The sequence below is a fragment of the Pseudophryne corroboree genome, chromosome 2 (assembly GCF_028390025.1).
Source record: "Pseudophryne corroboree isolate aPseCor3 chromosome 2, aPseCor3.hap2, whole genome shotgun sequence".
In the NCBI taxonomy this organism is placed as follows: domain Eukaryota; kingdom Metazoa; phylum Chordata; class Amphibia; order Anura; family Myobatrachidae; genus Pseudophryne; species Pseudophryne corroboree.
This window is the reverse complement of record NC_086445.1, coordinates 1,001,610,341-1,001,682,429: the sequence shown is the minus strand read 5'-3', so window position 1 is coordinate 1,001,682,429 and position 72,089 is coordinate 1,001,610,341. Positions and strand designations below refer to the sequence as shown.

At 47.8% G+C, this 72,089-nt stretch overlaps 1 protein-coding gene across 4 annotated transcripts; it reads right to left on the bottom strand.

Moving 5' to 3' along the window:
* Nucleotides 1–22,224: 22,224 nt before the first annotated feature.
* Nucleotides 22,225–68,673, bottom strand: CHAF1B (chromatin assembly factor 1 subunit B). Of its 4 annotated transcripts, none has more exons than XM_063956545.1 (14): nucleotides 68,513–68,673; nucleotides 66,843–66,966; nucleotides 64,638–64,770; nucleotides 63,469–63,586; nucleotides 62,473–62,576; nucleotides 54,277–54,373; nucleotides 53,408–53,492; nucleotides 52,520–52,613; nucleotides 50,754–50,823; nucleotides 38,886–38,974; nucleotides 37,846–38,005; nucleotides 36,592–37,095; nucleotides 29,791–29,888; nucleotides 22,225–23,741 (listed from the first exon to the last, which is right to left on the bottom strand). In XM_063956545.1, exons 2-14 carry the CDS (start codon nucleotides 66,963–66,965, stop codon nucleotides 23,620–23,622), a joined length of 1,797 nt encoding a protein of 598 aa, XP_063812615.1. In that variant the 5' UTR covers nucleotide 66,966; nucleotides 68,513–68,673; the 3' UTR covers nucleotides 22,225–23,619. The 4 variants fall into 4 exon arrangements, with proteins under 4 accessions (XP_063812615.1, XP_063812613.1, XP_063812614.1 ...); XM_063956543.1 differs by having other exon boundaries at nucleotides 68,530–68,673; XM_063956544.1 differs by lacking the exon at nucleotides 68,513–68,673 and adding an exon at nucleotides 68,403–68,505.
* Nucleotides 68,674–72,089: the final 3,416 nt, after the last annotated feature.

Genomic DNA, 72,089 nt, shown 5'->3' with positions numbered 1-72,089 from the left:
ACCATGATGAAAATTGTGTGCAATTGCTAACAGCAAGGTGACAGAAACTGCCCTCACTATGTAGCAAAAATTATTTAAAAAATGTCCTATAACGCTGTATAAATCCAAAATCCTAGTGCTTTAGTTCTGTGCAATATTGTGATCCATGGGGGGTAATTTCGAGTTGATTGCAGCATCAAATTTGTTTGCAGTTGGGCAAAACCATGTGCACTGCAGGTGTGGCAGATATACCATTTGCAGGGAGAGTTAGATTTGGGTGGGGTGTGTTCAAACTGAAATCTAAATCGCAGTGTAAAAATAAAGCAGTCAGTATTTACCATGCACATAAACAAAATAACCCACCAAAATCTAACTCTCTCTACACATGTTATATCTGCCCCCCCTGCAGTGCACATGGGCCCTCATTCCGAGTTGTTCGCTCGCAAGCTGCTTTTATCAGCTTTGCACACGCTAAGCCGCTGCCTATTGGGAGTGAATCTTAGCTTCTTAAAATTGCGAACGAAAGATTCGCAATATTGCGAAAAGACATCTCTGTGCAGTTTCTGAGTAGCTCGAGACTTACTCTGCCAGTGCGATCAGTTCAGTGCTGGTCGTTCCTGGTTTGACGTCACAAACACACCCAGCGTTCGCCCAGACGCTCCTCAGTTTCTTCAGCCACTCCCGCGTTTTTCCCAGAAACTGTAGCGTTTTTTCCCACACGCCCATAAAACGGCCAGTTTCCGCCCAGAAACACCCACTTCCTGTCAATCACACTCCGATCACCAGAACGAAGAAAATACCTCGTAATGCCGTGAGTAAAATACCTAACTTCTTAGCACATTTACTTGGCGCAGTCGCAGTGCGGACATTGCGCATGCGCACTAAGCGGAAAATCGCTGCGATGCGAAGAAATTTACCGAGCGAACAACTCGGAATGACCACCATGGTTTTGCCCAACTGCTAACAAATTTGCTGCTGCGATCAACTCGGAATTACCCCCCATGTACGATCCCTTTAGGACAGGGATGACAACCTCTGCTAGTCCAATATCACATCAGGAAACTGCATTCAAGGGACCACAATAAAAGTTTACGTGCTTCAACATGTAAAACACATAGAATTTACTAATACCCCTTTTCAGATCAAAGATGCCAGGTTGCACCTGGGATACCGTACATGGGTCCAAACCGTCTGAGACCCGTTTCAGACAGGCAGCTTATGGGAGTAATTTCCGAGTTGATCGCTAGCTGCCGTTGTTTGCAGCACAGCGATCAGGCAAAAAATTTGCACTTCTGCGCATGCCTATGGTACGCAGTGCGCACGTGCGTCGTTCTTTTACAAAAGCCGACGTAGTTTTACACAAGGTCTTGCGACGCTTTTCAGTCGCACTGCTGATCGTTGTGTGATTGACAGGAAGTGGATGTTTCTGGGTGGTAACTGAGTGTTTTCAGGGAGTGTGCTGAAAAATGAGGGCGTGCCAGATAAAAACGCAGGAGTGGCTGGAGAAACGGGGGAGTGGCTGCCCGAGCGCAGGGCGTGTGTGAGACGTCAAACCAGGAACTAAACAGTCTGCAGTGATCGCAAGGTAGGAGTAAGTTTTAAACTACTCTGAAACTGCACAATCTTTTTTTGTAGTCGCTCTGCGATCCTTTCGTTCGCACTTCTGCTGAGGTAAGATACACTCCCAGAGGGCGGCGGCTTAGCATTTGCACTGCTGCTAAAAACATCTAGCGAGCAATCAACTCGGAATGAGGGCCTATGTCCGGGAGTGCAGTGACGTCACTGTACGTGGGTGCAGTGCCAGCACTTGGAGATGAGAACATTCCCAAATACCAGCTCTTCCTATGCTGTAAATGGATCCAGGGTCAGATAAACCCGGGTTACCGATTTACACTGCACAGCAACCTGGGAAGATCCCGGGTTCAACCCTGGTACCTCGACCCTTGTAGCAACAAATTCCATCATCACAGTTCCCATAGCAACACATCCCCCCTGCACGATCTCCATTTGGTTCCCACAATAAGGGTCTGTAGTGGTGCCAAACAGATACAACCCTGAGGCTCATCGTTGATAATTCACTCTCTGGGACAATCGATTTAGGAAGTTTTTTTTTCTTCCCTTCAGCCATGTAAATAAATGTGGACTTGAGTTTGCTCTAAAGTTCCCGTCTGGCTCTGGGAATTAAAATAAAAGAACATTAAACTGCAACAGAAACCTTCACTTTTGTTTTTTTATTGAAAACCACTTCCAAATACTTTACATTATGGAATAAGCCATAATTTACAATGTATCATAACTTTAATAATGATAAATAACAAGATTTATGGTAAGAACTTACCGTTGTTAAATCTCTTTCTGCAAGGTACACTGGGCTCCACAGGGAATGACATTGGAGTGTAGAGTAGGATCTTGATTCGAGGCACCAACAGGCTCAAAGCTTTAAACTTCTTCCCAGAATGCTTAGCGCCGCCTCCTCTATAACCCCGTCTCCGTGCACAGGAGCTCAGTTTTTGTTAACCAGTCCAATGCAGTAGCAGGCAAGAGAAACGACAACTGTTAGTAGCCACAACACCACATTCTCACGACAGGAGAAAGTGTCAGTGGCTAATGCCATACCAACCCAAAGGAGCCAAGTGAGTCAGGGTGGGCGCCCTGTGGAGCCCAGTGTACCTCGCAGAAAGATTTAACAGTAAGATCTTACCATAAATCTCGTTTTCTGCTGCGGGGTACACTGGGCTCCACAGGGAATGACATTGGGGATGTCCTAAAACAGTTCCTTATGGGAGGGGATGCACTGTAGCGGGCACAAGAACCGGGCGTCCAAAGGAAGCATCCTGGGAAGCGGCAGTATCGAAGACATAGAACCTTATGAACGTGTTCACCGAGGACCACGTAGCCGCCTTGCACAATTGTTCAAGGGTCGCACCACGGCGGGCCACCCAAGAAGGTCCAACCGACCGAGTAGAACGGGCCTTTATGGTAGCAGGAGCTGGAAGGCCAGCCTGTACATAAGCATTGTGCAATCACCATTCTAATCCATCTGGCTAGGGTCTGCTTGTGAGCAGGCCAGCCACGTTTGTGAAAACCAAACAGAACAAAGAGGGAATCAGACTTCCTGATGGAGGCAGTTCTCTTCACGTAGATACGGAGAGCCCGTACCGCATCCAAAGGCCGCTCTTTGGAAGACAATTCAGGAGAGGCAAAGGCCGGAACCACAATCTCCTGATTACGGTGGAAAGAAGACACCACCTTAGGTAAATACCCGGGACGTGTTCTAAGAACCGCTCGATCACGGTGAAAAATCAGATATGGTGACCTACAAGATAAGGCACCCAAATCCGACACCCATCTAGCAGAGGCAATAGCCAGCAGAAACAACACCTTAAGAGAAAGCCACTTAAGGTCTGCAGATTCAAGAGGCTCAAACGGAGACCCTTGCAACGCCTCCAAAACCACGGCAAGTCCCAAGGGGCCACAGGCGGGACGTATGGAGGTTGAATCCGCAACACACCCTGAGTAAACGTAAGTACATCAGGTAAAGTCGCAATTTTTCTCTGGAACCAAACAAACAGACAAGGCAGAAATATGAACCTTGATGGAGGCCAGACGAAGGCCCAAGTCCAGGCCTTGTTGTAGAAAGGCCAAAAGTTTGGCCGTACTAAACTTGTATGCGTCATGACTGTTAAATTGTTAAATCCGGGCAGAAGCCGGTTTCTGGGCCTTTAACATGGTTTGAATGACAGCCTCAGAAAATCCTTTGGCCCTTAAGACGGAAGCTTCAAAGCCAACCGGGCTAAATCCTGATATACACAGGGGCCCTGAACGAGGAGATCTGGGCGCTGCGGAAGTAGAAGGGGATGCTCTATCGAGAGACCCTGAAGGTCTGAGAACCAATGCCACGCTGGAGCAATCAGAAGTAGGATACTTCCTTCTTGTTTGAACTTCCTTATAATTCTGGGCAGGAGTGACACCGGAGGGAACACGTATGGCAGCCGAAAGTTCCATGGAATTGCCAGTGCGTCCACGAACGCTGCTTGAGGATCCCTTGTCCTTGCTCCGAAGACCGGAAACTTGTGATTGTGTCGAGACGCCATCAGCCACATCTGGAAGGCCCCACTTGTCCACGAGGAGTTGAAAAACTTCTGGATGGAGGCTCCACTCTCCGGCGTGTACGTCCTGACGACTGAGAAAGTCCGCTTCCCAGTTTAGAACCCCCGGAATGAACACTGCCGATATGGCTGGTAGATGGCATTCCGCCCACTGAAGAATAAGTAATACTTCCCTCATTGCCATGGGGCTTCGAGTGCCGCCTTGATGATTTATGTACGCCACTGTGGTGGCATTGTCCGATTGTACTTGAACAGGTCTGTTCTGTATTAGATGCTGAGCCAAGTTCAATGAGTTGAACACTGCCCGCAATTCCAGAATGTTTATCAGGAGGAGAGACTCCTCCTTGGTCCACCGACCCTGAAGGGAGTGTTGCTCCAACACCGCGCCCCAACCTCTTAGACTGGCATCCATCATCAGAAGGACCCAGTTGGAGATCCAGAAGGGATGACCCCTGCTCAATCGTTGGTCCTGAAGCCACCAGTTCAGTGACAGGCGGACCTCCGGAAATAATGAGATCATATGAGACTTGATCCGGTGAGGCAGCCGTCCCACTTGGCTAGAATCAGCCTCTGGAGAGGGCGGGAATGGAATTGAGCGTACTCCACCATGTCGAAAGCAGACACCATGAGACCTAGCACTTGCATTGCCGAATGTATCGACATTTGCGGACAAGATAGGAAGCATCGAATCCTGTCCTGAAGCTTCAGGACTTTCTCCTGAGATAACAACCACCGCTGGTTGTGTGTGTCCAACAACGCTCTAAGGTGCACCATGCTCTGAGCAGGGACCAGGGAGGATTTCTTCCAGTTGACGAGCCACCCGTGGGCTTGCAGAAACTGGATCGTCAAATCTAGATGACATAGGAGAATCTCTGGGTAATTTGCCAGGATCAAGTTGTCCAAGTACGGTAGGATCCTGACCCCTTGACGGCGGAGTACAGCCGTCATTACTGCCATAACTTTGGTGAAGACTCTCGGAGCCGTGGTCAAACCAAAAGGTAATGCCCGAAACTGGTATTGGGGGTTGCCAACCGCAAACCTTAGGTACTGCTGATGCGACACTGCAATGGGAATATGCAGGTAAGCATCCTGTATGTCCAGTGAGACCATATAGTCCCCAGGCTCCAAGGCGAGAACAATAGACCGAAGAGTTTCCATACGAAACTTGGAGACCTTCACAAACTTGTTCAGGGACTTGAGATTGAGAATGGGCCGGGAAGACCCATTTGGTTTTGGAACTAGGAACAGCGGTGAATAGAACCACTTGCCTCTCTGAGCCAGAGGAACCTGTACTACCACTCCTGTGTCCAGGAGGGACTGTACCACCGAATGAAGAGTCTTTGCCTTCACCTGATCCGAAGGGACATCTGTCAGGCAAAATCGATGAGGGGGACGATTCTTGAAGGATACGGGGCGTAACCTCGAGTGACGAATTCCCGTACCGAGGCATCGGAAGTGGTCTTCAACCATTCCTGGGTAAACCCTAGAAGTCGGCCCCCCACCCTGGGATCCCCCAGAGGGAGGTCCGCCCCGTCATGCGGCAGGCTTGTCAGTCTTGGAAGCGGGCTGACGGGCAGCCCAGGCCCGTTTGGGATTACTGGGTTTGGAAGTGCAAACCTGCTTTGGGTATGCCTGACCTTTTGCTTTCCCTGAACGACGAAAGGAGCGAAAGGAAGTACTTTTAGCCTTCGGTACCGAAGGAGCAGTACTAGGAAGACATGCTGTTTTAGCAGACGCTAAGTCAGCCACTATCTTGTCATGGTTTTCTCCGAAAAGAATGTCTCCTTTGAAGGGTATTACCTCCAGGGTTTTCTTAGATCCCATCCCCACAGACCAGGACCTTAACCAGAGAATTCGGCGAGCCAAAATGGACGTAGTAGAAGCCTTGGCCGCCAGAATACCGGCATCAGAAGCCGCCTCTTTAATGTAATGAGACGCTGTAACAACATATGATAGGCACTGTCTAGCATGATCGGAAGCATTAGAAGGCAACTCCGCCTCCAGCTCCTGAGCCCACGCTTCCACAGCTTCTGCAGCCCAAATTGCTGCAATAGTGGGCCTATGCACCGCACCATATAGGGTGCCGTTACACTATAAGAGAGACATTGTCTAGCATGTTCAGGGAAATCGGAGGGAAACACAGCCTCCATTTCCTGAGCCCACGCCTCAATAGCTTCCGCGGCCCAAGTAGCCGCAATAGTGGGTCTATGAGCAGCTCCAGCAAGAGTATAGATAGCTTTCAAACAACCCTCCACACGCTTGTCCGTCGGCTCTCTCAAAGACGCGACAGTAGTTACAGGCAGAGTAGAGGATACTACCAGCCGCGCAACTTGCGAATCCACTGGCGGTGGCGTTCCCCAATTTTTACTAAGCTCCGCAGCGAGGGGGTAGCGAGCCAGCATCTTCTTGTGAGGCGTAAACTTCTTTCCTGGATTTTCCCAGGACTCCTGACGTATGTCAACTAAATGGTCAGAGTGAGGTAAAACTTGTTTAACCACCTTCTGACGCTTAAACCTGTCCGGTTTCTTAGTGGCAGTGACAGGCTCCTGTTCATCATCAACCTGAAGAATAAGCCTTGATAGCCTCTAACAGGTCAGGAACATCCACCTGCGAAACAACTTCCGCATCAGATTCAGAATCTGTGGGGTCTGTATAAGCGCCATCCTCATCAGACGAGGTGTCTGGGATATAAGTGGATTGTGGGGAAGTAATTGCCCGCTTAGAGGACCCTTTGGTCTTAGGTGGGCAAGGGTTAGACTTTTGAGCAGTCAGTGATTGGTTCAATTGCTGTAACTGATTGGACAGTTGATCAGCCCATGGCGGGTTAACCGCAGGGACCATAAGCGGTTGTACCAGCACAGGAGGTCCCATAGGGGGCTAGTCTAGTTACCAGCATATTCAATAGCGTGGAGAAGGTAGCCCAAGGTGGGTCATTTTGCACCCCCGTTGCTACAGTCCCACTGGGGGGCAAGGAACCCCCAGAACCTGAACCCTCAGCTGCTGTGTTATCCTCAAATGTGTCTGCAGCATCTACACCACGCAGTGTGGGATCAGCCCCAGCTCCTTTGCCTTTTGTAGCTGACATAATCAAAAGCTTAATGCAAGGCAACAGTACAATTATCAGCAGCAAAATACACTGCACAGGGAGGTCTTGCCAGGTAACGGCACAAACAGGGAATTCAAGAGGTATATGGTGACTAAAATCACAGAGAAAAAATAAGATTTTACTCACCGGTAAATATATTTCTCATAGTCCGTAGTGGATGCTGGGAACTCCGTAAGGACCATGGGGAATAGCGGCTCCGCAGGAGACTGGGCACAACTAAAGAAAGCTTTAGGACTACCTGGTGTGCACTGGCTCCTCCCACTATGACCCTCCTCCAGACCTCAGTTAGGATACTGTGCCCGGAAGAGCTGACACAATAAGGAAGGATTTTGAATCCCGGGTAAGACTCATACCAGCCACACCAATCACACCGTATAACTCGTGATGCTATACCCAGTTAACAGTATGAATAACAACTGAGCCTCACCAACAGATGACTCATAACAATAACCCTTTAGTTAAGCAATAACTATATACAAGTTTTGCAGACAATCCGCACTTGGGATGGGCGCCCAGCATCCACTACGGACTACGAGAAATAGATTTACCGGTGAGTAAAATCTTATTTTCTCTGACGTCCTAGTGGATGCTGGGAACTCCGTAAGGACCATGGGGATTATACCAAAGCTCCCAAACGGGCGGGAGAGTGCGGATGACTCTGCAGCACCGAATGAGCAAACTCAAGGTCCTCCTTAGCCAGGGTATCAAACTTGTAGAATCTTGCAAAAGTGTTTGAACCCGACCAAGTAGCAGATCGGCAAAGTTGTAAAGCCGAGACCCCTTGGGCAGCCGCCCAAGAAGAGCCCACTTTCCTCGTGGAATGGGCTTTTACAGATTTAGGATGCGGCAGTCCAGCCGCAGAATGTGCAAGTTGAATCGTGCTACAGATCCAGCGAGCAATAGTCTACTTAGAAGCAGGAGCACCCAGCTTGTTGGGTGCATACAGGATAAATAGCGAGTCAGTTTTTCTGACTCCAGCCGTCCTGGAAACATATTTTCAGGGCCCTGACTACGTCCAGCAACTTGGAGTCCTCCAAGTCCCGAGTAGCCGCAGGCACCACAATAGGTTGGTTCACATGAAAAGCTGATACCACTTTAGGAAGGAATTGGGAACGCGTCCTCAATTCCGCCCTATCCATATGAAAAATCAGATAAGGGCTTTTGCATGACAAAGCCGCCAATTCTGATACACGCCTGGCCGACACCAAGGCCAACAGCATGACCACTTTCCACGTGAGGTATTTTAGCTCCACGGTTTTAAGTGTCTCAAACCAATGCGACTTCAGGAAATCCAACACCACGTTGAGATCCCACGGTGCCACTGGAGGCACAAACGGGGGCTGAATATGCAGCACTCCCTTAACAAAAGTCTGAACTTCAGGCAGTGAAGCCAGTTCTTTTTGGAAGAAAATGGACAGAGCCGAAATCTGGACCTTAATGGAACCCAATTTTAGGCCCATAGACACTCCTGACTGTAGGAAGTGCAGAAAACGACCCAGTTGAAATTCCTCCGTTGGGGCCTTTCTGGCCTCACACCAAGCAACATATTTCCGCCAAATACGGTGATAATGTGTTACGGTCACATCTTTCCTCGCCTTAATCAGCGTAGGAATGACTTCCTCCGGAATGCCTTTTTCCTTTAGGATCCGGTGTTCAACCGCCATGCCGTCAAACGCAGCCGCGGTAAGTCTTGGAACAGACAGGGTCCCTGCTGCAGCAGGTCCTGTCTGAGCGACAGAGGCCATGGGTCCTCTGAGATCATTTCTTGAAGTTCTGGGTACCAAGATCTTCTTGGCCAATCCGGAACCACGAGTATAGTTCTTACTCCTCTCTTTCTTATTATTCTCAGTACCTTGGGTATGAGAGGCAGAGGAGGGAACACATACACCGACTGGTACATCCACGGTGTTACCAGAGCGTCCACAGCTATCGCCTGAGGGTCCCTTGACCTGGCGCAATATCTTTTTAGCTTTTTGTTGAGGCGGGACGCCATCATGTCCACCTGTGGCCTTTCCCACTGGTGTACAATCATTTGGAAGACTTCTGGATGAAGTCCCCACTCTCCCGGGTGGAGGTCGTGCCTGCTGAGGAAGTCTGCTTCCCAGTTGTCCACTCCCGGAATGAACACTGCTGACAGGGCTAACACGTGATTCTCCGCCCAACGGAGAATCCTTGTGGCTTCTGCCAACGCCATCCTGCTTCTTGTGCCGCCCTGTCGGTTTACATGGGCGACCGCCGTGATGTTGTCTGACTGAATCAGTACCAGCTGGTGTTGAAGCAGGGGCCTTGCCTGACTTAGGGCATTGTAAATGGCCCTTAGTTCCAGAATATTTATGTGTAGGGCAGTCTCCTGACTTGACCATAGCCCTTGGAAATTTCTTCCCTGAGTGACTGCCCCCCAGCCTCGAAGGCTGGCATCCGTGGTCACTAGGACCCAGTCCTGTATGCCGAATCTGCGGTCCTCTAGAAGATGAGCACTCTGCAGCCACCACAGTAGAGACACCCTGGCCCTTGGGGACAAGGTTATCAGCCGATGCATCTGAAGATGCGATCCGGACCACTTGTCCAGCAGATCCCACTGAAAGATCCTTGTATGGACCCTGCCGAATGGAATTGCTTCGTAAGAAGCTACCATCTTTCCCAGGACTCGCGTGCAGTGATGCACCGACACCTGTTTTGGTTTTAGGAGGTCTCTTACAAGAGATGACAACTCCCTGGCCTTCTCCTCCGGGAGAAACACTTTTTTCTGTTCTGTGTCCAGAACCATCCCCAGGAACAGTAGACGCGTTGTAGGAACCAGCTGCGACTTCGGGATATTCAGGATCCAGCCGTGCTGTTGTAGCACTGTCTGAGCTAGTGCTACTCCGATCAACAACTGTTCCCTGGACCTCGCCTTTATAAGGAGATCGTCCAAGTACGGGATAATTATGACTCCCTTTTTTCGAAGGAGTATCATCATTTCCGCCATTATCTTGGTAAATACCCTCGGAGCCGTGGATAGACCAAACAGCAACGTCTGGAATTGGTAATGACAGTCCTGTATCACAAATCTGAGGTACTCCTGGTGAGGAGGGTAAATGGGAACATGCAGGTAAGCATCCTTGATGTCCAGTGATACCATGTAATCCCCCTCGTCCAGGCTCGCAACAACCGCTCTGAGCGATTCCATTTTGAACTTGAACCTTCTTATGTAAGTGTTCAGTGATTTTAGATTTAAAATGGGTCTCACCGAACCGTCCGGTTTCGGTACCACAAACAACGTGGAATAATAACCCCTTCCCTGTTGCAGGAGGGGTACCTTGATTATCACCTGCTGAGAGTACAGCTTGTGAATTGCCTCCAGCACTGCCTCCCTGTCTAGGGGAGTTGTTGGCAAAGCTGATTTGAGGAAACGGTGAGGGGGAGAAGTCTCGAATTCCAGCTTGTAACCCTGAGATACCACTTGTAGAATCCAGGGATCTACCTGTGAGCGAGCCCACTGGTCGCTGAAGTTCCGGAGACGGGCCCCCACCGCACCTGGCTCCGCCTGTGGAGCCCCAGCGTCATGCGGTGGACTTAGAGGAAGCGGGACAGGGCTTTTGTTCCTGGGAACTGGCTGTATGGTGCAGCTTTTTCCCCCTGCCTCTGCCTCTGGGCAGAAAGGACGCGCCTTTAACCCACTTGCCTTTCTGTGGCCGAAAGGACTGTACCTGATAATACGGTGCTTTCTTTGGCTGTGAGGGAACATGGGGTAAAAATGTCGACTTTCCAGCAGTTGCTGTGGAGACAAGGTCCGAGAGACCCTCCCCAAACAATTCCTCACCTTTGTAAGGCAAAACCTCCATGTGCCTTTTAGAATCTGCATCACCTGTCCATTGCCAGGTCCACAATACCCTCCTGGCAGATATGGACATTGCATTTACTCTAGATGCCAGCCGGCAAATATCCCTCTGGGCATCTCTCATATATAAGAGTGCATCCTTAATATGCTCTATGTTTAGCAATATAGTGTCCCTGTCCAGGGTATCAATGTTATCAGACAGGGAATCTGACCACGCGGCTGCAGCACTGCACATCCATGCTAAAGCAATAGCCGGTCGCAGTATAAAACCTGAGTGTGTATACACAGACTTCAGGATAGCCTCCTGCTTTCTATCTGCAGGCTCCTTTAGGGCGGCCGTATCCGGAGACGGTAGTGCCACCTTTTTTGACAAGCGTGTGAGCGCTTTATCCACCCTAGGGGATGTCTCCCAACGTGACCTATCCTCTGGCGGGAAAGGGTACGCCATTAGTAATCTTTTAGAAATCACCAGTTTCTTATCGGGGGAAGCCCACGCTTCATCACACACTTCATTCAACTCATCAGATGGGGGAAAAACCACTGGTTGCTTTTTCTCCCCAAACATAATACCCTTTTTTGTGGTACCTAGGTAAAGATCAGAAATGTGCAACACATCTTTCATTGGAATGTACCGTGGTCTCACCGTCGTCGACACTGGAGTCAGTATCCGTGTCGACGTCTGTATCTGCCATCTGCGGTAGCGGGCGTTTTAGGGCCCCCGATGGCTTTTGAGACGCCTGGGCAGGCACGGGCTGAGAAGCCGGCTGTCCCACATCTGTCATGTCATCAAACCTTTTGTGTAAGGAGTTGACACTGTCACGTACTTCCTTCCACATATCCACATATCCATCCACTCAGGTGTCGACCCCGCAGGGGGTGACATCACATTTATAGGCACCTGCTCCGCCTCCACATAAGCCTCCTCATCAAACATGTCGACACAGCCGTACCGACACACCGCACACACACAGGGAATGCTCTGACTGAGGACAGGACCCCACAAAGCCCTTTGGGGAGACAGAGAGAGAGTATGCCAGCACACACCAGATCGCTATATAATGCCGGGATTTACACTACTCACAGTGATTTCCCTTATAGCTGCTTATTACACAGAATTGCGCCTAAATTTAGTGCCCCCCCTCTCTTTTTTACCCTTATGTAGTCTGAAACTGCAGGGGAGAGCCTGGGGAGCTGTCTTCCAGCGGAGCTGTGAGAGGAAATGGCGCCAGTGTGCTGAGGGAGATAGCCCCGCCCCTTTTTCGGCGGACTTCTCCCGCTTTTATTAAGTTAATGTTAATTAATGTGGCAGGGGTATTTTACACATATATAGCCTAGTAAGCTATATTGTGTGTTTGCCACCTGTAAGGTACTCAAATTGCTGCCCAGGGCGCCCCCCCCCCCCCAGCGCCCTGCGTGTGTGGTGTGCACAGGGAGCAATGGCGCACAGCTGCAGTGCTGTGCGCTACCTTAATGAAGACAGGAGTCTTCAGCCGCCGATTTTGAGGAAGATCTTCTTGCTTCTGGCTCTGCAAGGGGGGCGGCGGCGCGGCTCCGGGACCGGACGATCATGGACGGGCCCAGTGTTCGATCCCTCTGGAGCTAATGGTGTCCAGTAGCCTAAGAAGCCCAAGCTAGCTGCAAGCAGGTAGGTTCGCTTCTCTCCCCTAAGTCCCTCGTAGCAGTGAGTCTGTTGCCAGCAGATCTCACTGAAAATAAAAAACCTAAAATATACTTTCTTTTTCTAGGAGCTCAGGAGAGCCCCTAGTGTGCATCCAGCTCAGCCGGGCACAAAATTCTAACTGAGGTCTGGAGGAGGGTCATAGTGGCAGGAGCCAGTGCACACCAGGTAGTCCTAAAGCTTTCTTTAGTTGTGCCCAGTCTCCTGCGGAGCCGCTATTCCCCATGGTCCTTACGGAGTTCCCAGCATCCACTAGGACGTCAGAGAAATACACAGAGTATATCCTGTGAACTGCCTATACTAAGTTAGACCTGACGCACTTAGACCCCTTAGGTAATAGAATATAGGGATAGCAATCTGAGTGAGACACACGAAATGGAGGTCACACAGCAGCTATATGCACACACACACACAAAGTCAAAGTTTGTACAATGCAGAAATTATGACATGCAATAAAACTGCACTGGACTAGCAATACAGAGTAGTACTATGTATAGTTAAACACTGAATCAGATATAACAATGCACAGTAAAGACTGGATGTATATCACAGGGTACTTGTACTAAATAACCCTGACTAAATGCACTTTTTCTTAACTAACACCGTCAGCAGACATGTAGAATACTTAAGTGTCCTGTACAATGCACAGCACTGACATGCAGGCGGCTTTACAGAGGAGGATTTGCCCAGACAGTCCCAGGAACAGTGTTGCTCTGTGTAATGGCGTCCAAACACTGACTGGGAGTGAGGGAGAGATATGCAGCTCCAGGGCAGGAACATTTACTCTAAATGGTACCCTGGGGCTGTGGGAGGGGCTACAGGTCAAAGCCTTATCCCCCTGCTGGACTTCACCACCGGGTACTGGGGGCTAAGAAAACCAGTCTTTGAGAGGAAAAAAAAACGGACTTGTGCCCATGCCCTGGTGGTCTAGCAGAGTCCTTGTACTGCCACAGTGTCCATGCCAGCACGCGCGGCCCGCCTCCTACCTGCCCCGCGGGATCACAATTTACAGCGGGTCCCATTGCGGGGACCCCTTACCTCCTCCCATGCAGCCACACTATCTGGGAGAGCAGCGGTCGTGTGTGACTGACTTCAGAAGGAAACCGGAGCCTCAGCTGTAGGAACCCAGAAACCAGGGCGCAGGAGTGTACAGCGCCGCTGGGGGAGGTGATGGAGGTGCAGCAGGAGATGTCTCACTGACATCTAACACTGTCAGTGTCTCTGCTGCAGCCCTTGAAGTCTTCAAATTTTCTTAAAAGCTTCTTTTAGGGCTGCTGGAGCAGCCCCCCTGTTAAGTGCCTGCTTACTGCAAGGCACCAACTACAAAACTGAGCTCCTGTGCACGGAGGAGGGGCTATATAGGAGGTGGAGCTAGGCATTCTGGGAAGAATGTCAAAGCTTTGAGCCTGTTGGAGCCTTGGATCAAGATCCTACTCTACACCCCAATGTCATTCCCTGTGGAGCCCAGTGTAACCCACAGCAGAAAAAACTGCAGGTAAAGTACACACTGGGTCGGGTGCCCAGCATCCTCTACGGACTAGGAGAAAAGGATTTACTGGTAGGTATTAAAATCCTATTTTCTCATACGTCCTAGAGGATGCTGGGGTCCACTTCAGTACCATGGGGTTATACCAAAGCTAGAGTACGGGCGGGAGAGTGCGGCTGACCCTGCAGCACCGATTGACCAAACTGGAGGTCCTCATCGGCCAAAGTGTCAAACTTATAAAATTTAGCAAATGTGTTTGACCCTGACCAAGTAGCCGCTCGGCAAAGTTGTAAAGCCAAGACGCCCCGGGCAGCCGCCCAGGATGAGCCCACCTTCCTAGTAGAATGGGCCTTCACCGACTTCGGTATCGGCAATCCTGCCGTGGAATGAGCGTGCTGAATCGTCCCTCTGATCCAGCGCGCAATAGTCTGAATAGAAGCAGGACACCCAATCTTATTGGGAGCATACAAGACAAACAGAGCCTCTGTTTTCCGTATCCGAGCTGTTCTTGCGACATAAATCTTCAAAGCTCTAACCACATCTAGAGACTTTGACTCAGTGAAAATGTCAGTAGCCACTGGCACCACAATAGGTTGGTTTATGTGGAAAGATGAAACCACCTTTGGAAGAAAATGTTGGCGAGTTCTCAACTCTGCCCTATCGTCATGGAAGATCAGGTAAGGGCTCTTGTGAGAGAAGGCCCCCAACTCAGACACCTGCCTTGCAGATGCCAAGGCCAAAAGCATCACCACTTTCCAAGTGAGAAACTTCAATTCTATCTCCTGCAGAGGTTCAAACCAATCCGATTGAAGGAACTGCAACACCACATTATGGTCCCATGGTGCCACTGGAGGCTGGATGTGCAGACCACCTTTCACGAAGGTCTGAACTTCTGGGAAGGAGGCCAATTGTTTTTGAAAGAAAACTGATAAGGCCGAAATCTGGACCTTGATTGAACCCAATCTAAGGCCCACATCCACACCAGCCTGCAGAAAATGGAGAAAACGTCCCAAGTCAAACTCTTCCGTAGGAGCCTTCTTGGATTCACACCAAGACACATTTTCTCCAAATACGGTGGTAATGTTTAGACGTTACTCCTTTCCTGGCCTGAATAAGAGTGGGGATGACTCCCTTGGGAATACCCTTTCGTGCTAGGATCCGGCACTCAACAGCCATGCCGTCAAACGTAGCCGCAGTAAGTCTTGGTACACGCACGGCCCCTGCTGCAGCAGGTCCTCCCGAGGAGGAAGAGGCCGAGGATCTTCTATGAGCAACTTCTGAAGATCTGGATACCAAGCTCTCCTTGGCCAGTCTGGGGCAATGAAGATTGCTCGAACTCTTATTATTTTGAGAACTTTTGGAATCAGTGGAAGTGGAGGGAAAACATATACCGACCGAAACACCCACTGGGTCACCAGTGCCATCCACTGCTATTGCTTGAGAGTCTCTCGACCTGGAACAATATCTCTGAAGCTTCTTGTTTAGACGAGATGACATCATGTCTACTTGAGGAACTCCCCCCAAAGACTTGTCACCTTTGCGAAGACTTCTTGGTGGAGGCCCCACTCTCCTGGATGGAGATCGTGTCTGCTGAGGAAGTCTGCTTCCCAGTTGTCCACTCCCGGAATGAAAATTGCTGACAGAGCTCTTACATGCCTTTCTGCCCAAAGGAGAATCCTTGTCACCTCTGCCATTGCTGCTCTGCTTTTCGTTCAGCCTTGCCTGTTTATGTACGCGACTGCTGTTACACTGTCCGACTAGATCTGCACGGGATGATCTTGAAGAAGATGTTCCGCTTGTAGAAGGCCATTGTAAATGGCTCTCAATTCCAGAACGTTTATGTGAAGGCAGGCTTCCTGACTTGACCATTTTCCTTGGAAGCTTTCCCCCTGTGTGACCGCTCCCCAGCTCGGAGACTTGCATCCATGGTTACCAGGACCCAGTCCTGAACCCCGAACCTGCATCCCTCTAGTAGGTGAGGACTGTGTAGCCACCACAGGAGCGAAATCCTGGCTTTGGGTGACAGGATTATCTTCCGGTGCATGTGTAGGTGGGATCCGGACCACTTGTCCAACAGGTCCCACTGGAATAATCTGGCATGAAATCGGCCAAACTGTATGGCCTCGTAGGCAGCTACCATTTTCCCCAACAACCGAATGCATTGATGGATCGACACACTTGTTGGTTTCAATATTTGTTTGACCATTTTCTGTATTTCCAGAGCCTTTTCCACTGGAAGAAATAAGGAATTATATTGACTCCTTTTTGACGAAGGAGGACCATCATCTTGGTGAATACCCTCGGTGCCGTGGAGAGACCGAATGGCAACGTCTGGAACTGGTAACGGCAATCCTGTACTGCAAATCTCAGATAAGCTTGGTGAGGAGGATAAATGGGAACATGCAAGTAAGCATCCTTTATGTCTACTGACACCATGAAGTCCCTCTCCTCCAGACTGGAAATCACTGCCCTCAGGGATTCCATCATGAACTTGAACCTTTTCAGGTAGAGATTCAGATTTTTCAGGTTTAAAAATCGGTCTGACCGAGCCGTCCGGCTTCGGAACTACAAAGAGGCTTGAATAAAAACCTTCTCCTTGTTGTGACAAGGGTACCAGGACAATGACCTGATTCTGACAATTTTTGAATTGCCGTGGTTACTGCCTCTTTCTGGAAGAGAAGCTGGCAAGGTCGATTTGAAAAATCGACATCTTGAAACTCCAGTTTGCACCCATGGGACACTATTTGTAAGACCCATGGGTCCAGGCCAGATTGAATCAAACTTTGACTAAAAAGCTTCAGACGTGGTCTCACCCGAGCGGACTCCCGCAAGGGAGCCCCAGCGTCATGCTGCAGATTTGGCAGAAGTAGGGGTTGACTTCTGCTCCTCGGAACCTGGAGACGCTGCGGATTTCTTTCCTTTCCCCCTTCCCCTACCTGCAAAGAAGGGGGAACCTTTGGCCTTTTTGTATTTGAAGGGCCGAAAGGACTGCATGTGAGAGATGCGTCTTTTTCGCCGGTGTAGGAGCATAAGGCAAGAATGTCGACTTACCTGCGGTAGCCGCCGAGACTAACGCATCCAGCCCATCACCAAATAAGGCCTCACCTTTATATGGGAGAGCCTCCATATTTCTTTTGGAATCTGCATCAGCATTCCACTGGCGAATCCACAACGCCCTCCGAGCCGATACTGCCATGGTAGCGGCTGTTGAACCCAAGAGTCCAATATCCTTCATAGCTTCCAGCACGTATGCGGCAGCGTCTTTGATATTACCTAACGTTAGGAGTATCTCGTCTCTATCAATCGTGTCAATTTCTGATGACAAGTTATCTGACCATTTAATTAATAGCACGACTCACCCACGCGCAAGCAATGGTGGGCCTGAGCAGCGTACCATTGGCCACATAAATGGATTTTAACGTAGTCTCCATTTTGCGGTCTGCTGGCTCCTTTAGTGAAGCCGTCCCAGGTGCAGGGAGAATCGCCTTTTTTGTTAACCTTGACAGGGCACTGTCTAACACCAGGGGTGACTCCCATCTTTTCCTGTCCTCTAAAGGAAAAGGATAAGCAATCTGAATAATTTTGGGAATATTAAATTTATTTTCAGGATTCACTCACACTCCCTCAAAAAGAGTATTTAGCTCGTGGGAAGGAGGGAAAGTTACCTTACATTTCTTTTCCTTATAGAAATAAGCCTTCTCCTGAGGTACAGGAGGGGCTTCCGTAACTTCTAAAACCTCCTTTATAGCAACAATTATATATTGTATGTTTTTTGACAATTTATGATCTATCTCCTTCGAGTCACTATCGTCGACACAAGAATCAGAGTCCGTGTCGGTATCAGTATGTACAATGTTTGCAAACGGTCTCTTATGTGACCCAGAGGGGTCGCCTGTGGATGAGACAGCAGAACCCGAAAAATCACATCTTCAACTGATTTTCTCCAGCTTTCTGCATGAGACTCAGACTTATCTAATCTCCTACTGATATGATTCACACTATCACGTATTTCTTTCACCCATTCAGGCTCGTGGTGTGCCGGCATTACATTACAACTCTGTGTCCCAAAAATGGCTCCCACAGGGGAAGAACTCCCTGCCTCAGACATGTCACACACGTGCACAAACACACCACAGACACTCCAGTACTTATAGGGGACAGACCCACAGTAAAATCTGACAGAAGGATACAGATAGGAGCAGCCAGTAACACAATGTCTGTGAAACATAAAATGTCCACTGACATACAGCGCTTTTTTTTTTTTTTTTTTAAATGTAAATACACAATGTAAAGCACCAATTTCACTGCCCCCCCCCCCCCCCCGCCCCGTTTTGCACCCCGATACTTGTATTCAGTAGTGGAGGACCAGCGTTGTCTCTGCAGCCTGAGGAGGAAGATCCGCCCCCGTAATGGCGCGTTTCTCCTCAGAGATTCTGACACAATTATTAATACTGGCGGGGGTAGGGCTGTGCCTCGGCATCTTATGCCACCTTTTCACCAGTTTTAAAAGGTTTCATGTTGCCCAGGGCGCCGCCACCCCCCGCAGTGCCTGTGTTGTGTGGGCAGTATGGCGCGATGCGCTCCCGCCAGCCGCGCGGTACCTTTAGCCATCACCTTGATTGAAGATGTCTTCTAACACTCACCTATCTTCTGGCTCTGCAAGGGGGGTGACGGCGTGCTGTGGGAGTGAGCATCTAGGCACAGCTAGCGTTCAGTACCCTTCAGGAGCTAATTGTGTCCTGTCAACCAGAAGCAGAGCCATGAAACTCTTTAGGAAGTTGGTTCCTACTTCTGCCCCCTCAGTCCCACGAAGCAGGGAGACTGTTGACAGCAGTTCTCCCTGAAAATAAAAAACCTAACATAAGTCTTTTCAGAGAAACTCAGTAGAGCTCCCCTGGAGTGCATTCAGTCTGCCTGGGCACATTTCTAACACCGAGGTCTGGAGGAGGGGCATAGAGGGAGGAGCCAGTTCACACCCATTGAAAAGTCTTAAAGTGCCCATGGATCCTGCGGAACAGTCTTTACCCCATGGTACTGAAGTGGACCCCAGCATCCTCTAGGACGTATGAGAAATACACACTGAGTATATCCTGTGAAAAACATATTAAATGATAAACCTGACGCCCTTAGCCCCCTCAGGTTATAGAATAAAGGGATAGCAATCTGAGTTCACACAGCAGCTATATGCACACACAAAGTCAAAGTTTGTACAATGCAGAAATTAAGACATACAATAAAACTGCACTGGACTAGCAATAGAGTAGTACTATGTATAGCTATACACTCAATAGATATAACAATGCACAGTAAAGACTGGATGTATATCACAGGGTACTTGTACTACCATAACCCTGACTAAATGCACTCTTTCTTAACGAACACTGTCAGCAGACATGTAGAATACTTAAGTGTCCTGTAAAATGCACAGCGCTGACATGCAGGCGACTTTACAGAGGAGGATTTGCCCAAACAGTCCCAGGATCAGCTCAGCTTGTCCTAATAGCGCCCAAACACTGACAGGGAGTGAGGGAGAGAGAGATGCAGCTCCAGGGCGCGAACATTTACTCTAAATGGCGCCCTGGGGCTACAGGTCAAAGCCTTATACAGCTGCAGGACTTCACCACTGGGTACTGTGGGCTTATATAAACGGTTTATGAGAGAAAACCGACCTGTGCCCTTGCCCTGGTGGTCTAGTGGGGGTCCCTGTACTACCACAGTGTCCACGCCAGTGCGCGCGGCCCACCTCCCACCGGCCGTGCAGGAACACGATTTACAGCGGGTCCCGCCGGGGGGACCCACTTACCTCCTCCCTGAGTGCAGCCACGCGATCCAGGAGAACAGCGGTCATGTGTGTGACTAATTGGGAGAAAACCAGAGCCTCCGCTGTAGGTACCCTGCAACCAGGGCGCGGGTGTGTACAGCACTACTGGGGGAGGTGATGGAGCTGCAGCAGGAGATGTCTGACTGACATCTAGCACAGTCAGTGTCTCTGCTGCAGCCCTTGAAGTCCTCATTTTTCTTAAAAAGCTTCTTCTCAGGGCTGCTGGAGTAGCCCCCCTTTTGTATGCCTGCACTGCGTGGCACCAACTACAAAACTGAGCTCCTGTGCATGGAGGCGGGGTTATAGAGGCGGCGGCGCTAGGCATTCTGGGCAGGTCAAAGCTTTAATCCTGTTGGTGCCTCGGATCAAGATCCTACTCTACACCCCAATGTCATTCCCTGTGGAGCCCAGTGTACCCGGCAGCAGAAAATAGACTTACCTGTGCTAGAAGCTGTGGCTCAGCCTGCCAGAGTAGAACTACAGGAGAGAGCGAGGTAACTCGCAATATAATTATCACATCTCTGCATATACATATCTGGCAACTAATGTGATTGGTCAGCAGGCTGCATTTCACAGGCAAGGGTGCTAGACAGATAAGAGCAGCAATTCATTGCAAGATGCATCACAATTCTATTAGTAATGTTTGAATGGTGCACCGGCATCTTTTACTGTGTGTGTTACTATAGGTCTCAGCAAGGTAGCTCCTCTCATTACTTGTAAAAGGGTGTGCAGTCTAGGGCCCCTTCCCATATGCTCTTTGTTGTTCCCCAATCATGTTCTATTTCTGTTTTGTGACCAATTGTAAAACGCAAAGGAACACGCTGGTGCTATTTAAGTAAAGGTAAGTCTGCTGTGTAATACTACCACTGTATCACCTTTAGATATTTTACCAGTCTAATCATGACCAGATCTATCTCTCTCCTTACCTTTTCCCTCTCTAACCCCCAGTCCCTAGATCACAACCTACTCCCCCCATCCTCTGCCACTGCCCTCACCACACACTCAACCCACCCATAACCTTCTAGCTTCATCCACATTGTTCTTCCTCTACCTTCTCTCATGTGCCCTCTGGAATGCCAAGTCAGTTTGCAACAAGATGACCCCCACCCATGACCTCTTCATCTGACACCACCTCCCCAGTTTCCCAATTGTATGGGCACTCTCCAGCCATATCCTAAGACATGACTGCTGTCATGGTGGTGCCACCAGAGCACTACTATCTCCCAACTGAGGCTTTTGAGTCTCTCCTGGAACCATATCTCATTCTTCTCCTTTAAGGTCCACCCTTCTTTCCAATACACCTTCACACGGTCACCATTTATTGTGTCCCTGCCCCAGTCTTTCAATTTCATGACAACTTTTCCACCCAACTCCACCACTTCCTCTCCTCAGACCTCTCTCCCCTTATCATGAGGGACTTTAGCATAATGATCACCCCACCCGTACTACTTTCAAGATTCTCTTCCTCTCCTTCAGCCTCTCCCAAGTGACCTAGCTCTATCATATCAAAGGTCACTGCCTTGACCTATTCTTCTCTCATCTCTATACACTTTCGGGATACTACCATCTCCCTCTGACCACTACCTACTCTCCTTCAGAATTACCCTTCCCCAAATTCCACAACCTGAGACCACTTTTACCAAGTGGAATCTTGTATTCCTAGATTCCCACAGGTTCTCCTTCTCTCCCCCATTATTACAGTTATCTCCATGGTCTACTCCTATGACAATGCCCTTAACTCTGATATCCCCAACCTTGGCACTCTACTGTAACCAGTTTCCTCAAAAAAAGCACCTACTCTGCTGAGCGCAACTGGAGGTAGGTAGTCAACATGCCAACCTCTTGCACTGATTGAGGTGTGTTGATCCACACACTTGTTTGGAAAAGCCTTGTAAGCAACTACACATGGCCATCTGGGCTAACCCTCTCAGTACCAATAACTTACTGACAAAGCAGTCAATGGTAAGGAAACAGGTTAGTTACTGGCCTTGGGGGCTGGAGAAATCTCTCCCAAGGCCAATGGTTGGGTCAGCAATGATGCCATAAGAACAACAAGAGGATTTCAGCACAAACTGCACCGGGAAGAATCTGATAGAACCCAAGTTCTAGTGCTGTCCAGGTAGCACAGTGAATGTAGAAAGTTAATTGTTATGGTCCCCTATCAACTGCTTGGGGGAATCAGTCTTCCTGATACAATGTCCCAAGACATGCCAAAAACAGCCACAAACAATGCAAAACATTTATTTTTTTAATAACAAAACATGCCCCAAATTACTGATGCGCTCAGTCTTGAAACTGAAACATTTACATCACTAGGTTCAGTCGCAAATCATTCAATAGTAAAAGCTAATGTTGCTGTTAAACATTTAAAAAACAAATCCAGCAACCTCCAAACTCACAGAACAGGAATTACACAAGTGGCGATTACTGCATTCCAAATGTCTAAGTTCAGGTAACATCAAACCATGAACGAATATGGCAAAGGAATATTCTGCAAGTAGCTGTGAGAAGGAGCATTTGCACAAAGGGTCAATGAGAATACAACAGGACTATATCATAACATAGTTACCATGGATAAACTTCCTTTCTAACTTGTTACGGACCTGACTCCTAGCATATGGTCATTGAAGGGAGAGGTATTGTGGGTGGGCAGGATGGACCTGAATATTTCCATCTCTCAGTCAGCCACTAGGGGACACTGAAACATGCTGACACTGGGGTATAGACAGGTGACTATAGGGAGCCTGGCACTTTAAATTTTAAAGTGAGAAAGCTCCTCCCCTTCTATTCCCCCATCAGTTTTAGAATTGTGCCGAGGGAGCCGGTCACACTTGGCTGAGCTCAAGCCTGGATTTATTTTTATTTGATTTATTTTCTCCTTTTTGTTTCTTGGCCTCAAACTAACCCCTTTCCCACTTATGTGAGAAGTGGGGTCCGGGTCCCTGGTTCTCCTCGGTGAGCAGGGAAGGGATTAATAGCACTTATATGAGAAGCACTGTTACCCACACCAGACAGCTGGGGAACTTTATTCCTAGCACACGGTCATGCAGTTTTGAATTGGGAGTCTTGTTGCTTGGTTTGCTTTATGGTTGTGTAGTAACGTTAACATTTAAACCACAAAAAAAATAAAAAATGAAAGACCAGTCAAACTAACATTACAGTTGTGTGTTTTTTTGGTGTTTTTTTTTTTTTTTTTTAAACATTAAGACCCAGGAGCAGGCAAAGCTGGACCTCCATTATACATTATATACAAGTTTAATTCAGACCCTCCGAGATATTGCACTCACAAGTTGAGGATCACAGATCTATAGAAGAATAGGAACAAAAGAAGTCAATGCACCAGGTCAAAGGCATTGGGACATACAGTGGTGTTTAGGAGGAAAAATATTTGACGCAAATTCCTTCTTAGAGATGTGGTTAAGGCCTCTGTATTCTTTATGTGGAAGGGTTGCTGGAAGCACCAACGAAGAAGAAAGCAGCACGGTGAAGCAAAGACGCAGCGTCCTCGGAGCGCAGCACTAAACGCGCCGCACGGGAATCAGTGCAGCCATCATGCACTATAACAGATTCTAAATGAGAACCAACCATTGTGAAAAGTCACAGTCCAATCAGGTTTGAGCTTACATGTTTGCGGCACCTGAGCTGCCACTGGGACTTTCATCTAAAGCGATCGGAAGCTGCTCGGTTTTTAGACGTTTTGACTCTGGGGGTCTACAGTTGGGGTCTTGAACTGGTGAGTTTTCTGAAAAGCAAAATAGGGATTTTTGTTTACTTACCGTAAAATCTCTTTCTCTGATTCCATCTGGGGGACGCTGCGCCATTACTTGTGGGTTAGAGGTGTGTGGTTGTGGAGTTTGGCACAGAACTATTAAAAACCTGACTCCTCCCCCCTCTAACCCCTCCCATCTCCTTCCTGCCTAGCCAGCACCTCAGTTAACGTTTAGCCAAGCCAAAGGAGATAGACCGAAAACAATTAACTGGTTAAACCAGACAACATATGGGAGGGATCGCAGCGTCCCCCAGATGGAATCAGAGAAAGAGATTTTACGGTAAGTAAACAAAAATCCCTATTTCTCTTTCATCCATCTGGGGGACGCTGCGCCATTACTTGTGGGATTTCCCAAAGCAAGCAAATGAGAGGAGGGAGACATAGACGGCATAGCCGTCCGCCAAATTTGACGCCCAACAGGGGCAGTCTCCAAACCGAAAGTGTGAGAACGGTAAAACCTTTTTAAAACGTATGCACAGACGACCAGGTCGCCGCCCTACACGACTGCTCAATAGACGCAGCCCCGCGAACATCTCAAGAAGCTCCAATAGCTGGAGTCGAAGGAGCTTGAATCGAGTCAGGAACTGAAACATTAGAAGACTCTGTGATGGTCGTAGTTACCCAACGAGTCACTGTGTACTTGGAATCCGGCCAATCTCATTTGGACGCAGCCATTAAAAACCAACAATGCATTCGTACGACGGATAGAATTCGTACGAGATAAATAAATCCGTAAGGCCCTAAGCACATCTAAGAGAGCCAATGGGAATCCTCCCCGGAAGGAGGAGGAGTAAACGCTGGAAGGACAATGTCCTAATTTAGATGAAACGCTGACACAACCTTCGGAGGAAGGAAGGTTTTGTTCGCAGAACCACCCGATCATCATGAAAATCCAACAAGGGTGGTCTGCAAGAAAGAGCTGCCAATTTAGATGCTCATCTTTTGGAGGAAATTGTCAATCGGAAGACATTGAACGTTATATACCGCAATTGTACAGATTCCAAAGGTTGAAATGGAGGTTTCTAAAAAAAACCGTAAGGACTAAGTTAAAGTCCCAGGGAGGAACAAAAAAAGGTGACTGAATCCGAAGAACTCCCTGAAGGAACGTCTGAACTTCTGGAGTGATAGCCAGTCTCCTATGAAGAAGAGTCGACCAAGTAGAAACTTGACCCCATTAGTGAAGAAGTCTGAGATCCTCATTGAGATCCTCCTGAATGCAGGATAACAGACGAGGAAACTCTAAACACATCCGGTGTTAAACCACGCTTTTCACACCAAGCAATGTAAATTCCAGAAGCCACCGGTTATCTTTACTCAACAGGACGAGAAAAAACCTTTTTCCCCTTAAAATATTGGATTCAAGAACCAAGCCGTCAAAGTCAGCCGACCAAACCTGTGTGGTGACATGGTCCTTGAATCATAAGATCTAGAGCAGAGAGGGTCGGGATGGTTCCTCGACGACCCTATTGTGCAGAAGAGTGTACCACTGTCATCGTGGCCAATCTGGGTCCACCAGAATGATTGGAAGACCTTCTCTCTGAACGCGTTGAAGCCGACGTGGAATCGGTGGAAATGGTGGAAACACATATCCCAGTTGAAAGTGCCACAGCGCCGTCAGTTCATTGATTAGAATTGCTTAAGGGTCCTGAGTACGCGACCCTTAGAGAGGAGGTTTATTGTTGAGACAAGACGCCGTTAGATCTACATCGGGCATCCCCCACCGGGCTACTAGAGTCAGAAACACCTCCTGGTGAAGCCCCCTCTCTCCCTTATGCACCGTGTGACGGCTTAAGAAAACCGCTTCCCAGGTCTCGACTCCTGGAATGTGAATCACGGGTATAATCTGAACCCAATGTTTTGCCTAAGTGAGAATCTGAGCGACTGCCTTCCTGGCGGTCCAGTTTTGAGTTCCTTTATTTAAGTAACTGCCGTGGCGTCGTCGGGTTGAACCCGTACTGGATTACCCTTTACCATGGTTTGAATCCGAAGGATGCCTACCGGACTGCCCTCAACTCCAAGATGTTGATCTGTAACTTAGACTCGACTGTTTCAGAACGTCTGAAAGTAAGGAGTCTGAAACACCGCCCCTCAACCTCTGAGGCTTGCGTCTGTGGTGACCATCCCTCAAGAGCAAATCGTGAACGGTACCCTTTTTGGTCAAATTGGGCTGTGAAGCCACCAGCGAAGCGACCGACGAGTCTTTACAGACAAGCGGATTAGCTGTAATTCGAGATGAGGTCCTGTCCGTGAGGAAGAAACGCTTTCTGGTTGGTAGCGTCGAATAAGAATCCCAGAAATATCATTTTCTGGGAAGGAAGTAAAGATGACTGTGGAAAAGTTATTATCCATCTGAATGACTATAGAGTCTCTATCGTGAGACGCAAGTTCTGGTGAAGGATTCACTCTGACAGTCCTGATGAAAAGATCATCTAAAAACGGAGTAATGCTGACACCCTGTGAATACCTGAGGAGCCGTGGATAGACCAAAGGGAAGAGAAACTGAAAATGGCAAGGACCGACTGCGTATCTCAGACAAGATTGACGACCTGTCCAAATAGGAACATGCAGGTAGACGTCCTCTACGTCCACTGAAGCCAAATATTCCCCTGGTTTTATGTAGCGATAATCGAATGGATGGATTCCATTCTGAACTTTTGGGTTGAGAGATATGGATTCAAACCCTTTTGGCCGAAACGGTTTGTCCACAAGAAAAAGACCTGAGTAAAATCCCGACCTCTCTACTGAGAGGGAACTAGAAGAATCACTCCATTTAGTAAGAGAGTGGCTGTTGCATAAAGAAGAGCTCAACGTCTGGAGGGAGCGTTTTTGGAGAGGAGTGACGAACACACGATATGGGATTGGTTCCTCGAGATGTAACATATAATCTCTGGATATGACCTCCGTCACCCACAGATCTGGTTTTGACAGGAGCCACACTTCCTTGAACTGCCGTAACCGAGCCCGAATCGTCATTGATCCCTCCAGAGATCGTTAACCGTCATGCAGTAGGTATGTCGGCAGGTTTACTGGCTGGTCTAAGAGCCGCCTGTGTTCCTCTACCTCTGAATGCCTCTCTTCGTGGGAACCTGGAGAAAGAACGAAAGGGATGGAAACTACCTCTGTCCTGTGTACGAAAGGACCGAAACCTCGTGGTCTTCGGTCTCTGAGGAGCAAATGGAAGAAAAGGGCTCTTGCCCCCTGTAGTCTCTTCTGTAATTCCGACCCAAAAAGAACTCACCTTCAAAGGGTATCGCCGTCAAGCTCTGTTCCGAGTCAGAAACGGCATTCCCAAACCCGAAATCAAAGAGACCGTCTTGCTGTCATGGTCAAGGCAGAAATACAGGATTGTAGCGCAGTAGACTCTAACAAGGTCTCATTTTTCTAATTGAATGACTTCCGATGGATCGTGGGACTGCATTCAAGATACAACCTGTGCCAGCCAGTCATCCGCGGCCATGAAGACCCAAGTGCTAGCTAGAATTGGGAGTAGAAAATTCCTGATAAAGATAACATAGATTTAATCATTGTTTCAATCTTCCTATCTGTAGGATCTTTCAACTAAAACGTACAAACCTCACAGTTTGGGCCATGGTGGGAATTGAACCCACGACCTCAGCGCCCTAAGGCAGCAATGCCAAGCATCACACCAGCAGCACTGCCCATGTACAAAAAGAATAACCGTAGCTTTTGTTAAATGTGAATAGGAGCGTCTACCTTTTGGGTCTGTTTCTCAACATCTTGTATCCCCCTTATATAAATTAAAATTTATTTTGGGGCTGGGACAGGAGAATCCGACTTAAGTCAGGGCTCTTTCAAATATCCGCAAAGTGTGAATAAGGGGGAAAGACAGTAACTTGTCTTTTTTTTTTTTTTTTTTTTTTTTTTTTGTGTTTTGAAAAAGGCAGAGGAAGAACCCGCCACCTCCGAACTCTGAATATTAAGAGTTTGACGGATGGCTTATATCAGAATCTAACACCTGAGCTAGTAGAAAAACTCCTCATCCTATTATCCCACTCTGGGTCTACTTCCCCATCCTCCAGTGGGAATGTTTCCAACTACTCCTCCGGAAAAGTTATAGCGGGCAACGGCTGCGGCCGTTTTGTAGCAGAAGAACTGCCGGCAGAGTTAACAAATTTGTTTAGAGACTGAGCCCATATTTCGAGCCCATAGAGCTTCCACTGTAGCCATAGAGGCATAGACTGATCCGCGGAACTTTCCTGCTGGTCCGCCACAGATGCCCCAGAGCATGAAACACAGAGTACCTGCGTCCGGGCTTCCCTTTGCTAGCTATGATCCCCATAGTGAGCAGGAAAAAATAAACCACCGAGGCGGTCTTACCCTTTGTAGATTTCATAAGTAATTAATTCATTTATTCTCTTTTCCAATACTTTGACATATTGTTGTATATTGTAATATACTATGAATCATACTGTGTTCAATGCATATTATATATTGCAAAAATTACCTCCCCTAAAAGTATAGCATGACACAATGTAAATCTACAGTGAATTTATACTGTGTCCCAAAATATACTTGCTGTTAGGTGATCAGCCTTTGTTGTGAGCGCTGCACAGTGTCCCCCGTACTGCCTCTGGAGAAGATGGCGGCCGGAGCCCTGCATACCTGGACGAGAGTGCGCGCGTGGTAGTGGAGGGCGGGAGTCCGTCCCTTCTTGAACAATGAAGCGCCTGTCAGCTTCAGTAGGCGCGCTGCAGCCGAAAGTCTGCGGCTCTCGCGTGCCGCCACCCCAAGTTGTTCTGTTCAGGTAGCGAGCACAGCGTCCCCCTGTCACTGTAGATGGTATCATGACGTGCGCGCGGGCAGAACAGAGCGGGAAGCCGTCCCTGCTCTCCTCTCGCGACCAACCGGAAGTTCGGGCCGCCGCGCGTTGCTAAGTATAGCGACTGTTGCGGCGGCTTCTCCGGGATCCCCGTCCCGTCCCCACAGCCCTTCAGACAGTACTGCGGCTGTATGGGTACAGGTCTCCGGCACAGCTCCCGCTGGCGGGCTTGCGCCGGGGGTGGGGGGGGGGGGGGGGGGGGATGTGGGGAAGGGAGATAAAGTAAAAATAATACTAAAATTAGTAAAATAAATAAATATTAATAAATAATAAATAATAAAAACCGTTAGGGACAGCCCAATACTGCCAGTGACAGATTGTGGCTGTCCAGTACCTCTTTGATCTGTCGTGTGAATCAAAAGGCCCCAGTGACCAAGGTATGGTGGCCCTTTCTGACAGCATCCTTGTTCCATTTATACCTGTCACCTGTAAACAGGGACTAGGTATAGAAAAATAAAGAAAAATAAAGAAAAAATAAAGAAAAATTAGGAGAAATAAAAACTGTGTCTGTACTCCACAGGCACAAAACTAAAACTGAGGTGCTGGCTAGGCAGGAAGGAGATGGGAGGGGTTAGAGGGGGGAGGAGTCAGGTTTTTAATAGTTCTGTGCCAAACTCCACAACCACACACCTCTAACCCACAAGTAATGGCGCAGCGTCCCCCAGATGGATGAAAGAGAAATGGAAAACAAAAAATTCAAAGAACATGAAGCAAAATGTCTGTGTACATGGAGGTGGCCAAAAGTTCTAAGGTAGGTCTAAAGACAAGTATCAGATGGGTCTTGTTGGTATTTAAAAGTGGACTTGATACTTGGATAGGTAGCATGGAGGCATATTGTGGGCTGAAGCAATATTCATGGAAACCTGGCCTGCTAGGAATCTGTGACATCAGAGGTGCAAACCTGTTCCTCAGTGATGTCACCGGTTCCTAGTAAATTGAGAAGGACGCATTCTCGTTATTATTAGATCAGTTCACAAAATAGAAAAGCGATGTAACCAAATATAAAATGGACAACACACACAAAAACATGCACGTGGGTGAAAGGCACATTAGGCCTCAAACTATCATCATATAGAAAAGGATGTAGCACGATAGCCCTTCTAGGGTGTGTAACGTGGACGGAGGCTGCAGAGGCCAAAATAGGTTGGGTAGCATGAAACGGGGAAGGGTCCAGTCACTCACCACTGCTACTAGGTTCCACTCGACTGGCTGGTGGGGATAACGGCGTTTTCTGCTCCGTGCTTGGTGAATTTGTCTTCACAGGGATCAGACTGATTCTCCTGTACAAATGTGAAAGGGAGGCAGAGGTCAGAGAACAGGCTTGTTTTTTTAGTTTATACAGTCCTATTTACATTAAGGATTATGTTTTAAACCTAACACCACTGAGGGCTGTTATAACCTAAAAAGGCTAAATTTGGGTGCCCCAGGAGCGATGGAAAATAAGATTTTATTCACCGGTAAATCTATTTCTCGTAGTCCGTAGTGGATGCTGGGAACTCCGAAAGGACCATGGGGAATAGCGGCTCCGCAGGAGACTGGGCACAACTAAAGAAAGCTTTAGGTCACCTGGTGTGCACTGGCTCCTCCCACCATGACCCTCCTCCAAGCCTCAGTTAGGACACTGTGCCCGGACGAGCTGACATAAGGAAGGATTTTGAATCCCGGGTAAGACTCATACCAGCCACACCAATCACACCGTATAACTCGTGATATTATACCCAGTTAACAGTATGAAAATAACTGAGCCTCTAAACAGATGGCTCAACAATAACCCTTTAGTTAACAAAAACTATGTACAAGTATTGCAGACTATCCGCACTTGGGATGGGCGCCCAGCATCCACTACGGACTACGAGAAATAGATTTACCGGTGAGTAAAATCTTATTTTCTCTGATGTCCTAGTGGATGCTGGGAACTCCGAAAGAACCATGGGGATTATACCAAAGCTCCCAAACGGGCGGGAGAGTGCGGATGACTCTGCAGCACCGAATGAGAGGTCCTCCTCAGCCAGGGTATCAAATTTGTAGAATTTTGCAAACGTGTTTGCCCCTGACCAAGTAGCAGCTCGGCAAAGTTGTAAAGCCGAGACCCCTCGGGCAGCCGCCCAAGATGAGCCCCACCTTCCTTGTGGAATGGGCTTTTACTGATTTAGGATGCGGCAGTCCCACCGCAGAATGCGCCAGCTGAATTGTGCTACAAATCCAGCGAGCAATAGTCTGCTTAGAAGCAGGAGCACCCAGCTTGTTGGGTGCATACAGGATAAACAGCGAGTCAGTTTTCCTGACTCTAGCCGTCCTGGAAACATAAATTTTCAAGGCCCTGACTACGTCCAGTAACTTGGACTCCTCCAAGTCCCTAGTAGCCGCAGGCACCACAATTGGTTGGTTCAAGTGAAAAGCTGATACCACCTTAGGGAGAAACTGGGGACGAGTCCTCAATTCTGCCCTATCCATATGGAAAATCAGATAAGGGCTTTTACATGACAAAGCCGCCAACTCTGACACACGCCTAGCCGAAGCCAAGGCCAATAACATGACCACTATCCACGTGAGATATTTTAGATCCACGGTTTTAAGTGGCTCAAACCAATGTGATTTTAAGAAACTCAACACCACGTTGAGATCCCAAGGTGCCACTGGAGGCACAAACGGGGGCTGAATATGCAGCACTCCCTTCACAAACGTCTGAACTTCCGGCAGTGAAGCTAGTTCTTTCTGGAAGAAAATCGACAGAGCCGAGATCTGTACCTTAATGGAGCCTAATTTCAGGCCCATAGTCACTCCTGCTTGTAGGAAGTGCAGAAATCGACCTAGTTGAAATTCCTCTGTTGGGGCCTTTTTGGCCTCACACAAAGCAACATATTTCCGCCATATGCGGTGATAATGCTTTACAGTTACATCTTTCCTGGCTTTAATCAGCGTAGGAATGACTTCCTCCGGAATGCCCTTTTCCTTCAGGATCCGGCGTTCAACCGCCATGCCGTCAAACGCAGCCGCGGTAAGTCTTGGAATAGACAGGGCCCCTGCTGCAGCAGGTCCTGTCTGAGCGGCAGAGGCCATGGGTCCTCTGAAATCATCTCTTGAAGTTCCGGGTACCACGCTCGTCGTGGCCAATCCGGAACCACGAGTATTGTTCTTACTCCTCGTTTTCTTATTATTCTCAATATCTTTGGTATGAGAGGCAGAGGAGGGAACACAAACTGACTGGTACACCCACGGTGTCACTAGAGCGTCCACAGCTATCGCCTGAGGGTCCCTTTACCTGGCGCAATATCTCTCTAGTTTTTTGTTTAGGCGAGACGCCATCATGTCCACCTGTGGCCGTTCCCATTGATTTACAATCATTTGGAAGACTTCTGGATGAAGTCCCAACTCTCCCGGGTGGAGGTCGTGTCTGCTGAGAAAGTCTGCTTCCCAGTTGTCCACTCCGGGGATGAACACTGCTGACAGTGCTAGTACATGATTTTCCGCCCAACGGAGAATCCTTGTGGCTTCTGCCATTGCCATCCTGCTTCTTGTGCCGCCCTGTCGATTTACATGGGCGACTGCCGTGATGTTGTCTGACTGGATCAGTACCAGCTGGTGTAGAAGCAGGGATTTTGCCTGACTTAGGGCATTGTAAATGGCCCTTAGTTCCAGAATATTTATGTGTAGGGAAGTCTCCTGACTCGACCACAGTCCTTGGAAGTTTCTTCCCTGCGGCCCTCTAGAAGATGAGCCCTCTGCAGCCACCACAGCAGAGACACCCTGGTTCTTGGAGACAGGGTTATTAAGCGATGCATCTGGAGATGCGACCCGGACCATTGGTCCAGCAGGTCCCACTGAAAGATTCTGGCATGGAACCTGCCGTAAGGAATTGCTTCGTAAGAAGCTACCATCTTTCCCAGGACCCGCGTGCAGTGATGCACCGATACCTGTTTTGGTTTCAGGAGGTCTCTGACTAGAGATGACAGCTCCTTGGCTTTCTCCTCCGGGAGAAACACTTTTTTCTCGACTGTATCCAGAATCATACCCAGGAACAGTAGACGTGTCGTCGGAACCAGCTGTGATTTTGGAATATTCAGAATCCAACCGTGCTGGTGCAGCACCTCCTGAGATAGTGCTACTCCTACCAACAACTGTTCCTTGGACCTCGCTTTTATTAGGAGATCGTCCAAGTACGGGATAATTAAAACTCCCTTTTTTCGAAGGAGTATCATCATTTCCGCCATTACCTTGGTAAACACCCTTGGTGCCGTGGACAGTCCAAATGGCAACGTCTGGAATTGGTAATGGCAATCCTGTACCACAAATCTGAGGTACTCCTGGTGAGGATGGTAAATGGGGACATGCAGGTAAGCATCCTTGATGTCCAGGGATACCATGTAATCCCCCTCGTCCAGACTTGCAATAACCGCCCTGAGCGATTCCATCTTGAACTTGAATTTTTTTATTTATGTGTTCAAGGATTTCAAATTTAAAATGGGTCTCACCGAACCGTCCGGTTTCGGTACCACAAATAGTGTGGAATAGTAACCCCGGCCTTGTTGAAGTAGGGGCACCTTGATTATCACCTGCTGGGAATACAGCTTGTGAATTGCCGCTAGCACCGCCTCCCTGTCTGAGGGAGCAATCGGCAAGGCAGATTTTAGGAACCGGTGGGATGGAGACGCCTCGAATTCCAGTTTGTACCCCTGAGATACTATTTGAAGGATCCAGGGATCCACCTGTGAGCAAAGCCCACTGATAGCTGAAATTTTTGAGGCGGCCCCCCACCGTACCTGGCTCCGCCTGTGGAGCCCCACCGTCATGCGGCGGACTTGGAAGAAGACGCGGGGGAGGACTTTTGCTCCTGGGAACCTGCTGTTTGTTGCAGCCTTTTTCCCCTACCTCTGCCTCTGGACAGAAAAGACCCGCCTTTTCCACGCCTGTTTTTCTGGGTTCGAAAGGACTGTACCTGATAAAACGGCGCCTTCTTAGGCTGTGAGGGAACATGGGGTAAAAATGCTGACTTCCCAGATGTTGCTGTGGAAACTAGGTCCGAGAGACCATCCCCAAATAACTCCTCACCCTTATAAGGCAAAACTTCCATGTGCCTTTTTGAATCTGCATCCCCTGTCCACTGCCGAGTTCATAAGCCTCTCCTAGCAGAAATGGACAATGCACTTATTTTAGATGCCAGCCGGCAGATCTCCCTCTGTGCATCTCTCATGTATAAGACTGAGTCTTTGATATGCTCTATGGTTAGCAGAACAGTGTCTCTGTCTAGTGTGTCAATATTTTCTGACAGGGAATCTGACCACACAGCGGCAGCACTGCACATCCATGCTGACGCAATAGCTGGTCTAAGTATAATGCCTGAGTGTGTGTATACAGACTTCAGGATCGCCTCCTGCTTTCTATCAGCAGGTTCCTTGAGGGCGGCCGTATCCGGAGACGGTAGTGCCACCTTTTTAGACAAACGTGTGAGCGCTTTATCCACCCTAGGAGGTGTTTCCCAACGTGACCTATCCTCTGGCGGGAAAGGGAACGCCATTAGTAACTTCTTAGGAATTACCAATTTTTTATCAGGGAAAGCCCACGCTTCTTCACACACTTCATTTAATTCTTCAGATGGGGGAAAAACTACGGGTAGTTTTTTCTCCCCAAACATAATACCCTTTTTAGTGGTACCTGGATTTATATCAGAAATGTGTAACACCTCTTTCATTGCCTCAATCATGCAGTGAATGGCCTTAGTGGGCATTAGACTAGACTCATCGTCGTCGACACTGGTGTCAGTATCCGTGTCGACATCCGCGTCTGCCATCTGCGGTAGCGGGCGTTTTAGAGCCCCTGATGACCTTTGAGACGCCTGGACAGGCACGAGCTGAGAAGCCGGCTGTCCCGCATTTGGCATGTCGTCAAATTTTTTGTGTAAAGAGTCTATACGTGCACTCAATTCTTTCCATAAAACCATCCACTCAGGTGTCTGCCCTGCAGGGGGTGACATCCCTTCTATAGGCATCTGCTCCGCCTCCGCATCATTATCCTCATCAAACATGTCGACACAGCCGTACCGACACACCGCACACACACAGGGAATGCTCTAACAGAGGACAGGACCCCACAAAAGCCCTTTCGGGAGACAGAGTGAGAGTATGCCAGCACACACCAGAGCGCTATATAATGCAGGGACTAACTGAATTATGTCCCCTATAGCTGCTTATATATATATATATATATATATATATATATATATATATATATATATATATATATATATATATATATATATATATATATATATACTGCGCCTAAATTTAGTGCCCCCCCTCTCTTTTTTACCCTGTTCTGTAGTGTAGACTGCAGGGGAGAGCCAGGGAGCTTCCTTCCAGCGGAGCTGAGGAAGAAAATGGCGCCAGTGTGCTGAAGGAGATTGCTCCGCCCCTTTTCCGCGGACTATTCTCCCACTTTTTTCTGGATTCTGGCAGGGGTATTTACCACATATATAGCCTCTGGGGCTATATATTGTGGTATTTTTGCCAGCCAAGGTGTTTTTATTGCTGCTCAGGGCGCCCCCCCCCAAGCGCCCTGCACCCTCAGTGACCGGAGTGTGAAGTGTGTATGAGGAGCAATGGCGCACAGCTGCAGTGCTGTGCGCTACCTTGGTGAAGACTGATGTCTTCTGCCGCCGATTTTCCGGACCTCTTCTTGCTTCTGGGTCTGTAAGGGGGACGGCGGCGCGGCTCCGGGACCGAACACCAAGGACGGGTTTGCGGTCGATCCCTCTGGAGCTAATGGTGTCCAGTAGCCTAAGAAGCCCAAGCTGGCTGCAAGCAGGCAGGTTCGCTTCTTCTCCCCTTAGTCCCTCGCTGCAGTGAGCCTGTTGCCAGCAGGTCTCACTGAAAATAAAAAACCTAATTCTATACTTTCTTTCTAGAAGCTCAGGAGAGCCCCTAGTGTGCATCCAACCTCGGCCGGGCACAAAATCTAACTGAGGCTTAGAGGAGGGTCATGGTGGGAGGAGCCAGTGCACACCAGGTGACCTAAAGCTTTCTTTAGTTGTGCCCAGTTTACTGCGGAACCGCTATTCCCCATGGTCCTTTCGGAGTTCCCAGCATCCACTAGGACGTCAGAGAAAGTGTGTGAGCAGCAGGTAGACTCAGGAACTTCACTGAGGAGAACTAAAAAAAAAGTGGCGACCCGGTTACACGAGAAAGCAAAGCGTTAGAGAAAACCAGTTACCCGGCAACTGACAAAACTGTATGAGAAACACTTACAATTTGTTTTATCTAGATCACTAGTGTCTACGCTACCTGATGCATTGAAACTTAAAATTGATCCCTTATCATTTGTGTTCCTATACAATGTTATGTATTATTACTCTTCAGATGGTGTCACACAAGCACCAGCACTTCCGCAACTTAGACGTGTCCAGTGCCATCACAGCTGCTTTCAATCAATGCTATGAAAGGCCTAGTTTGGTCTGTCTCAAGCCAGCCCCTGTATAGATGTTCCCCTCTGTACCCAACAGGTGAGTGTATTTAGCTGCAATGCAATGGTGTTGGGCATATATGCTAGTTTAGGAACTTGGAGAATTGGGGTCACTTGACGACAAGCTACATGTATAAATGTTTTACCCAAAATACTAACACAATCTCCATTATTGGCTAGACACACAGATTTGCAGTTTATTATTGTTGGCGCTAATTGCAAAAGTCTTTCTGCTTTGTATACATACAGACGGAGCCACCTCTGCTGCACCTAGGCACAACATGGTTTGTTAGCATAAGCCGTTCATCTATTGTTCTCAGCTGCAATACAATACAGAGAACAATACAGCAGGGGATTAAGTCCGACTGCCCAGTCTCAATATAGGTAAAGCAGAGTGAGGGCATATTTCTTTTTAGATGTGCCCATGTCAAGACAGCTGCTAAGAGTTTTACTCACTAATGTGATAAGGCATCCACGAGTCCTAGCCATTTAGATACAGAGAGGGGAGAGACACCCCCACCGTCATACCTTGGACTGGGTGTACTGGGCTTGCTCCAGCTTTCCAGAGTGTTCAGCATAATTCTCCTTGGCTGTCCCCCTTTGCCCTTTTGTCCACTCTTCTTATCGTCAGAGGTGGGTGTCGCCGGGATAATGGTTATTCCCACTGGTGTTGATGGTAGATCCCTGTTGGCAGTGCCCGCTGCAGGCTTGCTCTGGACAGGAGTGGAAGGATTGGATTGTGATAGCGGATCCCTGTTGGCAGTGGCAGCTGTAGGCTTGCTCTGGACAGGAGTGGAAGGATTAGAATGTACAGAGGACCGACCGGTAGCAATCGGCTCTCCCGTCCGTAATACTGGAGAAGACACTCTTCTGCCCTGAGATCTTCGGAATTTCTTCTCAGCGGTAGAGGGCGTCTTCAGCAGTAACACCGGTTTCTCTTTTAGTGGAACTCCAAGTTCACCTTCATCAAAAGTCACAAATGAGCAGTATCCATCAGTGGAGGAGATAGATAGGAAGGTCCCATCACTGGACCTGTTGAGCATGGGACAAAGTGAACAATCACGATCAACATCAACTGTACTGGAAAAATCACACAAGAGGAACACTAACATTTTAGACTCATTTAACACACTAAGAAAAAAAAAGTACAAAAAGAAAAAAAAAAATCCTACCCGTGAACTACAGGGTTCCTTTTCTAGTACCCTCATCAAGAAATGAGGACTCTTAAAAAGGGGGGTACAGTAGGTAGCAAAGAAGCATTAAATGTGAATGAGGTTGTCACATTATATTCACCACTCCAACCTATGTACTTACAAATATATGGTTCAAGGTACAAGTTCGATAATGAGACGTGAATGCATATATGCTTTCTGGTTAAACGAAGTGCAATAAAACTCATTTTAATACAGTATGCACAAGCTGTATGAAGTCTCTATTGAAGCCTTAATACAGACATTTGGCGATTGCGACATGAAATGCTGCATAAACACCTCCCGAAAGACTCCCACCAACTCAGATCGTGTTCTGGGATTAATTGACAATAGGGAGAATACCATATTGGCTCCCGTCTACCTGCCCTGTGCTAGAGCCAGCAGAGACCTCCTCTTATTACACAGAACCATGGAACACAGTATAAGCGAGCATCTGTGATGTAGCATTATAGTGGTAATCTATATCTTTTAGCTGTAGTACACCTTTAAAGTATATCTGTTCCTTTTTCTGTCTTAGTAATTATAGGAACCTACTAACCGTATATACTCCGATTGTAGATCAGCGACTTACCACGACAGGTCGCTCAGTGTGTGATAATGAACATGGGAAACGTAGCCGAAGGGAAAGGGCTGCTGTGTGTCATAGAAGAGCACGGCGTCTTCTGAGGCCACAGCAAACACCATGCGATAGGGCTTAGAGATGAGGCCTTGTGGGGGAGGCTCTTCCTTATCTAAGTAAACGGAGAGATAAAGCTGCAGATACTTATTACGTCAAAAGATCAGCACTGGAAAAAGAAAAATGACAGGCATGTTTTCCACGCCACGCTTGGCAGAGTGGAATCACATTTTTAGTTCATATTGGATAATTCACTATTACAGCTTAACTTTTTTTGTGGAAAGTTAGAAAAAGACTATTACAGATTAAGGTTCCAATACAGTAGAAAGTGATAAATGCACAAACACGAGTATGTAAAAAGCTGTATAAAATCATACACAAAGGGAACATGCAGATGTGTGTCACGGGGGATTTGTTACCACATGTCCCACACTTCTTTAAAACTCCTTTATATTCCCCTGTATCGTTGTGATTTTTCAATGCGACACCTCAGTAGCCCGTCCTAGATCGCTCTTTATACAACTGGCTGCAGTGTAAGCTATTCAGTCAGATCACGGCAATAAACCAGCTTTATCTACTGTGTACTGATAATCAAACTGTTACACCCAGATAGACCTTCTCGGTGGTCCATAATTATAGGAACATTCACCTCAGGCCGTACGCAACTGTGCGCCTCCTTCCATGTTTGACGACAAATCACGTGTCGGCAAATGAGTAAAAAAAAAAACGAACAGAAAATGGTGTATAAGATACATTGACTGCAAAACCAATATATAGGGGGAAATGTACCAAACCTTCTGAAAAGACAGTTTAGAAGTTGCCCATAGTCGTCCATAAGCTTCTACCTATCATCCTATAGAATGTACTTGATAATTACTAGCAACAAGCTCTTTAGAAGGTTTAATACATTTCCCCCCCTTAGAGTGCTTGCAGGTCAGACGGTGCTGCAGATAAGCCCTCGGGACTAACCCGTGATCACAATTACTACACGTTACCTTTCTCTGCAGGTCTCAACTCAAAATATACAGGACAGCAGCGAACAGCAAGCGTGGCCTTCTCTGGACATGGCAGGTGAGCGATGGGTCTACAGAAAACAAAACCAATTAAGAAATAATAATTAAAAAAAAAAGAAACAGTACACCAATAGGATGCTATCACTGTATAAGCTTATTGGAACGCCGACGTCACCTATAAATGGCTACAACCAACACTGGAACTATTTCTCCGTCATCCATCTGGGGGACGCTGCGCACTTACTGATGGGTTAGTGTGTGTGGGGGAAGGGAGTTTGGCACAGAACCTATAGAAACCAACTCCTCCCCCCATCTAACCCCTCCCATCTCCAGCCTGACCAACAATTACCTCAGTTTTAGTTTTGTGCCTGGAGAGTGCAGGCAGTTTCCTTGCTATAGTTTTTAGTTAGGTTTTGGTTTGTTTTAGTTTTTTTTTTGAGTGTATACTAAGTCGCTGTGTACAGGTGACATGTATACTTAGAGTGGGACTAGTTAGTTAGAAATGTCCCAGCCTCTGGGGAAGCCACCATACTGTGGTCACTGGGGCTCCCTTTTATCCGGACAGGTGATCCGAGGAGGCTAGAGTCAGGTAGGAAATACCGGCAGCCTTAACCTGTCTAGCGGTGTTGGGCTGTTATCGCCCACTCCTTTTCATAACATTGTGTGCTGTGTTACTGGCAGCTGTAAGCGGGACTGTGAGGCACACTGAGAGGAGTCTCCTGTGGTCTGCCTATGATCACTGGTGTGCGCGCAGGGGCACTAACAGCAGGGAAGCAGCGGGACATTTTCCTGGTCGTACGGTTGCTGAAGGGGATATAGGTCCTGAAGCTGCTTCCGCCTAGCTCTGATTCAGTGCCTTCAGTGTGAGCACTTAGGTTCCCTTCCTGAGGGGGGACATCCAGCCGCAGCGGTAAAACAGAAGGGGAAGGACCGCTTCCCGTCTTGGTCTCCCGCTCAGAGGATTGTGCTGCGCCACCCACCTCAGTGTGTGGGGGTGGGCTTGTGATACGGGCGCCATTTTCTCCACGCTGAACTCGCACTGCGGGGGACGCTGTGCTCCGGATAGCACATCACACACACAGACATACAAATTGAGGAGCCTTCAGCTTCTCACCCTGTTCAGGTCAGGCGGGGATCAACTAACTGCAAGTACTGGGTTACTGTTATTTACTTTATTCTTTCATTACAGTAGCTTGTGGGGCTAGTAAGTTTCCTCTGTTAGTATACTCCCTTTTTTCTTACTACAGGTGTGGTGTATATCCATCTCAGACATTGTGTAAGAGGGGTTTACAGATTTAGTTTATTCAGCCCTTTATACAACTTAGTGCTTCTTTATTTAGAGCAATATGGCCAAATCTGCTGAAGGGAAAGCAGGCTCCGCTGTTTATTTTGCCTGTTCTCAGTGCGGCTCCAAACTTTCAAAAAAGGAAGCACGGATCCATGTTCTCTCTGCACTGCGTGCTCTGTGACGCCTGTTGTAGAGCAGCCAGGCGGTTCTACAGATCAGTCTATTCCTCAGTGGGCCAGGAACATGGACGATACTATTGCTGATTTGCATCAGTCCCAGTCAGGTACTGATCCAAGTCAGTCTACTGAGGAGCCATCATGGGCAAGAAATATGGGCAAATGTCTTTCTGACTTAGTCTCTTAACAAAATTGTGACTGCTTTGGGCTCAGCAGCCACTAAACAACAGCAACCGCTGCCCGCTATCACCTTCCCAGGAGAGGAGTTAGATTCGGCAGTTCCCCCTCTGGAAGAAGGTGAATTGGATACTGAGTGGAAAGATACCTCAGCTTGGGAAGAAGAGTGGGAGGATACCTCCGCTTGGGAAGAAGAGGAGTTGTCTACAAGCTCAGGTGTCAGGTTACTGATAGAAGCCATACGTCAGGCTTTTAACCTTCAAGATACGGCAGTGGCGGAGACTTCGACAGCCTTTTTCAAACGACAGAAAAGACAAAGTAGCTGTCTTCCCTTCCTATACGCATTTTGCGGATATTTTGAAAGAGCCTTGGCTTAAGCCGGATTCACACTTTCAGGCTCCTAAAAAACATTGAAATTTCTGTATCCTTCTGCAGAGGAAGACACGAAATTCTGGGAATCAGCTCCGAAGGTGAATGCTCTTATTACTCATTTGGCGAAGGCTACAGTAATCCCTTCGGTACAATCAGTGACGTTGAAAGTTCCAACGGATAGGAAGATTGAGGCGGTTCTTAAATTCACTCTGGCTTCGACTTTGGAACGCTGACTCCGATTCCAAACAGACGATGAGAGGCGTTCAGTATGAGTTAGAATTTCTCTATGGTCCGGAACTTACAAAAATGATCTCCAATACCATGGGGGCAAGAGTCCGGTTCTTCCAGTTGCTCATCAAAAGCCGAAACCAACGAAGTTTCGGTCCTTTCGTACTCAAGGTAGGGCAAGTTTCCAGTCCTATCGAGCCTTTTCAAGATTTCCAAGCAGAGGAGCGTTCCGAGGTAGAGGATCCCAGGCACTACATAGACCGGCGGTCAAGCATGCAGACAAACCTACCGCATCATGCGGGGAGGTCTCCGTAGGGATCATTGGTGGTTGGGGCTTGGTTACTACAGTTCAAGGAAGTGTGGCTTCTGTCAAAACCAGATTGGTGGGTGACGGGAGTCATAACCAGAGGATATATTTTGGCTCTCGAGGAGCCTGTCACAAACCGCTTTTTCATCACTCCACTCCCATGCGATCCCTCCAGACGACAAGCACTGATTCAGGAAACTTCCGCACTTTTACACAATATAGTAATTCTTCCAATTCCCAAACTACAACAGGGTCAAGGCTTTTACTCAAGTCTTTTTCTCTTAAACAAAACGGACGGTTCGTTTCGACCCATTTTAAATCTAAAGTGCCTGAATCCGTATCTCTCTGTGCAGAAATTCAAAATGGAATTTATTTGTTCAATCATCGCCGTCATGGAACCGGATGAATATTTGGCATCTATAGACATAGACACATACCTTCATGTTCCCATTTTAACAGGTCATCAATCTCTTGAGATTAGCAATCGGCCCTTTGCATTTTTCAGGCTCTTCCGTTCGGTCTATCCACGGCCACTCAGCTGTTTACAAAGATAATGGCCCATGTAGTGGCGGTCCTGGCAGGGAGTTAACATTACAACTTACCTGGACAATTTGTTGCTGAAGGCTCCATCACAAACACTTCTTCGCCAACAATTGTAGCTCACAAAAACCACCCTACAGTCATTCGTGTGGATTGTGACTAACCAAAAATCTTCGCTGCTTCCCTCTCAGAAGATGGTGTTTCTAGGTCTCCTGTTCGACACGAGAAGTCAAAAGGTTTTTCTGCCTCAGGACAAACTTCAGGATCTACAATCCAGAGTCAACTCCCTGTTACAATTGCTGAGGGTCTCAGTTCTCAGATGTATGCAAGTGTTGGGCAAGATGGTTGAGACCTTCGAAGCGGTGCCATATGCCAGATTCCATGCTCGCCCCTTCAGGCTCAAGTTCTTGGCTGTTGGAATCAAACGGGACCACATCTGGACTTGCAATTGTGTCGGCTGTCGGTTCAGACTCAGTCTCTCCATTGCTGGCTTCACAGTTCCAATCTAACCAAGGAGACACCGTTCACTGTTCTTGGATGTTGGTCACCACGGACGAAACTCACGGGTTGGGGGGCAGTGTTTCAATCTCAGCATTTCCAGGGACTCTGGATCGGTCAAGAATCAAAGTTACCAATCAACATCTTGGGAGTTGAGTTTGATTCGGTATGGCCTGCTTCAGACACAGACCAGCATCCGAGGTCATCCGGTACCCAGACAATGCCACAGTGGCCGCTTTCATAAACAAACGAGGCAGAACTCGCAACTGGAGAGCAATGAAGAAGGTCGTCCATATTCTCCAGTGGGTGGAGCGTTGTATTCCGACCATCTCCGCTGATCACAATCCAGGAGTGGAAAAATAAGATTTTACTCACCGGTAAATCTATTTCTCGTAGTCCGTAGTGGATGCTGGGACTCCGTAAGGACCATGGGGAATAGCGGCTCCGCAGGAGACTGGGCACAGCTAAAGAAAGCTTTAGGACTACCTGGTGTGCACTGGCTCCTCCCACTATGACCCTCCTCCAGACCTCAGTTAGGATACTGTGCCCGGAAGAGCTGACACAATAAGGAAAGATTTTGAATCCCGGGTCAGACTCATACCAGCCACACCAATCACACCGTATAACTCGTGATACTATACCCAGTTAACAGTATGAAATATAACTGAGCCTCTCAACAGATGGCTCAACAAGAACCCTTTAGTTAAGCAATAACTATAAACAAGTATTGCAGACAATCCACACTTGGGATGGGCGCCCAGCATCCACTACGGACTACGAGAAATAGATTTACCGGTGAGTAAAATCTTATTTTCTCTAACGTCCTAAGTGGATGCTGGGACTCCGTAAGGACCATGGTGATTATATCAAAGCTCCCAAATGGGCGGGAGAGTGCGGAGGACTCTGCAGCACCGAATGAGCAAACTCTAGGTCCTCCTCAGCCAGGGTATCAAACTTGTAGACTGTTGCAAAAATGTTTGAACCCGACCAAGTAACAGCTCGGCAAAGTTGTAAAGCCGAGACCCCTCGGGCAGCCGCCCAAGAAGAGCCCACTTTCCTCGTGGAATGGGCTTTTACAGATTTAGGGTGCGGCAGTCGAGCCGCAGCATGTGCAAGTTGAATCGTGCTACAGATCCAGCGAGCAATAGTCTGCTTAGAAGCAGGAGCACCCAGCTTGTTGGGTGCATACAGAATAAATAGCGAGTCAGTTTTCCTGACTCCAGCCGCCCTGGAACATATACTTTTCAGGGCCCTGACTACGTCCAGTAACTTGGAATCCTCCAAGTCCCAAGTAGCCGCAGGCACCATAATAGGTTGGTTCACATGAAAAACTGATACCACCTTCGGAAGGAATTGGGAACGAGTCCTCAATTCCGCCTTATCCATATAAAATACAGATAAGGGCTTTTGTATGACAAAGCCGCCAATTCTGATACACGCCTGGCCGACGCCAAGGCCCACAGCATGACCACTTTCCACATGAGGTATTGTAGCTCCACGGATTTAAGTGGCTCAACCCAATGCTACTTCTTGAAATCCAACACCCCGTTGAGATCCCACGGTGCCACTTGAGGCACAAACGGGGGCTGACTATGCAGCACTCCCTTAACAAAAGTCTGAACTTCAGGCAGTGAAGCCAGTTCTATTTTGGAAGAAAATCGATAGAGCCGAAATCTGGACCTTCATGGAACCCAATTTTAGGCCCATAGTCCCCTCTGACTGTAGGAAGTGCAGAAATCGACCTAGCTGAAATTTCTCCTTTGGGGCCTTCCTGGCCTCACAGCACGCAACATATTTCCGCCATATGCGGTGATAATGGTTTGCGTTCACTTCTGTCCTAGCTTTAAATAGCATAGGGATAACTTCCTCCGGAATGCCCATTTCCTTCAGGATCCGGCGTTCAACCGCCATGCCGTCAAACGCAGCCGCGGTACGTCTTGGAACAGACAGGCCCCCTGCTGCAGCAGGTCCTGTCTGAGCGGCAGAGGCCATGGGTCCTCTGAGATCATTTCTTGGAGTTCTGGGTACCAAGCTCTTCTTGGCCAACCCGGAACAATGAGTATAGTTCTTACTCCTCTCCTTATTATTCTCATTACCCTGGGTAAGAGAGGCAGAGAAGTGAACACATACACCGACTGGTACACCCACGGTGTTACCAGAGCGTCCACAGCTATCGCCTGAGGGTCCCTTGACCTGGCGCAATATCTTTGTAACTGTTTGTTGAGGCGGGACGACATCATGTCCACCTGTGGCCTTTCCCAACGGTGTACAATCATTTGGAAGACTTCTGGATGAAGTCCCCACTCTCCCGGGTGGAGGTCGTGTCTTCTGAGAAAGTCTGCTTCTCAGTTGTCCACTCCGGGAAGGAACACTGCTGACAGTGCTAACACATGATTTTCCGCCCATCGGAGAATCCTTGTGGCTTCTGCCATCGCCATCCTGCTTCTTGTGCCGCCCTGTCGGTTTACATGAGCAACCGCCGTGATGTTGTTTGACTGGATCAGCACCGGCCGGTGTTGAAGCAGGGGTCTAGCCTGACATAGGGCATTGTAAATGGCCCTTAGTTCCAGCATATTTATGTGTAGGGAAGTCTCCTGACTTTTCCATAGCCCTTGGAAGTTTCTTCCCTGTGTGACTGCCCCCCAGCCTCGAAGGCTGGCATCCGTGGTCACCAGGACCCAGTACTGTATGCCGAATCTGCGGCCCCCTAGAAGAGGAGCACTCTGCAGCCACCACAACAGCGACACCCTGGCCCTTGGAGACAGGGTTATCCGCCGATGCATCTGAAGATGCGACCCGGACCACTTGTCCCACAGATCCCACTGGAAGATTCTTGCATGGGACCTGGCGAATGGAATTTCTTCGTAAGAAGCTACCATCTTTCCCAGGGCTCGCGTGCATTGATGCACCGACACCTGTATACGTATTAGGAGGTCTGTCTAGAGACAACAACTCCTTGGACTTCTCCTCCGGGAGAAACCCATTTTTATCCTGTTCTGTGTCCAGAACCATACCCAGGAACAGTAGACGCGTCGTAGGAACCAGCTGCGACTTAGGAATAATCAGAATCCAGCCGTGCTGGTGTGGCACTTCCCGAGATAGTGCTACTCCGACGAACAACTGCTCCCTGGACCTCGCCTTTATAAGGAGATCGTCCAAGTACGGGATAATTATTTCGGCCATTACCTTGGTAAATAACTCGGTGCCGGGGACAGACCAACGGCAACGTCTGGAATTGGTAATGACAATCCTGTACCACAATTTTGAGGTACTTCTGGTGAAGAGGGTAAATAAGGACATGCAGGTAAGCATCCTTGATGTCCAGTGATACCATGAAATTCTCCAGGCTTGCAATAATCGCCCTGAGCGATTCCATTTTGAACTTGAACCTTCGTATATAAGTGTTCAAGGATTTCAATTTTAGAATGGGTCTCACCGAACCGTCTGGTTTCAGTACCACAACATTTTGGAATAGTAACCCCGGCCTTGTTGAAGGAGGGGTACCTTGATTTCACCTGCTGGAAGTACAGCTTGTGAATTGCCGCCAGTACTACCTTTCTCCGAGGGCAGCAGGCAAGGCTGATGTGAGGTAACGGCGAGGGGGAGTCACCTCGAACTCCAGCCTGTATCCTGTGATACTACTTGCAGAACCTAGGGATCCACCTGTGGGCAAGCCCACTGGTCCCTGAAGTTCCCGAGACGCGCCCCCACCGCACCTGTCTCCTCCTGTGGAGCCCCAGCGTCATGCGGTGGACTCAGAGGAAGCGGGGGAAGATTTTTGATCCTGGGAACTGGCTGCTGGTGCAGCTTATTCCTTCTTCCCTTGTCTCTGTGCAGAAAGGAAGCGCCTTTGACCCGCTTGCTATTCTGAAGCCGAAAGGACTGTACCTGAAAATACGGTACTTTCTTAGGCTGTGAGGAAACCTGAGGTAAAAAAAATTCTTCCCAGCTGTTGCTGTGGATACGAGGTCCCAGAGACCATCCCCAAACAATTTCTCACCCTTATAAGGCAGAATCTCCATGTGCCTTTTAAAGGCAGCATCACCTGTCCACTGCCGGGTTTCTAAAACCCTCCTGGCAGAATGGACATTGCATTAATTCTGGATACCAGCCGGCAAATATCCCTCTGTGCATCCTTCATATATAAGACGACGTCTTTAATATGCTCTATGTTAGCAAAATATTATCCCTGTCTAGGGTATTAATATTATCTGACAGGGTATCAGACCACGCTGCAGCAGCACTATTTATGCTGAGGCAATTGCAGGTCTCAGTATAGAACCTGAGTGTGTATATACAGACTTCAGGATAGCCTCCTGCTTTTTATCAGCAGGCTCCTTCAAGGTGGCCGTATCCTAAGACGGCAGTGCCACCTTTTTTGACAAACGTGTGAGCGCCTTATCCACCCTAGGGGATATCTCCCAACGTGACCTATCCTCTGGCGGGAAAGGGTACGCCATCAGTAACTTTTTAGAAATTACCAGTTACTTATTGGGGGAACCCACGCTTCTTCACACACTTCATTCACTCATCTGATGGTGGAACAAAACACTGGCTGCTTTTTCTCCCCAAAAATAAAACCCCTTTTATGTGGTACTTGGGTTCATATCAGAAATGTGTAACACATTTTTCATTGCCGAGATCATGTAACGGATGTTCCTAGTGGATTGTGTATATATCTCAACCTCGTCGACACTGGAGCCAGACTCCGTGTCGACATCTGTGACTGCCATCTGAGGTAACGGGCGTTTTTTTGAGCCCCTGATGGCCTTTGAGACGCCTGGGCAGGCGCGGGCTGAGAAGCCGGCTGTCCCCCAGCTGTTTTACGTCATCCAGCCTTTTATGTAAGGAGTTGACATTGTCGGTTAATACCTTCCACCTATCCATCCACTCTGGTGTCAGCCCCACAGGGGGCGACATCCCATTTATCGGCCTCTGTTCCACCTCCACGTAACCTTCCTCATCCCACATGTCGACACAGCCGTACCAACACACAGCACACACACAGGGAATGCTCTGACTGAGGACAGGACCCCACAAAGTCCTTTGGGGAGACAGAGTATGCCAGCACACATCAGAGCGCTATATAATGCAGGGATTAACACTGTAACTGAGTGATTTTTCCCCCAATAGCTGCTTGTATAAACAATATTGCGCCTAAATTTAGTGCCCCCCCCCTCTCTTTTTAACCCTTTGAGACTAAAAACTACAGGGGAGAGCCTGGGGAGCTGTCTTCCAGCTGCACTGTGAAGAGAAAATGGCGCCAGTGTGCTGAGGGAGATAGCTCCGCCCCTTTTTCGCGGACTTTTCTCCTGCTTTTTAATGAATTCTGGCAGGGGTATCTATCACATATATAGCCTCTGGGGCTATATATTGTGATATATTTGCCAGCCAAGGTGTTTTTATTGCTGCTCAGGGCGCCCCCCCCCAGCGCCCTGCACCCTCAGTGACCGGAGTGTGAAGTGTGTATGAGGAGCAATGGCGCACAGCTGCAGTGCTGTGCGCTACCTTGGTGAAGACTGATGTCTTCAGCCGCCGATTTTCCGGACTCTTCTTGCTTCTGGCTCTGTAAGGGGGCCGGCGGCGCGGCTCCGGGACCGAACATCAATGGCCGGTTCCATGCGGTCGATCCCTCTGGAGCTAATGGTGTCCAGTAGCCTAAGAAGCCCAAGCTACCACCAGTTAGGTAGGTTCGCTTCTTCTCCCCTTAGTCCCTCGCTGCAGTGAGTCTGTTGCCAGCAGATCGCACTGTAAAATAAAAAACCTAAAATATACTTTCTTTCTAGGAGCTCAGGAGAGCCCCTAGTGTGCATCCAGCTCAGCCGGGCACAAGAATCTAACTGAGGTCTGGAGGAGGGTCATAGTGGGAGGAGCCAGTGCACACCAGGTAGTCCTAAAGCTTTCTTTAGTTGTGCCCAGTCTCCTGCGGAGCCGCTATTCCCCATGGTCCTTACGGAGTACCAGCATCCACTTAGGACGTTAGAGAAACTGGGAAGCAGATTTCTTAAGCCGTCACCACAGTCCATCCGGGAAAATGGGAGCTTCATCAAGAAGTCTTTTGGACCCTGGTATCTCTGTGGGGGGACACCCGACATCGACCTCACAGCGTCTCGTCTCAATCAAAAGCTACCTTGGTACAGCTCACGGACTCAAGATCTTCAAGCAACGCTGATTGATGCCTTGACAGCTCCGTGGCATTTTCAACTTGGATATGTGTTCTTGCCAATTCCCTTAATACCACGCCTACTTTAACGGATCAGGTGAGAAGGTCATTCTTGTGTCTCCATACTGGCCTCGTCGTCAGTGGTACACCCTCCTCCGCAGCATGGTTACCAAGGAACCGCTCAGTCTACCTTGCGGCCAGTGGTGAGAACCATGCTTCAGGCTAGGAAACCAGTCACCTCTCGAATTTATCAGAGTATGGCGTATCTACATTGCTTGGTGTGAAAGGTGTGGGTTGTCGCCGGACCTCTTTCGCTTACCTCGCTTGTTGTCTTTCCTTCAGGATGGTCTGACTAAAGGACTTCGTCTTTCTTCCCTTAAAGGACAAGTTTCAGCAGTGTTGGTACTTTTTCAGAAAAGATTGGCTCTTATTGCAGAGGTCTTGACGTTCCTTCAAGTGGTGCTCAGGATTCAACCTCCGTTTGTTCCTCTGGTTCCCCCCTGGGATTTAAATTTGGTTCTCCAGGCTCTCCAGAAGCCTCCGTTAGAGACACTGGAAACTGTTGAATTACGGTTTCTTACACTGAAGGTGGTTTTTCTTTTGGCCAATGCTTCAGCCAGATGTGTTTCATAGTTAGCGGCGCTTTCTTGCAGACCACTTTTGTTGGTTTTTCACGAGGATCGAGGTCTTACGTACAAAGCCTTCCTTCTTGCCAAAGGTTGTTTGGGCTTTCCATATTAATCAGGACATAGTGCTTCCAGCGTTTGCTCCAGAGTCTTCTGGAAAGGATTGTCGTTTGGCGTTATTGGCTGTTGTTAGGGCTTTACGCTATTTGTCCCGTACAGAGTCTATTCGCCGTACAGATACCTTGTTGGTTTTGATTAATGCACCCAAGCGTGGCTGGCCAGCCTCTAAAAACATGGTAGCCTGCTGGGTAACCTCTGCTATTCAGCAGGCCTATGTCTCTTCTGCATTACCTGTTCCTGATTCCCTGAAGGCTCATTCAACTAGGTCTGTTGGGGCCTCCTAGGCTGTTGGCGGCAGTGTTTCGGTTGAGCAGCTGTGTAGAGCAGCAACTTGGTCGTCTGTGCATACTTTTACCAAGTTTTACTGTTTTCATACTTTTGGTTTGGAGACTGCCTCTATTGGGTGTCAAATTTTACAGACAGCTCTGCCGTCTGTTTCTCCCTCCTCTATTTAGCTTGCTTTGGGAAATCCCATCAGTAAGTGTGCAGCGTCCCCCAGATGGATGAAAGAGAAAGATTTTTCTTTACTTACCGTAAAATCTCTCTCGGATTCCATCTGGAGGACACTGCGACTCCTCCCGTATTTTTATCTGGTTTATTGGTTGTATTCTGGCTTTGCTAGACGTTGACTTAAGTAATTGTTGGTCAGGCTGGAGATGGGAGGAGTTTGTTTCTATAGGTTCTGTACCAAACTCCGTTCCCACACACTCTTCTAACCCATCAGTAAGTGCGCAGCGTCCCCCAGATGGAATCAGAGAAAGGTTTTACGGTACGTAAACAAAAATCCCTATTTTTATTCACCCCTTCAGTCAAGCAATATAGCAGATTCCAGTTATAAATGTACTGAAGTGCCCAGTGTCTCCCACAGGATGATAGATAAAACATACACAGGGAAGACTGGATTGCAGTGTTGGCTATACGGGCTTCACAGCACATTTGATGATAAACACAACAATTCCACAATTACTGGTTCTAGAACTATAAGCCTTATTCAGCTTTGTTAGCAAACCAATAAAGTTAGCAATCGGACAAAACCATGCTGCAGTGCAGGTGGGGCAGATGTAACAAGTGCAGAGAGTTAGAATTTGGTGGGGGGTGTTCAAACTGAAATCTAAATTGCAGTGTAGAAATTAAGCAGTTAGTATTTACCCTGCACAGAAACAATATAACCCACCCAAATCTAACTCTCTCTGCACATGTTACATCTGCACCCACTGCAGTGCAACATGGTTTTGCCCAATTGCTAACTTTTTTGGTGTGCAAACAAATGTGAAAGACACTATGTTCTACTCCTTAATATAGTAAGTGCAGCTCTGCATGGGCAGTGCCAGTCTTAATGTAACCAGCACACTCACCTCTTAAGATTCTTCCTAGAGAACACGTATGTGGTGTTAACGAGAGACTCTCCAATCTCAACACAGCCAGCTGAAAGACACGGTCACATCAGTGCTCTAACTTGGGCCACAGATAAACTGAGTTACAGGCAAGTTGCAAAACTGTAATGTATCCCTAAAGGACGGACGCCGGCTAAGGGCAAACGCAAATGAACGCCCAACTGGAAGACAGGACCAACACATCGAGCAGCCAATCGGTAAGTGTATTTGCTTACCATGAACCGGCCGCTCGGGTGGCGCGACGGGCAGCCCGGGAGCAAGTCAGGTAGGTGTGTACCCAGCATAAGGTGGTCAGGCCATTACTCACTTAATTCTCCTTGACCTCTAGGCTACATTTTACACCAAACACTTCTTGTATTCAACACCAATCTCTTTCTACTTCATATCAAATTGATACATCAGGTTCGGTTGTTACGGTTCCCCCTACTCTCCACAAGGAGGAGTCATTAGGTCCCCTGCTTCCTCCTTACTCTACCACTAAGTTCCTTTGCCTTTCAGGATCATCTTTAGCCAGAGGACACACAAAATCAATCTATCATGTTTGGCTCTCTCACTATGGGGAAGACGTATCAAACCTTGGAAAGAAAGAAAGAAAGAAAGAAAGTGAAGAAAGAAACTAATCAGCTTCTTAATTTATCTAGCACAGTCTATGAAACAGAAGCTGGGGGAAGTTACCAAAAGCAGCCACATTTTCTCCAAGGCCTGATACATCTCCCCCTCTACACCAGCATTACTGAATGTCTGACATACACTACACTTCTTAAGCTCTCTGCCGGGTGCAATCAGTCACTCAGAACTACGCTTTCATCCTCACGTACAGTCTGTATCCAAATCCTGTATCCTACATCTAAGCTAGGACTCCAGAATTCAGATGTTTTCTCACACAAGCGACTGCAGAAACATTCAAATTCCCAAAATGATTCTTAGCTCCAATCCTCAAGTGCCACCAGCTATGTTTTCTTTAATCAGTCACAGGTGAGAATCCATTTTGTTTGGATAGTAATCGTCCCACCTGTTTCTACATGCATAAATCCTGAAAACATGACCTGTTGGGGGGTACTTAAGGTTTACAGTTGAGGACCACTGGAATACTACAATCAGCTTCATTACTACCCATTCTGTAACCAAACTTTCATCCCAACAATCAAGCATCAATGTATCTTCCAGACTCATTTTCTTCACCATTCTTCAACTGTTACCTGTACCTATAATAAACCAATATAAAATACTTCTATTACTGCACCAGCATACAGTACATCTCTTCTCTCAGAACATCTCCCAACTTTGTCCTCCCCACTCATTACTTGATCCCGTTCCTAGTTACAGGACTTGTTCCAGGGCTGCACCCACTGTGTGCTCAGCTTGTACGACAAGATTGTTTACAGGTTCAGAGGAGAGTAGAAAATTCTCTTAAACCTCATATCTCATCCTTATTAACCACTCTCCCCCCCCCCCCCCCCCCCCCCGCACACCTTAATCTATTCAATTAGCCATCTACTCAGTTCACCCAAAACTTATGCTTGTTCTACGCTTAAACCACCTACACATTGTGGTGTGACCCGCTCATACTATATGGATGGACAAATGTACAGTATGTGGCATTTAGCCTCGTGTATGAAATCCCCGTTTTCTTGTACTGTAAGCTTGAGAGCAGGGCCCTTCCACACGTGTTAGTTGTGCTTTAATACAGAGTCTATGCCTGCACAGGATACATTAGAACGACAAACCTGGGGTAAGAAGGAGAGAGCCATCCGGTGTAAAGGTGAGCCTTCGGAAGAAAGACTTCATACTATCATCATGAAACATACGATAGGTTTTAGTCTATAATGACGAGAAAAACACAGATGTAGGAGCCTGTACCTGCAGTGTGACCTGGCAGCACATCCCGAGGAGAGTGGACATCACACACACACACAGTGTATCTTATTGCAAATAACAGCACAGATTTAAAATCAAATCTAAAACATTAGTAAAGTTTGAAAGATGATTCAGCTCCGTTCTAAAGATTATTTTTATGCATGTCTGATAACCAGACCTAGAACCACTTTTTTTCGGGGGGGGGGGTTCCAGATATAATTGAATAACCTAATGCGAAGCATCACAATATAAATTTTTTTTTTTTTTCATGAAAATTTAGTGGGTACAACTGAATTCTCCACTGGCTTGGAGATGTCTGTAGGTGGGTGGGGGGGGGATGTGTGTGTGTGCGGGGGATAGGTAACCAGTGAAGGAGGCTGCAGAGAGAAGTAACAGATGCTATGTGATGAGAAAGAAGGTGAGATAAGCAGCAGCTCAAGACACACAGAAGCGGAGGGAGACCAGAGAGGTGAATGTAACTGCAGAGTCCCGGGTGCCGCCTGAAGCACACATCGCTGCCGATCCTTGGGGGAACCAGCCAGCACATATATTACATACATCACAACATTCCCCTCTGCACTATGTGGTCGGCGCTGCTCCCAAGGGTTGCAGCCGCCGCTGGTATTAAGCACAGAAATTAAAATAAGGATATTTATCCTCTCGGAACTACTAGGGAAGAAGACACTGTCTGGTCATCCAGCAGGTTTCCAGACACACAGAGAACCACTTACATATGACTGAGATCAGTCCATGCTTACCTCTCCCTCAGCTGCGTTATTAGACGCCATCTTGCTAACATTGAAGGCAACTCGTTTGTTTTCCGTTCTGTACACTCTCAGGACACTGAATGCAGATTGGAGAGACAATGATATTTATATTGGGTCAGCGAACATCAGAAAAAGGAAAAGAAAAAAAAAGTCACAGAACACAAATGGACTGCACCCCCCTACTTCACTATCCTGGGCCGTTAGTGTCCTGTATAACATCAGCAGTCACACACATCTGTATCTTACTACTGAATCAGCTACAAAGTCCTTTCCACCTAAATTACAGGAGTCTGTGTGCTGCTACGCCCAGGTAGGCCAGTAATTAAGGTGGGGTCCCTCCACCTAGGAACTACAACTTCTCTATTATCTTCATATCAAACACATGGCGATAACACAATACAAGACGACTCATGATCTTGGGCTTGTGGGACATCAGCCGTCAGGAAATGACAGGTCGCAGGGTGATGGCTTGTGTTACAGCAGCACCTAAATGGATTGCTGGTGGCTGTGCAGCTTTTGAAAAGGGAGGTAGAGTTTATCCCCCAAGATAAAAGTCATGGCAGGGTAACCCGAGGATCAAGCCATGACAACAGATTTGCAATACCCTGTCCCGGCCTCCTCTTTTCTCCTGAAATATCTTAAGTCTCTGTACCCCTTATAGCACAGTGGTAAGTGACACAGGACTATAAACTGACCAGGAAAATATAATATACTGGTGCCAAGGCAATCTGGCTACTCTGCACATAAACCAGCCCAAATCTTAAATTCAGTTTACTGAATCAACCAGTTAATACCTGCAAGTTCGCCCCATTATTCTGGCCCATTATGTAGCAGATACTATACCGTACGAGTAAACTCACCGGTCACAGCTCAGTGTTGCTATGTACTGTCCGAGTGGATCCCAGGTCACCCCTTGTACATAACTCTTGTGCTCATTAAAAATAGATATTTTTTGACCTAAAAAAAAAAAACACAAAGAGTATACGATCAATAAGATTATTAATGAGGGAGCATATGCATTAAAGCTTAATATAGTAATAATTAGCAATTTAGCATTTGTTTCAGGTCTGCTTTTTGTTTGTGTGTTCTCATTCAGAGGGCATAGGCATAAACCTTCTATGGGAAAAACTGCTTTAATAAATGTGTATTTGTCTTTTTTTTATGCCAAGCCAGTTAAGGTAAGTTAGAACATACACTGTAGCGCTAAGGTATTTATTTTTTGTTAAAGATCATTTTGAGGAGACTGTAAGCCCCCTTTCTGCGTAATCAACACATACTAACAATATTTTTAAAGAGATATTACAGCCATTTTGACAATGAAGGTCAAGGATTTTGCAGAACAGGGTCAATGATTTCCTCTATCACATCTCAAACACTATTTAAGTGGCCTCAAACTTGGCGCTTATCACCTCCTCACCAGGGTCTGAGGTCTCTCTCCCCTTTGAGCTACACTGCCATAGCAATACTCTACGTAAGGTTATGGTATGCCTACTTTATGGCCTATTTCTTGATGCAATAAGAGCATTTTGGTACTTACCGATAAATCCATTTCTCCAAATCCTCTAGGGGACACTGGAACATCAGATACATTAGGGGTGTGAAGTCTTGCAACCGGAGGTGTGGCACAATCTAAAATTAAAACAGTCTGCACAGCCGGCTCCTCCCCCTTCACGCCCCCTATCCCTCAGTTTGGAAAATTTGACGGAGAGACTAGGACATGAGACTACAAAACCAATGGCGAGGAGCCTACCGTACAACAAAGTCAAACAGCAACCTAGAAGTCTGTTAACAGAAAACAAATGCTGTTTGCATGAACAGTTCAACAAGAACATGTAACAGCAGGTTGACAGCACCGAGGCGGGCATCCAGTGTCCCCTAGAGGATTCAGAGAAATGGATTTATCGGTAAGTACCAAAATCCTCTTTTCTCTTTCATCCACTAGGGGACACTGGAACATCAGATACATTAGGGGACGTCCCAAAGTTACTCCCAAGGGTGGGAGTGCTGTCAGTAGCCTGTAAAACCAGACGTCCAAACTTCGAATCTTTGGACGCAAAAGTATCAAACTTGTAGAAGCTTGTGACCGTGTGTCTGAAGACCACGTTGCCACTCTGTAATGTTGAGTAGTAACTGCACCTCTGGCTGTCACCAGTGAGGTGCCCACTGATCTGGTGGTATGGGCACCAGCCTGAACCGGAAACCGTATACCACAGGATAATTACTGCATAGTGGTAATCCTAATCTAACTGGACAGCGTTTGTGTAGACGCAGACCAACTCCTTCTTGTACTATCAAAGAGAACAACAATCTGTCCTATAGTCAGATGGACGACTTAACTTGCACGGATATCCGTAGAGCTCGTACAACCTCTAAAGACACTGCCCCATCGAAAAGATGTCATCACCAAAGGCTGGCCTACGGAAAGAAAAAAAAAAAAAACAACCCATGGGAGAAAACTCTGCCCCTGTATGGAGTACTGCCCTATCGCCCTGGAAAAATCGAAAGTGGACACTGGTATCATAGGGTTCCCAATCAGAGACCCATGTGGTCCCGACTAAGGCAACAACAGGACTGTCCTGGAGAGATAATTCATCCTGCTCTCTACTTAAAACTCAGAGGTCGTTGAATTGAAACATTCCCACCTCAAGGTTAGGCCCCACGGTGTCGCAGAGGGCCTGAAAAAGAGAAAGCCTCAGAACGTCCCTTAAAAAAGTCTGACCCTCCTGTAACAATGCTAAGTGCTGTCGAAAAAGGATGGAGAGAGGTGAAAATCTTAACCATGAAGGAGCCTAACACAGGCCACCCTGTAAACCTGACCGGAGAAAACATGAAAGTCTAGACAGAGGGAATCCCCTGGAATCCAACTCGTAGTCCTGACACCAGTCCATCTACTGTAACAATGCAAGGTCGTGACCGGCTTTCGCTATCACTGTAGGAATAGACGCCTCAGTCTTCTCTGTGAAAGATAGTCTCCAGGGGTCTTCCGCTAGTAGACCTCGCAAGACCGAGCACAAACTGCTGTGGAACCAGTGTGGTGGAATGATAAGTCGCCCACACTCCTTTCCGTTTGGCCGTCGTTAATACCCTGGGTAGAAACTGAAATGATGGAATTTTGTAAACACTTCTGGAAGACCAAGGAAGTGTCATGCGTCCAGTTCGTACGCTGCTAGATCCCACGTGCTGGCCACATACCTGGGTAGCTGATGGTTGTGTCGAGAGGCCAGTAGGACTACAGGAGGTAGCACTCTCACCCTATTACCATCTCGATTCCTGGATGCATGTTCTGTTGACTGAGAGTCTTTACCAGTGCTCGATTCCCGGAATGAACTATACTGAAAAAGGACGATGTTGCGCCTTCCTGCCCACATTATCCTTGTAGCTACTTTTAATGTCCTCATGTTACTTCTTGATGGTTTAGGTATGCTGTCGTTGTGACATTGTCCGACTGCATCTTTAAGTGGTGACCCATCACTAGGTTTTCGGCTAAAAGAAGTATTGTAACCGCACTCAGTTTGACGTCTATCCATTCTGAAACTGTTTCTTCTCTAGGATTGCACTCCAACCTTTGAAACTGGCATCCGTTGTGAGGATCCCCCAATTCTAAAAGCCGAATCTCTTCCCTGCTGCGAGATTCGTTAGTAACGACCACCAATACGAGGGAAGCTTGTGAATGAAATCAACAACCTGTGATATCGAAAACCAACGCGAACCTGCTCTCTGAGCAATGAGGTTCACCTGGAAAGGTTGGTAGTGAAAACCGCCGTACTGCAGAGTCTCCAAAGATGGCAACATCTTCCTGAGAAATTGTACCCCATAGGTAAGGAACAGTCTGTAGTTGTAGTACCTGAGCTACCCGCCTCAGTATGTCCTGGATCTTGCTCTGCATTTGCACAGTCTCCAAGATAAAACCTGGAAATTGAACCCCTTGAATTGGCATTAGGGTGGATTCCTGGAAATTCCAATCCACCCACGTTTAGAGAGAATTCGATAAGTCGGCTTCCTTGAGCAGCTGTTCCTGGAAGATGGCTTATATCAGCAGAGCATCCTGATCGTACCTCCAACAGTCTAAAACTTGCGACCCTTATCACCCTGATCCCTGTTAAAATTCTCAGGGCTGAAGATAGACCGAATGGCTAAGTCACAACTGGCAATGATCTCTCACCAGTACTAATCCTAAGTATGCTTGGTGAGTAGTCCAATGCGGGATAGGAAGGAATGTATCCCTTATGTCCTAAGACACTATGACTCCTCCAAGCCCAGTCCTGCAATGAGCAATTGCGTTGATTTCTCTGGAATAAGTAGGCCAGTATAAATTGGATTAAAAAAACGTGAATACGAGTGTGATTCTAAGAGAACCCCTTTCCACCCTGAGAGTAGGGATATTAATAATAATAGCGCAACCCGCTGGATAACTTATTGTGGACAGACACTATTAGTTTGGTCCCAGACAATCTTCTTGCAGTAAACTCCGAAACGTTGTTAATAATGCCTTCGCTTTTGAACGGAATGACGGCTTAGGTGTTGTCAATATCTATCAGTAATATATAGAGACAAACCCTTTTGATACCAAATTCTCTTCTCAAGTCTCGAGTCCAGTCTCCCTAGACCTTCCCCCATAAGAGGTCCAAGGAGCATTTGTATATAGAGCTGTTATTGGCTATTGTGAATAGCCTCACCAGCCCGATTCGAGAACTAAACTAGTTGAACTGATCAGAATAACTGCTACTGCCTATTGGTATATTTCTATGAAATCCGGTAGGCAGAATTCTGATTTCAGTTGTCTGAAAATTATTGGGCCAAGGAAGGCTTACCCTCCCATGGAAATTGCCTTCCAACTCGGTAACTTTAACCCTTTTACCAAAACAGCGATCTCTCAGTTCCGTTTGAGATGGTCTTGGAACTATAGGTTATATCTTCTTGTCAATATCAGCCTACACATGACCCCTGTTTTGCAGTGGGACTGTAACAAGTAAGAATGTCACATTTGCAGACTAGGCTGAGGTGCGCTACCAACGTTATGAGATCCTTGTCCCCTTCTGTGGAAACCGAAATTCTGTTGTCACAGAAAACTATTGAGAGACATAGCCGAGATCGGGATGCTAACCTCCCTAACAGCCTGGTAAGTATATGTGGTTAACCTTCGGATATGTTCCGCTAATCAAAGAAAAACTTAGACAGATGGAAGCATGTACCGATCGCCTCTAGTTAGTTACACCTCTAACGGTTAGCACACAGTTACGAGAGCCAGCACATCTTACCACTCGTACTCTAAGGCAGGAAAAGGGGTCTTATTGACGACTTAGGACATCTTGTTACATATGTGTAGATGGAGGAAGTCTTAAGCATGAAAACCTCCCTGTTTAGGATGGGATCACAGCCCCTACTCAATCAGTGCAATATATGTCATTTTATTCTTATCTTAACGGATCACTGGCCCCCTGGTTGGTTGCCCAGTCTCGTCGCACACCCGAGGGCTGTCAACCGTAGTGCTTATTTATTAAAGCCTCCAAAGTAATCTCTTGCGATTTATCTTAGAGAAAACATTCATACCAACCCAGCCGGACTTTCACCTATTAGCATAGGCGGAGAAGGGCTGTAGAAAAATTAGGAGCTCTGAAGAATAATCTCAAACAGTTAGAAATCTTCTTTCCGCCTAGTAAGAAATAAATACTCACTCAATTATTCCCCACCAGACCACCCACTGTTAATGAGTTGGGTGACATTGTCTGAAGCTCCCTCCCCCGCCGGACCTGTCAGCAGCGTCCGTTGGAGGCAGTATGTACATATAATATATAATTTGATGGATGCCAAAGGTAACTGGAGTTACTGTGCTGGTAAAAAAAAAAAAAAAAAAAAAATCTTGGTTTGTACATTTGACTGTGAAAATGCACCCCCACAGAATACTTGTAGTGCATCTCATCTGTATAATATGTAACGGAATAACATAATATATGACAGGAACAATTGTACTGGATTCACAGAGAGAAAAAAAATGAAATAAAATAATTTATTTTAAATAGCCTCGTTGCAACCCCGCACACCTAACTGTGATTAAGTACTGAGGTCGGTGTTGATATCCAGAACGTTCCCCTTATTTTCACAGGATCTTTGTAGTAGAAGTCCATTGAAAATATATCGCATAAACATGCTTGATTAAAAACACCTGGAAAATCCTTTGCAGCAGAGACCTAACAAAAACTACCAGCAGAGGGAGTAGTAAACTTTTAATTTATTTATTTTTTTAAACCTATCTATAGGTAGAAAAACCCCTCCCTCAATTCTGACTGTCTGAGGAAAAAGGCTCCACTAAAGGGGGCGTTATACGATTCTGAGAAGCAATTTTTGGCGCCTCTGAATATATTAAAGATGGCTGCCATTAAAAATATAGTCACATCATGAAAACACTACCTTCTCTCTACTATCCCCCATAATGTCCAGCCCGACCGCCCCGCTCTCTGTTAATTACCCCGCCAGCTCCCCTCAGCCCTCCGCTCCCAGTGCAGCCAGCGGGAGGGGCAGTCTTGCGGGCAGCTGAGCTCAATCAGCAGGCTGCGGGGAGTACTGTGCCAGTGCACACTAGAGTGGCCGGCGGGAGGGGCTGTGTTATGAGATCCCTAGCGGGCAGCTGAAGGCGCTGTGCCCGCGCTCCCTAGAGCGGCCGGCGGGAGGGGCCGCGTTATGCAATACTTCTGGCGGGGCGGCTGCGCTCTGATAGGCGGCGGGAGGTGTTGAGCCAGCGTTCCTTGGAGACCACTAGGAGAAGGTAAGCTTCCTCCCCCTGATGTTGCCGCTGATCATGTCTGCGGAAGGAGGGGGGCGGGCGGGGGATGCTGTACTTGTGAGGAAACAGCGTCTCTCAGTACTGTACTGCAGGTACTTCTGAGCGACTTTATTCCCCGCCATCTCTATTATGCAGGGAGCCACAGCCATATAAGTCTAGATGTCCCTCTAGGGCAGGCATTCCCAACCGCGGTCCTCAAGGCGCACCAACAGTGCAGGTTTTAATGATATCCAGGCTGCAGCACAGATGGTTAAATCAAAATAACTGAGCTAATAATTAAGTCACCTGTGCTGAAGCCTGGATATCACTAAAACATGCACTGTTGGTGTGCCTTGAGGACCGTGGTTGGGAATGCCTGCTCTAGGGGCTACTCACTGTCTCTGTGCTCAGGATTTTCTGTGAAGAGAGCAGCAGATCCCTTTAGCTGGGACCTTAGTCTCCTTCCAGTTATTCCTGCACCCTCCTTTTGTTAGGAGGGATTGGGCCTCTCAAATTAGGTTCTGCCTGCACCCTCCTTTTGTTAGGAGGTATCGGGCTATTACTCATGTTAGAGAAGAAAAAAAATATATTTTGTGGAGCAATAGCTCCTATGTGCTTTCTCCAAGCACAATTTTTCAAACTGAGGGATAGGGGGCGTGAAGGGGGAGGAGCCGGCTGTGCAGACTATGTTTTAATTTTAGATTGTGCCACACCTCCGGTTGCAAGACTTCACATCCCTAATGTATCTGATGTTCCAGTGTCCCCTAGTGGATAAGAGAGAAAATTCCTATCCAGAGCAGTGGTGAGCTCGAACGGGAAGATGATCCAGAACTTCCCCCAGAGGAGGAAGCCTGGGATGACACAAGGGAAAACTAGCAAATAGTTCCCACCCATGGTAGTATACTCCAGCCAGGCCAAGGAGGTTGTTTCTGAAGAAGAATCTCAGGTTATGGGATACTCTATGTTTGGTAGTCTTTCCCAAAAAGTGTTCCATTGTGGGGCACGGTTTATAGCATTCTTGACTATGATCAAGACCGCAATCATCAAGTGCCCATGTATTTTCCCCCTCAGCTTCCCTCCCTAAAAACTTTTATAAGGATTCTAAAAAGATAGTTTCATACATCTTGGCAGCCAGTAAACGTATTCCATATAGGTTACTCTCAGAAAATAAAACTACATCTAGCATGTAGATGCCACGGTTAAAACATTGCCTGCATGAGAGAGAACATGCTTTCCATTAGGTGTAGTCCCCATAGATTTTTAGGGAGCTTCGTAATCGGTCATACCTCCTGTGGGGAAAGCACTGGTAAGGTTGTACACGGGACATATGTATGTCCAGGGTTCTAACCTAGGTTTTAAAACCCCAGGAAACTGTCTTGACGCAACACAGACTGGATAGATGCTTTAGTAAAAGCAAGTTAAAGGTCCTGGGGTTATGGATGGAGAGACAGAGCTGGCTCTATCCATTAGGCCAATTTTGGGTCTTCAAGTAATCAGCCTGAGAACAGGCTAAGTAGTATTAGCACCTGTAAGAGGCTGATAGAAGGCGTGCTTTACTCAGGATCTCACTACCTGGGGGGAACTGGCAGCAGTCCCATTGAGATACAATCATTTTCTGACCTTAAGTACTGTGCATATGCTTGTAGTCAGGGCATAAGTTCCTGTCTGTTTAGTTAGAGCAGGCATTCCCAACCATGGTCCTCGAGGCACAATAACAGTGCAGGTTTTAGTGATATCCAGGCTTCAGCACAGATGGTTAAATCAAAATAACAGCTATTAATTAAGTCACCTGTGCTGAAGCCTGGATATCACTCAGGGGCCCTACACACTCGGCGATGCGCCGCCGAGGTGCAATGCTATAGAAATATCCACTATCTCCTATACAACAGTCCCCTACCCCTGTCTTAGTTTGACACCCCCTCGAGTAACAGCCAGGCTATTAAATAGGAAATGGACTGCATTTATTCCAGAGACTTCAGCATGTGTTGGTATTAGCCCCATAAAGTGAGGACTACTCTATAGTTTTATGTCCCTGTGATTTTTATTTGATCTGTTTATAAAAACACAGTCCACAGGCACATTCAGTGTCCACTGTGGTACTGCTCTTACCCAAGCTTATACAGCACTTTCTCTTTACACCGCCAACACGAAACACATGCCAAATCTGGTGTCATACCAAGGGAGACATTGTATAACAAAATACAATCATGTATAGTACATACATTCGCATGCAAAATCATTTCTACCAGTGTTTTACTGCAAAACAATAAATGGAAGACTACACTTGGTCGCCTACCTTTAACCGTATCCCAAATGATTGCCGAATTATCCACCGATGCCGAAACCATGAAGTTGCTGTCCTGTGTCCAGCTAATGTCATAGACGTCCTCCAAGTGGCCCCTGCAAGCAGTAATACTTAAATTATTCTCCTCAGTCATTATAATCAAAGCCTCAATGGGAGAATTTATAGGTTAGAGCAGCGGTTCTCAAACTCTGCTCCCAGGACCCCAGGTCACGTTTTCCAGGTCACCCAGCAGCAGCACAGGTGTATTCCTTAAGGGTCCCATACACTGACCCTCACGTCGCATAATATTTCCCTTGAACCGTCCGGCATCCTACCGGGTGGCAGGATCGCATAAGATACATTGTATGCGGTCCTTTTGCATACGATGTATCTTATGTGATCCCAGCCATGCCTGCAGGAACCGTGATATCACAAGTGTAGCACTAACGATCTACGGACTCCGATCCGATGCTCAAGGGACCGCGCATTGGATCGGATGTAAAACACATCCGATTTGCCACTTTTCAACCAATTTATCATCCCGAAAGGTCGAAAATGGGCATTATCGTTGTAGTGTATGGGGCCCTTTACTCACTGACACATTTTAAAAGATCCACAGATTACTTCACTTTTGATTCTGCCAGGAGACCTGGAACACATCACAGAGTTTGAGAACCTATGGGTTAGAGAACTGGGTTACAATACAGTGGAGGAACAGCTCACAGATAAACGGATGCGGGAACATGGGGACATTCGCTTCAATGAAGGAAAAACGTGCACAGGAATTGCCAGTTCAAAAACAGTGATCACTCATTATTACTACTGGCCACACACCTATAGATCATCTTTCCAGCTGGCACAAAAAGTTGGTCGTGTACTGGAGCGAATGATTTACTCCCAAACACCGGAACAACGAACAAAAACATTCATTCAGACCAGTTTGTTAAACCCGTTTGATTTATTTTTGTTTGTCTGAACTCCCGCTGATAGACGACAATGGAGAAATACCTCAGTGTTTTAAATACAGTCCAGTTTTCCTTGTTCAATTCCGATTCCTCTCCCTCAGTAAACAGAGTTGGTTCCGGTTCTTTGCTTTCACTCAGCTTCCATAATAATATTGCAGCATCTATATAACACAGGGATAGAGGATTCCAGTTCCATTCATTACTCCATAAGTCATATAGCAATGGACACTCTCACTCATAGCAGAGCCCTGTCTGGTCTATACATCTCTAGCTTCACACCATCACCTAGAGCAGGCATTCCCAACCACGGTCCTCAAGGCACACTAACAGTGCAGGTTTTAGTGATATCCAGGCTTCAGCACAGGTGACTTAATTAGTAGCTCAGTTATTTTGATTTAACCATCTATGCTGCGGATTGTGTGGTCGGGATTCCGGCGTCGGTATTTCGACCGCCGGGATCCCCTCCAGTGGGATTTAGTACTGATCCCCCTTTCAGTGAGCCACAGAACTGCCCTGTGCGTGGCTGCCTTAAGGGGGGAACATCTACAACTGCAGCTGTGTCAGTAGACGCATTGCCCCGCTGTCAGTAGACGCATTGCCTGCCCCCCCAGCCCAGCCCCCCCCCCCCCCCCCCCACTAACTCCCATGGTGCAGGTAGGCTGTTGCCCAGACAGCATACCGAAAATAAACATTAAAAAGAAACTGAAGAAAACTCTCTGGAGCTGCACAGATGTGCATCCTCTCCCGAGGGCACTTTTTTCTAAACTGCCTGTGGGAGGGGGCATAGAGGGGAGGAGCCAGCACACCCAGTTGAAGAAATTTAAAGTGCACTGGCTCATTTGGACCCCATCTATACCCCATCGTACCAGATTCCCCAATATCCCTTATGGATGCTAGAGAAAAATGGCCTGGCATTGAATAAGTCGGTACCCCTTCCAGCCTAAACCTGTTGGAAACTGACGGCTTTCCGACAAGACGACAGTGTCCGACAATAATTGAATACACCCCTAAAGCTGTAAGTGAGCGTATTTTAGTTTCTGGACACGGCAGAAAATAAATAGGGCAAGTAGTTTAAGAAACTATTTGTACACACTATACACAAAGATTTCAGCATCTACAATAATACAAAATAAGCAATGACATAAGTTCCCCAGGAACCATTGAGGCAACAAAACTTTAGCAGACGACCGAATTTATATATATAAACCTTACCATCTCCACCGGATGCCAAAATCTCCCCATTTGGGGAGAATCGGACAACATTGACAGCCTTGGTGTGGCGAACAAGGCTGGCCAAGAACTCCACCACAGCTTTTCCATCTTCAATTTTGTCCACCCTCCACATCTAGCAAAATAAATATTTCAGTGACTGGGTTACCTACTGGCAGGTGTGTTTAGTGTATGTGTACATCCCTGGTGTTCATTCTAGCACCCTGCACCTTTCGAAACACGTGCAGTTCCTCTTTCCTGCCTGGTGTGTCGCTCTCTGCTCTGGTGCTCTGTATCTCAGCAATAAAATACAGACCAAAAAGTGCCGAGAAGCACCAGAGTAGAGAGCGACACCACAAGCAGGAAAGAGGAACTGCACGTGTTTTGAAAGGTGCAGGGTGCTAGAATGAACACTACATTCCCTCCTGCAACCTTCACACAACACATTGGGGAATCTCACTGAGGACAGCAGCCAATGTTCTAATTTCCATAACACTTTTTTTCTCCCCTTGAAGGTATCCAAATATCTAATTTCATCATAAAGGCCAAACAAAAGCACACCACATGCAGTATTTATAAAAGGATGTGGATCATTAGATAGACAGTGTCTAGGTCAGGGCTGGCCAAACCGGTCCTCTAGATCTACCAACAGTTCATGTTTTCCAGGCCTCCTGGAGATCTGTAGAATTGTCAGTTAGGAATAAATGCAGCACATCTTAATTAGTAATGACTACACCTGTGCACCAGCTAGGTGGTCTGGAAAATGTGACCTGTTGGTAGATCACGAGGACTGGTTTGGCCAGCCCTGGTCTAGGTCGTCAATGTTTAGGTCGACCGGTCAAAAGATCGACCGAAGGTGTTTTTTTTTTTTGGGGTGTCATTTTCTTCGTAGAGTGACCGGCAACCCCAATTAGTGCACCGTGTCCCCTCGCATGGCGGGCAAAGTGATTACCATTCCAATCGTAGTCCATGTGGATCGTTAAGTATGAAAAAGTTCAAAAAAAGAAAAAAAATTTGAAAAACTCATGTCGACCTTTTGACCTGTCGACCTAGAAACCCTGTTGACCTATAGTGGTCGACCTAAACATTGTCGATCTTCAGACCGGATCCCTTTATAAATGCTCTCCCAATACATTAGGAATACAATGGCTGCCTTTAAATATACCATTATCATCATGCTTATGGTGGGGATTCAATTGCCGGTGAAGAAGGTGACATGCAATGACAATTAAACACCGGCAACAGCAGCGCAACTCACACCCTTCACCCGGTTGACCCACTCAAAAGTGCTTGCTACCCTATGGGATAGCAAACACTTTTGAGCGAGATCTCGCCACCGTAAAGTGCGGCAGCTGTCGTGCGAATTCAGCCAGGTGAACAAGTTGCCGGCAATAGAATCCCCACTCTATATATCAAATTTTTCCTATTAGATTGTAAGCCCTTTTGGACAGGGCTGGCTAAAATTTCTGTGTCATGTATTAGTACATAATGGGGTCGATTCAATTCGGCAACTTATGAATAGCGCCGGGAATTAGCTCCCGACGCTATTCAATTCAACTGCTAGTTACCCGCAATTGTCGGGAATTCTTCTCTCATCCCCGGGGTGTGAGAGAAGAAAACCGACAAAAGTGCTGCCGCACGGCCGGCGCGAGGCTGATTCTGTCGGGAATCAGCCTCGCGCCGGGTAGTTAGGTCGGAGAATGCCCGTTCTCCCGACAATTCAACCTGTTTAGTCGGAGAGAACGGGCCATCGCCGACTTAACTGGAGCTGAATTGAATAGCGTCGGGAGCCAATTCCCAGCGCTATTCATAAGTTGCCGAATTGAAATCGACCCCAATGTGGGTTTTTTTTGCCATGATGTCCTCACTGAAAAAAGCTGTGTAATATGATGGCGCGTTAAAAATAATTATTAGATTACAAATTGTTTATTGCGTTTCCCCAGCGTTTTTTATAGTCTCTACTTGCTGTACTCGCAAGTACTTAGTACTACAATAAAGGAAACGTATCTATGTGTTTCTAGGTTATCTATGTAACAGGACCGTAGCCATGCACAAGTGGAAGAGCCTTCAGTCAGCCTATAACATGCCACTTAGGAGCTGATTGGCTGGTACTCTCCCTCCGTCCACTTTATCTCTCTGCAGAGCTTTGTACATAGACACCTGGGACAGTTCCACACTCAGCGGGAGACACTTCCACATGGAACTCACCCGCACTGCAGTGTCGACCCCGGCTGACGCCATCCTGTTCACCTTGCTAGTCCCATGCTGGAAATCCAGGCTGTACACCGGCTCCCGATTGTGCCAGGAGATCTCACAAGTAATCACCTTCATTCTGAGTGGGAAAATCACATATTAGTCAGACCAGACGAGAAATGCATCCCCGCAACTAGGGGGGCCAATCCCGGGCATCGGGATAAAAAAAAAATTGTCAAATCCGGGACTCGCTTTCAACTGTGTCCGGCCGCCCCCCACGCCCCGCAGACATAAATAAACTTACAAACCTGCACAGCAGGGCGGCGGGTGAGCGCAGAGGGAGAAGGCGATGAGTGCGGGGGGAGCCGGGAGGAGGCAGCGGGTGAGTGCAGGGGGAGCTGGCGGGTGAAGACCGCCGTACCTTTCCGGCTCTGTGGCTGCTGACAGCGCAGCGTGACCTCACAGTCACAGGTCACACTACGCAGAGCGAGCCGGGCAGCGTCTGAGCGTCCGATTGGAGCTTCCAATTCCAGGATTGGATCCCGGCCAATAATTGGGCGCCTAAATCCCAGGAACCCGCGATTGCCCTCCCTACCTGCCCAACCATACCTCCCATCCTTATTCCATATCTCCAACAAGCGCACAGAACATTCATGGTCTGCTTACCATTTGCCAAACCAATCACGGTGGTTAGCATTTTTGCAGAAATAAGCAGGTCCAGTATATTTTTGTCGACAGAATATTAACATTGAGCATGTCAACACTGACATAAAATGCTGACAAACAGCTGTTCCATCGCTAAGTAACCGTGTGGCTTATGTTCCGGCAGTTGGGCCTTTAGTCGCAGTTTTCAAACATTACCAGCAACTTGCAGCTACAGCTGTCCCGATCCTTAGTCCTAAAGCTGTCAGGACACCTATTTACATTTTACAACCATCCATCCTGTCAACAGGGATGTAGTTACTATCCTGACGTTCAGAATACAGACGCCGGGATCCTGAACGCCAACAGCTGCGCCAGGGCTATTCCCACTCGTGGGTGTCCACAGAACCTGTGGCGAGTGCAGCAAGCCACTGAGCCCGCAAGGGGCTTTCTAGCGCTCGCCCCCGCTGCCGGCATTCTCACGGCCGGGATCCCAGTGTCGGTATGCCGACTTCCAAGAACCCCAACCCGGTCAACAGATAACGAATGACCCCAAGTATCCGGAGAAGTAATTACAGAGGAGTGTCCTATATAATGTGCAACTGCCCCCACACCTAGCCAGAGACACAGCATATACCGTATATAAGTGGGTATATAAGTGGGTATATGGGCAGCTGGGAATGATGGCAGTAGTAGTAACCTATACAATATATATATATATATATATATACACACATATACACACACATATACACATATATATATATATATACATACTTATGCGACTGGGAATGATGGGGGCAGTAGTGCTGCAGGTTGATGTAATACTGGGAGGAGAGCTGTATGACAGAGCAGCATGCTGATCAGACGCAGTCCGGCCTCAGACATCTCCCCCTACACTAATCACAGACCTGACTCTGCTGCTATAATCACCGTTATCAGCACCCTCCAACCTGTCACGTCCCCTCCCGCACTGCTCTTCCCATACACATGTTACCGGAGCCCTCATACTGCATTGCACTGATGGGCGGGTGAGCACTTACCCCGCACCGGTACTCACCTCCTGAGTGTATATGTCCCACCGCTCTGTGTATCAACACCATACAGCAGCTACTGCAGAAAGTAACTTTCCCGCCCGCGCCTCTCTGCACCCGGTCACCGCCTCCTCCTGCAGCGGCATCTAGCGGCGGGGAAGGGGTGGTGCGCTGCCTGTCATATGTTCTCTCCAACTTCTGCTTGAGCAGCGATGACGCGCTATAGGCTGAGTAATGGTCTCTTGATGCTTCAGGATCTGTGTCCTACTCACTGCAGAAATCATGTATTATTAAATAAATTAAACCACTTAACTAACAATGATTTTCCCAAAAGCCGCTCAGAAAGTGTCATTTTTTTTACGAGTGAATTAGATGAAAAACATATATTTCAACTTATCAAAAATGATTTCAGTTACTATATATCAGTGGCGTGCGGTGAGGTCAGTGGCTGGTGAGGCACTGCAGCCATAATGTCCGCCGAATCCTTCCAATGACCCCTACCACCGCCAAGCCAATGCCCGCTACTGCCTCTGAGCCGGTACCCGCTGCCACCGCCAAAGGCTTACAAACTCGCCCACAATCAACTGACTCAGCCCTCCGCAACTAATTTCTATCTCAGTCCGATGCCGCCAATGCCCGCTGCCTGCTCATCATACTTGTAGTGTAGTCTACTTGTAGTGTAGTGTACATTTTTATAGAAAAAATAAATAAAATTAGTGTTTGGGAAGGGAGTGGGAGGAGGACATGAATGCAATTTTGTTGTCCAGGGCTTCCATTAACTTAATGGAGAAGGATCTGAATGGGTTAAAAAAAAATGCGTGGGGTCCCCCCTCGTAAGTATAACCAGCCTCGGGCTCTTTGAGCCAGTCCTGGTTGCTTAAATACTGGGAAAAAAATTGGACAGGGGTTCCCCGTATTTAGACAACCAGCACCGGGCTCTTAGTCCGGTCCTGGTTCCAAAAATACGGGGGACAAAAGATGTAGGGGTCCCCTGTATTTTTAAAACCAGCACCGGGCTCCACTAGCCAGGGACATAATGCCACAGCCGGGGGACACATTTATTTAGGTCCCTGCGGCCGTGGCATTACCCCCCCAACTAGTCACCCCTGGCCGGGGTTCCCTGGAGGAGTGGGGACCCCTTAAATCAAGGGGTCCCTCCCCCCTCCAGGCACCCAAGGGCCAGGGGTGAAGCCCGAGGCTGTCCCCAGGACCCCTAGGCGGTGGGTGCCAGGCTGATAGCCATGTGTGTAAAAAAAGAATATTGTTTTTTGTTGTGGAACTACAAGGCCCAGCAAGCCTCCCCCGCTTGCTGGTACTTGGAGAACCTCAAGTACCAGCAGGCGGGGAAATAACGGGCTCGCTGGTACCTGTAGTTCTACAACAACAAAAATACCCAAATAAAAACACAAACACACACACCGTGACAGTAAAATTTTATTAATACACACTTACACATACTTACCTACATCCCACGCCGAGAATCACGTCCACTTGTCCAGCATACCCTCCAACATTTTACACAGAAAAATCGGTACAAACCCGAAAAAGGGGCGTGGCTGCGTGTAAAGGGGGCGTGGCCACGCCCCTTTTCCTATACTTTCAATGGAAGTTTGGAGAGGCAAAAATCGGTACAGACCATGAAAAAAAGGTACTGTACCTATTAAAAAGGTACAGTTGGAGGGTATGTTGTCCAGTAGAATCCTATAGCGGACCTGTAAAAATGAGAGATTACTTACCTACATCCCACGCCAAGGAATCACGTCCACTTGTCCAGTAGAAAACAGTGGGACCTGTAAAAGTGAATGAAAATAAGGAGTTACAGAGGGGGGGAAAGGAGAGAGAGAAAGAGAGAGAGAAAGAGAGAGAGAGAAAGAGAGAGAGAGAGAGAGATCGAACACACACAACTAACCTGCTGCAGCTGGAGCCGGCGGAGGAGGACAGCCGCACAAGCCGCTACTTGCTGTCAGGTGATCGGGAGCCGGGAGGATGGGGGGGAGAGCTGCACACTCCTCATGACCACCGCCGTCGCTGGCAAGGTGAGCGGGAGCCGGAGCAGGAGGACGGGAAGGGGGGAAGCCGCAGACACACTGGCCACCCGCCTATCATTCACACCGGGACCCGCCGCCTGCAGCGCCGCATGTGGGTGATTGGACAAGCGGATCCAGCCCTGGATCCGCTGTCCAATCACAGGTGCCTCGCTGACATGGGGGTGGTGTCCCTGTCAGCGAGGCACTTGGAACAGTGCCGCTTTCACCATGTTTTTTCATGGGCTTTTACAGCCCAGTGCTAGGCTCCGCCCCCCGCACTGTCCCCATTCCCATTATCCACGGGAGGCACCTGCTGTCAGTGCCTCCCAAACTGCTTTACAGCAGTAAAATGAGTAGGATTCAATAAAGAAGATACTTATGACACAGAACATGTGTCATAAGTATCTTCTTTTTATTATTTTGACAATTAATCACAGGGGAGGCACTGCCTCCCCTGCCTCCCCTGACTACACGTCCCTGCTAGCTATATATATATATATATATATATACACATGTAAAAATGTATTATTTAATTTTTTTGATATTTGTAAAATAAATAAAATTAAATTATATCTCCTATATAATAGCCCAGATCTGTGACTTTGTGACTCATTTGCTAACGCTGGGCGGAGTCACAACACTGGGCGGAGTTAGTCAAAAGAGTCACAGATCTGGGCAAATCTATAGGGGACTAGGAACAGAAGCAGATAGCATGGTGCATACCTCCCAGCTTTCTGCAGGCAGGAGGGACACACGTGCAGTGAAAAGGGGGCGTGGCAAACAAAAGGGGCGTGGTTTAATGGGAGGGCCCCCGTTTTCGTCAGTGAGAGGGCTCTGTGAGCTGCTGGCATGCCTCCAGGGGCTGATTATGAGTTCAGGGGGCCTAGGGCACTTGAGACAGGGGAGCCCTATCTCATTGCTGTGCCTGCTGTGGGGTTGAGGCGTGGCCTAATCGCGGCCCGCGTGGCCACGCCCCCTTATGCACATTATGGGATTCTTTTTTTTAATATGGAATTTTGGCCCCTCAGCTAGGGCTAAATCCAGAGGAGGTGGTCGCTCCCCCCTACACACCCGCACAGGCAGAAGAAAGCAGGGAGACTGCTGCCTCCCTGCAACACCACAGACCTGCCAACACGCAGCAGAGTGTGCTGACTGTAGCACAATGCTACCGCTGTTGCTGGCAGGACGGGGGAGCTTCTGAGCTGGGACAGAGCTACTCCAGCCGGGGGGCCCCCTAAAACTGTGGGGCCCACGGTACGTAGCCCCTGCCCCCACCCCCCACCCCCCACCCCCCTCTTAATCCGGCTCTGGGAGGTATGGGTGTGTGTGAGGGGGTATGCCGTACAGACAGACGGGCACCGGCTCACTGTGTGCTTGACCCCCCACATCAGCATACTCAGCAGGGTCTCTGTGGCGCGAAGGAGCGTCACTTTCAAGCACACTCCACGCTTCTTAGCTGCAGTTTTGTGGGGAACCTGCCGCTGTGCAGGTTCCGTACTGCCTCTGTTATCTCCAGCCCTGGCAACCCCACCACTAGCTGCAGCACTGCCACCCGCAGT

Bases quoted from the DNA above. Each gene is read 5' to 3' on its own strand.
- CHAF1B (XM_063956545.1), bottom strand. From the start codon at position 66,965: ATGAAGGTGATTACTTGTGAGATCTCCTGGCACAATCGGGAGCCGGTG. The intron at 38,006-38,885 runs GTAACGTGTAGT...CCGTTTACTTAG, and splicing joins GTTGAGACCTGCAGAGAAAG to ATAAGGAAGAGCCTCCCCCA. The intron at 29,889-36,591 runs GTATGACGGTGG...ACATTTGTACAG, and splicing joins CCCAGTACACCCAGTCCAAG to GAGAATCAGTCTGATCCCTG.